Source organism: Microtus pennsylvanicus, chromosome 19 (assembly GCF_037038515.1).
Source record: "Microtus pennsylvanicus isolate mMicPen1 chromosome 19, mMicPen1.hap1, whole genome shotgun sequence".
NCBI lineage: Eukaryota > Metazoa > Chordata > Mammalia > Rodentia > Cricetidae > Microtus > Microtus pennsylvanicus.
In genome coordinates this window covers 20,158,551-20,230,639 of record NC_134597.1, presented here as the reverse complement: position 1 = coordinate 20,230,639, position 72,089 = coordinate 20,158,551, and positions in this window count along the sequence as shown.

Here is a 72,089-nt window from a genome sequence, read left to right as displayed (position 1 = left end):
CCATAAAGAATTGGAGAAAAAGACAAACAAAAATTGGAAGAAATCAACTAATCTTTTAAAGAAACCCAAGAATAAGCAATCAAACAGGTGAAGCAAACAGTTCAAATAGTTAAAAACCTGAACACTGAAATAGAAGCAAACAAAGGGAATACTGGAAATGGAAATGTTAGGTAAATAAATGGCAACTACAGATGCAATCATAACCAAAAGAATACAAGAGATGGAAGAGAGAATCTCAGATGCTGAAGATAATATAGAGGAATAAGGAAGAATATTAAGAGATATAAAGGAAAAAGGTCGAGTAACATATAAAAGCAGACCTATCAGAAATACCCCTGACTTCTAAATGGAAACCATAAAAGCCAGAATATAGTGGACAGATGTACTACACACACTAAGAGATCAAGGATTCAACCCCAGACTACTACACCCAGCAAAGCTTTCAATTACCATTAATGGAGAAAACAAGATATTCTATGACAAAACCAGATTGAAATAATACCTATCCACAAATCCACCTATATAGAAAGTACGAGTAGGAAAATTCTTTCTCAAGAACTCTAACTGCAACCACAAAAACACAGGCAAGTAACTGTAGCTTCATAAAAGGAATTTGGCAATGCCTCTTCTGTTATTATATTGTGAAATACATTAAAGAGTATAGGTATTAGGTCTTCTTGGAAGTTCTGGTCGAATTCCGCATTGAAACCATCTGGTCCTGGGCTTTTTTTGATAGGGAGGTTTTTGATAACCACTTCTAATTCTTCGCGACTAACAGGTCTATTTAGATTGTTCACCTGGTCCTGGTTTAACTTTGGTGTATGGTATTTATCTAAAAAAGTGTCCATTTCCTTTACATTTTCCAGTTTTGTTGCATATAGGCTTTTGTAGTAAGATCTAATGATTCTCTGAATTTCCTCTGTGTCTGTTGTTATGTCCCGCTTTTCATTTCTGATCTTATTAATTTGCAAATTCTCTCTCTGCCGTTTGATTAGTTTGGATAGGGGTTTGTCAATCTTGTTGATTTTCTCCAGGAATCAGCTTTTTGTTTTACTGATTTTTGGATTGTTTTCTTTTTTTTTTCTGTGTTTCTATTTTGTTGATTTCCGCCCTCAGTTTGTTTTTTTCCAGTCTTCTACTCCTCCTAGGTGAGTCTGCTTCTTTTTTTTTTCTAGAGCTTTCAGGTGGGCTATTAAGTCTCCAATGTGAGCTTTCTGTGTTTTCATTAAATGGGCACTTAGTGCTATGAACTTTCCTCTTAGGACTGATTTCATAGTGTCCCATAAGTTTGAGTATGTAGTAATGATAGCCTTTGCTGGAGAGGCTGTGGAGGAAGGGGTACCCTCATCCATTGCTGGTGGGAATGCAATCTTGTGCAACCACTTGGGAAATCAGTGTTTCGGTTTCTCAGGAAATTCGGGATCAACCTACCCCTGGACCCAGCAATACCACTCCTGGGAATATACCCAAGAGATGCCCTATCATATGACAAGAGCATTTGTTCAACTATGTTCATAGCAGTATTATTTGTAATAGCCAGAACCTGGAAACAACCTAGATGCCCTTCAATGGAAGAATGGATGAAGAAAGTGTGGAATATATACACATTAGAGTACTACGCTGTGGTAAAAAACAATGACTTCTCGAATTTTGCATGCACATGGATGGAAATAGAAAACACTATGCTGAGTGAGGTAACCCAGACCCAAAGAGACGAACATGGGATGTACTCACTCATAATTGGTTTCTAGCCATAAATAAGGGTCACGGAGTCTACAATTGGTGGACCTAAAGAAGCTAAGTAAGAAGGTGAACCCAAGGAAAAACATATTTATCCTCTTGGCTATGGGAAGTAGACAAAATTGCAGGGGAGAAAATTGGGATCTTGGGGGTGGGGTGGGATGGGGGTAAGGAGAGATGGGAAGAGAAAAGGGAGAAGGGGAGGATGGGGGGAAATTGGGGGAAAAGGATGATTGGGATAAAGGAAGGTTGGACAGGGGAGCATGGAACCACAATTCTTAGTTAAGGGAGCCACCTTAGGGTTGGCAAAAGACTTGAACCTAGAGTGGCTACCAGGAGCCCAAGGCGATGTCCCCAGTTAGTTCCTTGGGCAGCTGAGGATAGGGAACCTGAAATGACTCTATCCTATAGCAATACTGACGAATATCTTGCATATCACCATAAAACCTTCATCTGGTGATGGATGGAGATAGAGTCAGAGACCCACACTGGAGCACTGGACTGAGCTCCCAAGGTCCCAATGAGGAGCAGAAGGAGGGAGAAGATGAGCAAAGAAGTCAGGACCACGAGGGGTGCACCCACCCACTGAGACAGTAGGGCTGATCTATTGGGAGCTCATCAAGGCCAGCTGGACTGTGACTGAAAAAGCATGGAATAAAATCGGACTCTCTGAACATGGCGAACAATGAGGGCTGATGAGAAGCCAAGGACAATGGCACAGGGTTTTGATCCTATTTCATGTTCTGGCTTTGTGGGAGCCTAGCCAGTTTGGATGTTCACCTTCCTATGTATGGATGGAGGGGGGAGGACCTTGCACTTTCCACAGGGCAGGGAACCCTGGCAGCTCTTTGGACTGGAGAGGGAGGGGGAGAGGAGGAGGGGGAGGGGAAGAAGGGTGGAAGAAGGGGGAGGGAAATGGGAGGCTGGGAGGACGCGGAAACTTGTTTTTTTCCTTTTCTCAATAAAAAAAAAAACACAGGAAACATATAACTTTCCAGCAGCAAACCCCAAAGAAGGGAAATAAGCAAACACTACCACTGAAAAATAACAGGAATGAACAACCACTGGTCATTAATATCCTTTAATATCAATGGATTCAATTCACCTATAAAAAGACAAAGTGTAACAAAATGTATATGAAGCAGGATCCTTCCTTCTGCTATATACAAGAAACATACCTCAACCTCAAAGACAAGCACTGAGTAGAGTAAAGGTTTGAGAAAAGATTTTCCAATCAAATGAACCTAAGAAAGAAGAGGGTGTAACTATTCTAATATCTAACAAAATTGACTTCAACTGAAATCAATCAGAAGAGATAGATACTTCATACTCACCACAATAAAAATCCATCAAGATAATGTGTCAATCCTGAACATTTATGCCGCAAATACAAGAGCTCCCACATATGTAAAAGAAATATTACTAAAGCTGAAATCTCACCTCAAGCCCCATACATTAATAGTAGGATATTTTAACACCCATTTCTCACCAATGGACAGGTCAACCAGACAGAAACTTAACAGAGAAATAGGAGAACCTTACTGATGTCATGAATCAAATGGAATCAATAGACATCGATAGAACATTTCACCCAAACACAAAAGAATATACCCTCTTATCAACACCTCATGGAAGCTTCTTTTAAGTTGATCACATACTTAGTAACAAAGCAAACCTCAACTGATACAAAAAAATGGAATAACCCTTGTATATTATCTGATTACCATGGTGTAATATTAGAATTCAACAGCAATATTAATTGCAGAAAGTCAACAAACTTAAGGAATTTTAACAGTGCTCAATGAATTACACCTGGGTCAAGGAATAGATTAAAAAAGAAATTAAAGGTTTCCTAGAAATCAATGAAGATGAAGGCACAACATAGGCAAACCTACTAGACACTATGAAAGCAGTGCTCAAAGGAAAGTTCATAGCATAAAGTCCTACATGAAGAAAATGGAGAAAGTTTGCACTAGCAACTTAACAGCTCACTTGAAAGCTCTAGAACAAAAAGAAGCAGACTCACCCAGGAGGAGTAGATGACAGGAAATAATCAAATTGAGGACTGAAATCAATAAAATAAAAGTAAAGAAAGCAATGAAGCAAGAGTTAGTTCTTTAAAAAAAAATCACAAAGATAGACAAAGCCTTATCAAACTAATCAAAAGGCAGAGAGAGAATATCCAAACTAACAAAATCAAAAATGAAAAGGGGGACATAAAAACAGACAATGATGAATTCCAGAGAATCATTAAGTCATACTACAAAAATCTATACTCCAAAATATTGGAAATTGAAAAATTAATGAACAGTTTTTTTGGATTGGTACCACATACTATAATTAAATCAAGACCAGATGAACAATTTAAATAAACCTATAACCTACATAGAAATATAAGCATTCATTCAAAGCCTCCCAACCAAAAAGAGCCCAGGGTTTGATGGTTTCTGTTTACAGTTCTACCAAAACTTCAAAGAAATGCTAATGCATATACTCCTCAAATTGTTCCACATAATAAAAATGGAAGGAACATTGCAAACCCTTTTTATGAGACTACAGTTTCCCTGATACTGAAAGCACACAAAGACTGAACCAAGAAAGGGAACTACAGACCAGTCTTCCTCATGAAAACTGATGCAAAAATACTCAATAAAATACTGGCAAATAGAATACAAGAAGACATCAAAAAAATCATTCACCATGATAAAGTTGGCTTATCCCAAAGATGCAGAAATGGTTAAACATATGAAAATCTATCAATGTAATCCACCATATAAATAAACTAAAAGAAAATATATATAATCATCTCATTGGATGCTGAAAAATATTTGAAAAAATCCAACACCCCTTCATGATAAAGGTCTTGGAGGGAGAAGGGATACAAGAAATATATCTAAACATAATAAAATCAATATACAATAAGCCAACAGCCAATATCAAATTAAATGGAGAGAAACCCAAAGTGATTCCACTAAACTCAGCCACAAGGCAAAACTGTCCACTCTCTCCATATCTATTCAACATAGTTCTTGAAATTAGCTAAATCAATAAGAAAACAAAAGGAGACCAAGGGCATACAAATTGGAAAGGAAGATGTCAAACTCTGTAATTGCAGATGATGTGATAGTATACAAATGTGACAAAAACATTGTCAGTGACCTCCTATAGCTGATATATACCTTCAGTAATGTTTCAGGATTCAAGAACAACTCAAAAAATCATTAGTGCTCCTAATATACAAATGATAAAGAAACTGAGAAAGAAATCAGGGAAATATCACCCTTCACAACAGCAACAAATAACAAAATATCTTGGGGTAACACTAACCAAAGAAGTGAAAGACCTGTTCAAAAAGAACTTTAACCCTTTGAAGAAAAAAAATTGAATAAGATACCAGATAAATGAAAAGATCTTCTATGCTCTTGGATACGTAGGATCAACATAATAAAAGTGGCAATCCTATCAAAAGCAACCTATAGATTCGATGCAATCAACATCAAAATTCCAACACAATTTTCACAGACCTTGAAAGAACAATACTCATCTTCATATGGAAAAACAGAAATCTCAGATAACCAAAATAATGCTGTACAATAAAGGAACTCCAGACACATTATTGTCCTTTACATCTAGATCTATTATAGTGCTACAGTAATGAGAATAGCCTGGTATTGGCATAAAAACAGACAGGTTTATCAATGGAATGAAATCAAAGACCTGGATATTAATCCACACACCAATGAACACCTGATTTTTTGATAAAGAAGCTAAAATTATACAATGGAGAAAAGAAAGTATCTTCAAATATTGTGCTGGCATAACTGGATATCAAGATGTAGAAGAATGAAAATAGATTCATATCTACCCTCCTGCACAAAACTCAAGTCCAAATGAATTAAAGATATCAATATAAATTTGTCCACACTAAACCTAATAGAAGAGAAAGTGGGAAGTAGCCTTCAATGCATGGGTACAAGAGAGCACTTTGTAAATATAACCCCAGTAGCACAGACACTGAGAGCAACAATAAATAAATGGGACCTTCTGAAACTGAGAAGCTTCTATAAAGCAAAGGACACAGTCAATAAGACAAAAAGGCAACCTACTGAATGGGAAAAGATCTTCAGCAACCCCACATCAGACAGAGGACATATCTCTAAAGTCTATAAAGAAATCAAGAAATTAGACATCAAATTTGCAAATAATCCAATCAAAAAATGGGGCAAAATATTTAAACAGATATTTCTCAACAGAAGAATCTCATATGTCTGAAAGGCACTTAAGGAAATGTTCAACATCCTTAGCCATCAGGGAAATGCAAATCAAAATGTCTCTGACTCAGACATCTTACACCTCTCAGAGTTTCTAAGATCAAAATCACCAATGAGAGCTTCTACTGGAGGGGTTGTGATGTAAGGAGAACACTCCTTCCTTGCTTGTGGGAATGCAAATTTGCATAACCAATCTGGAAATCTGCATGGTTGTTTCTTAGAAAACTGGGAATCAACCTTCCACAGGACCCAGCAATACCACTTTGGGGCATATACCCAAAAAATGCTCAATCATACTACAAGGACATTTGTTCAACCAAATTCATAGCAGTATTATTTGTAATAGCCAGAACCTAGAAACAAACTAAAAGCCCCTCAACAGAAGAATGGATTAAGAAAAGGTGGTGCATTTACACAATGGTAAAAATCAAAGACATTTTGAAATTTGCATGCAAATGAATAGAGCTAGAAAAAAAACCACCTAGCGTGAGTTATGTAACATGAAGGGGCCAGCTTTTTGGGGTTTCTGTCCCTCCTGGTACCCCACAGCAGGCAAGCCCCAAAGAAAATCACACAGAGATCTCTGTAAATTATAAAGCTGATCGGCCCATTAGCTCAGGTTTCTTATTAGCTGTTATGACTTATATTAAGCTATTATTCTGATCTACTTTAGCCATATGGCTCTGTACCTTTTTCATCTGGCAGGTCACATCCTGCTTCCTCCGTGGTCTGTGCAGGAATGGGAGGAATCAACTTCCTCCTTCCCAGAATTCTCCTGTTCTCATTGCATCATTTCTACTTCCTGTCTGGTTTTCCCACCTATAATTCCTGCCAGACCAATCAGTTTTATTTAAAACATAATTGACAGAATACAGACAATTCTCCCACACCAAGTTAGATGATAACCCAGATATAAAAAGACGAGCATGGTATGTATACTATAAGTGTATACTAGCTGTAAAGCAAAGAATAACAAGCCTATAGTCCATGATCACCAGAGAAACTAAATAACAAATAGAATTCTAAGAGGAGAGAGAGAGATCATCCTGGGAAGGAGAAATAGATAAGAATTCCTAAGAAAATTGGGAATGTGGAGTTGGGGGGAGGACGGAGGGCAGAACAGGAGGAGGAGAGAAGTGGAGAGGAAAGGAGAATTTGAGGAACAGGATAGACAAGATAGAGGAAGGATAGAGATGAGAACAAGGAAAGAGATATCTTGATTGAGTGAGCTATTATGCAATTGGCAAGAATCCTAGCAGTACAGAAATTTTCAGAAATCCACAAAGATGACCCCAGCTAAGACCTTTAGCAATAGCGGAGAGGGTGCCCAAACTGGTCTTGCCCTGTATTGATGAATATCTTAAATATCACTATAGGACCTTCATTTAGCAACAACTGATGGAGACAGGAGCAGGCCCCCTCAGTGGAGCATTGGACTGAGCTTTCAAAGTCTAGTTCAAGTGTGAAAGGAGTGAGAACATGAGCAGAGAGGCCAAGACCATGATGGGGACACCCACTGAAACAGGTACCTGAGCTAAGGGGGACTCACCAACTCATGATGGACAGCCAAGTAACCAGAATAGGACTGAGATAGATCCTCTGAATGTGGGTAACAGTTGTATTGCTGGGGCATCTGTGGGGCCACTGGCAGTGGCACCAGGATTTGTATCTGCTGCTTGGACTGGCTTTTTGGAACCCATTCTCTTTGAGTGGATACCTTGTTCAGCCTAGATATGGTAGGGAGGGCCTTGGCCTTTTCTCAAAGCAATGTGCCTTACCATCTCTGAGTAGTGTGTAGGGATGTGGTGGAGGGGAAGGTGGAGGAAACAAGAGGAGGGGAATAAGTGGGAACTGGGATTGGTATGCAAAATGAAAAAAAGATAGTTTTTTAAAATAATAAAATAAAATAAAATAAAGAAGTCAAGATACAGTCTCTTAACAAGTTTAATAAAGAGTTGTAAATATCCAGAATGCAACATTTGGTTAACTATGCAACTTCTTGAGACACATTCTTCTCCTGCAACCTGGAGCATCTCAGAGCAATGAGTCATTCATTGGTAATAATGCATGTTATATCTGTGTGCATTCTATTCAAATTGGATCCAAGTCAAATCATAGGTTTTATATATTTAACCACATTTGGTCACCCCTGGAGTGTTTTACTTTGTAAAACTTGTGAATTATTCTTTAGATTTTCAAGTTGAACACCATTTAATCTGATATTTTGAAGTTGCTTGCCTGTCCCTTTTGGCAATGAAGAACAATGGAAAATGGAAAGTCTTATGCTCATCAATGATGTTGAACATCAGAGCTGGAGAGTGTTGGGATGTGTTTTGATTTTTAAATGAAACAGAATGTGTCAAGTGAGGGAGATGAGAATCTACATATGCCTAAATGTCATTTTCATAAAATACCTATTCCAAAGAGGTTTTATTTCCAATAGAAGATTATACGAGGCTATGAAGAAATACCTAGGCCTGCTTTAAAACTCTCAAGATTTCTCTTTGCAAGTATTTATATTGTAGATTCTGAATCAGAAAAGCTAGGTGTTATGAGACTCTGAAGTGAATAATAAAATGCATAACTAATGTTGATACTGTGATTAGCATATATTTAAGATCCCTGTCATTGGCATTCTGATTTCAGATGCCATAACCACCAAGGATGGTTTAAATGCATTAGATCCAATTATAGAACTGCGAAGTGTTATGAGAGATCATGCATATACTCTCCATTGTTATACAAATATAACAGAATAATATTCTTTAGGACTCCATGCCCTTTCTACATAGGAACAGAATTTTGATTACAGAATTTTGAGTTTTCACATATGATGATTGGGTTTAGATAACATAATAGATTATTATTATATTCATTTTTTCAAATGTTGCACATTTTTTAAAAATTATTTTATTCAGATAATTCTTTTTATTACTTTTTATTTTTTTAATTTAATTTATTTATTTATTAAAGATTTCTGCCTCATCCCCGCCACCGCCTCGCATTTCCCTCCCCCTCCCCCGACCAAGTCCCCCTCCCTTGTCAGCCCAAAGAGCAATCAGGGTTCCCTGCCCTGTGGGAAGTCCAAGGACCACCCACCTCCGTCTGTGTGTAGTCAGACTGCCTCTGCCTTCAGGTGCTAGAATTAAAGGCATGCTTTACCACCACCTGGTTTATTCAGATAATTCTTGTTTTTCGATTTTAGATCAGCTCTCTTTCCCCCACATTCATTAATTTCACATGTGCTCCCTTTTGGTTGTATCTATATTTGTAAAAAGTTTCAATTATCCTTTCCATCTATATCATTTTCTTTCTCTGTAGACGTATTAGTTCACAATCCTACTATGAAGACCTTCATTTTCCCAAATCAAAAGAATGAAAGCAATGTGTTTGTAAGTATAAAAAACAAGATAAAATATATTTAGGCAACAATTTTTGGCATAGTGCACATAACAGAATAAATGCGGAGGATATTATTCTAGCACTTGTATAAATAAATATTCATGTGAATATATGTGCACATAAATGCATATGGATATATACTCAATGATATATTCATGACAAGAGTATACATAAGCATGAGGCCAGATAACTTTGATAGCCATACAAACACCTTTCAATTTATTTTCACTTTGACTAATTTGATATATGAAGACTACTTTCACTCACTGGTATCTCAACAATGGAGTTACTGAGAGTAAACATACAAGATACAGAATAAGTATACTTTTATAGTAGATTTAAGAAGAAAAGTTACAAAATAATAATTCACAGATGTAAATAATGTATCAGTGATATGTGTTTCCCTTCTGTATGCTGTGAATACCCTTCGTTAATAAAGAAACTGACTTGGGCCTTTGCAGAGAACAGAGTTAGGTGGGGAAAACTAAACTGAATGCTGGGAGAAAGGAGGCAGAGTCAGGAGAAGCCATGTACCTAGGCCAGAGACAGATGCTGGAACATTAGCTGGTAAACCATAGCCACATGGCGATACACAGATTAATAGAAATGAGTTAAATTAATATGTAAGAGCCAAAAAAAACCTAGAGATAATGGGCCAAGCGGTGATTTAATTAATAGTTTCTGCATAATTATTATGGGTTTGAGTTGCTGGGCATCAAGGAAACGAACAAGTGGCCTCCCTACAGCATATCAGTTTATCATATAAATTGATATGGCATTTCTCATACTTGTGAGTTTAGAGACAGGTTGTAGGTTCCCTATTGTTTCTACGTACTATCTTCTTATAATATGATTCCATAAACTATTGCTCTTGTGTAATGAAAAAATGTCATATTTGGGAATCTGTCTATAATATAAAAACTGGCATCATTTTTTTAATTCCTATGTGATATCAGAAACTTTTCTCAGCTATTCCTCAGGTGATTTTGTAAATATCAATTAATGAAGATATTTCAAATATATGTAAGTATGTCACAGACCATATTCTTTTCTCAATTTTTCCTTTGACAAAACATCAACTAATCAGATGAAACATTCTTCGCCCTAAACATCCAGACCTCATCTAGAGTAAGAACCCTCTCCTAAAATAAGACTGGGATTCTGCCTTCCTTAGAAGCAATGAGGAAAGAGGAATACTTTACTAAGCGTCAAGTGTCTCCTTACGTTTCCATCATTTGCTGCCAGATTTCCATATGACTTATAATTCCATTCTATTTGTTCATTAATATAAGTCTAATGATCCTTAATCTGTTTCAGACAAGTTTTTCTTTTCTCTTTTCCTTTTCCTTTCTTTTTGGAATCTCTCATTGTAGCCAATTTCTTTAGTGTACTCCTTACATATTAAACAATCTTGAGACTCTATACTTATCACAAAGGTAATTCATTTATAAATTTATCAATAACTAGTTTTGTAAACTGTGTACAATTCCAGATGAGTACAGCCCACTGAATGGAATTTCATGCCTAGTACTGTAAACCAAACAGTCACCTAGAGGTAGAGAGATCATAGACCCTAAGGAAATATTGGCTACTTTAGTTTTTCCTAACTAATGTAACTTCTAACTGTATTCTGAATATTGTTATTCATATTCAAAGATAATTTTAGTCATTATCCCTCATCAAAAGGATAAGAACATTTTGCAAAACAAGAGTATTATTACAGAGATTCCCCACTGGAAAAAGTGCAGAGAATAAGGTACCATGGTGTGCTCAGCCTCAATTCTTTCAACTATCACATCATCTGTAAATGCTCAGAAAACATCACAGCTTGAGAAATTGTATGATCCAGAAGACCCTGATTCCTATTATGAGATACTGTCTTCTAGACAATAAAGGAAACTCATACCTATGAAATCTTAATTATATGGCTACCTTTAAAAGAAAAGATTTAAACCTGGGTTCTCACCTTTTGGGATGCAACACCTTTTGGGGGTTCAGATATCTGACATGCTTATCAGAGAGTTACATTATGATTCATAATAGTAGCAACTCAGCAGTTATGAGATAGCAACAAAATAATGTTATGATTGGGAGTCCCACGATATGAGGTGCTACATTAAAGGATCCCAGCATTAGGAAGTTGAGAAACATTAATCTGAATACCAACAGCACGATTTCACATACTATTGTGAACTGGGGAAATTCTACATGGTCCTACTTTAAGACCTACAGTTGACCAATGACAGCTGAGAAAGAAAGAGGCAGTTTCCTCAAAGAGCTCCTGTATAAGGAGCTTCCAAACCCAAGAAGTCACCCCTGGATATATGAACATACAAGCAACACCGAACAGATATGGTATAGTGTGTATGTGTGTGTGTGCATGCACACATGTGCCAACATGAGCCTGTTGTGCGGCTGTGTCTGGTTACACATGTGTGTCTATAACGATTATACGAGAAATTTCATTAACTTAGGAAGGGCATGGGAGTTGCAGTCGGGAGAAGAGTGGAAAAGATGTAGATGTGTAGGTGTATGTAATTGTCAAAATAAAGATAAAATAAAAGGAAATGCCCGTCAATATATGTAAATCACAGTAATCTAGCTATGAGTTATAATAGACACAACTGGAGATAACTATAATTATTGACAGCATAAAGTGAAAGAAATATATTTGTTTTAATAGGATCAGGTGATTTTTTATATGCCATAAAATGAAACTAATGTAAGCTTTACATTGCTTATATAAGCTAAACGTAAAAACCATGTCAAAAGTCATCCCCAAAGGTGGAGTTTTGGTTTCTACTTCTTGTTCTATTTAGTCTTTTGAACAGAAATAAATAAAAAATAAAGTGCCAGTGAGTCATTGTTCTGCTGTGGTAGAAAAGTCCTATTGGTTTTTGTTCCAGAACACTTAAAATGTGTTGTTTTTCTAAACATGAAATTGACTAGGTACTCAAAAATAAAAGAATTGAGAGAAGAACTTAATTCATATCTAGGATTTTTAAAATTAGTTATGGGTCAATGGGATTTGGGGTAATAGAATTTCTAATATCTGTTGAAAATTAAAAATAGAAACTATACATTTTAAAATGTATAAAAAGTGGTGTACCAAAGTTATACTATGTTCTCAACACAAATACACGAGAGAAAAAAAATGTTAGATGAATTGGACATTACAGGAAAAATTGAGTTCTCAATCTTTGTTTCAGCCCCCAACATCATTGGATTTTAACTCATGAATACGTCTTTTATTATCTCCCTTCCCCCATACATCAGAGAACATCCTGAGGGGAGATACTCTAAGAGGCATAGGGCTGGGAGAACTTCGTAGAAGCAGTGTTTTCTGGCTATGACAGGAATGTTATCCTCATGAACTTACAGCATGTGTGGTTGGTTATCTGTACGATATCCTCAAAAGATCATGTCAGTCACTACTTCAGCATGGGTAAAAGTGATCTCAGAAAAGCCTATCTGAGATAAAGAGTTATTGGTGTTGATGACTACGGGGTTTGAGTTAATTTTCACCCAAGGTATGGCTGTTTGTAGTCTATGATCTAATGGAGAACCTTATAACTGTGAATGTAGGGCAGAACTAATTACCTTTTGTGGGACATTGAACAAAAGATTAGGACATGAGGTTGGGAGAGGGACATGGAACATAAGTGGGATGGAAGTCAAATTACGGAAGGAGTTGGAGTGTGAAATTCTCAAAGAATGAAAGAAATATATTACTAATAGGTATCTCAATATACAATGAAATATTCATAATTTTGTCTCTACAGGGTTGAAATGTTATGCATAAGAAAAAAGTCAATTTAAATCAATAGTTGAAGGTTCTTTTATATTATATTCAAAATCAGAATGAGGCATATAGAACATTCTTTTATTTCTTTCACTGTTTTCAAGATTATAATTACATCATTTCTCCCTCTTAATTACTCCTTCAAAATATTCCCATATAACTCTCCTTCCACACTTTCAAATCATGACCTCATTTTTCATTATTTTTGTTACATGAATATGTGCCCATATATGTGCTTGTACATATATATTCCTAACTATAAGCTTCTCAGTCTGTGTAATGTTATTCGTATGTATGTTTCTATGGCTAACCATTTGATACTAGTTAACCGGTTGCTTTGATTTGCCTTTGGGAAGACTATGTCTTCCAGTTTCAGCATTAACTTTTTACTATTTACTTTTATGCATTATATTTGTTTTTATGCAAGTTCACACATGTACACAATACTAAGCACTAACCACAACTAACAACATACTACCCACTCCTGCACGCACTTGGCCCCATCTCTATATAAACTCTATGCCCATATTCTCCATACAGACTTCTCTCGCTTTCATGTCTGTTTTCTTGCTGCTTGCTTTTTTGATTTTGTTTCTTTTTTCTCTTTTGCAACCCATGTTGTTATCACCAGGATCAACTATTTGACCAGAAGTTTGGACCTGCCTGGTGGGCTCCATGGTAGATGCATAATCATGGACCCTGATTTTCCCCTTGTGCAGAATCTACTAGTAACTATAGTTCAGCAGTAAAAAGCAGAAATGTCAATAATTCCTTTCTCCTTCATGACTGTGGACAGTCTCTTGCGAGCTGCAGCTGCTGTATGTTAATGATTGCTATGGTTGTATTTAGTCTAGACAATGCTGCTTCCCAAACATCCACCCCATCCTCAGCTCTTATAATTTTCCTGCCCCCTCCTCTTCAGTGTTTCCTAAGCCCCTTAGAGGGACGGATGTAAATGCCTTGTTGGGGCTGACAGCACAACTGTCTCTTATTTTCAGCATCATGGGTAGCAAGAAATCTTCACATTCATTGATTTCATGTAATGAGAGGATCTTCTGATTAAAGCTAAGAGTAGTTTTTGTCTGTAGATATAAGCGTAGGTATTCAGAAGGCATTTTGAGACTATGTCAATTTAGTTAAACACCACTAATGTATTTCCTATCAAAGCCTATGACCTCCAATAGCATGGCTAATTAGATAGGTTTAAAGAATCAGATGTCAGTTTTCTTCCTCTCCCCTTTGTGAAAGAAAACTCAAGTTCATTCAAAAGCCAGTTGGTTACCCCTACAGCAGTCAAACAGCTATTACATAGTTGGACATATCTTGTTCAAAAGGTTGACCTGGTTTGTAGGGATGGTCGCTGGAAACAAACCAGGGATGACCTTTTTTCATCTGCTCACCAAACCCTGGTAACCAATGGTAACCAACCAGGAGATAGCCTGTATGTTGCTCATTTAGGAATTACCACAGTGTTTCTGATTTTCCTCTTTGCTTTCAATCTGGGAGAAGACTGCAGCCTTTGTAATCTCTTCCTCTAATTTTGACTAATCCCCCCCCCCCTTACACACATACATTCACCCACACATGTAAATGTAAACTCATAAATACATACATAAATATTCACACAAATATATGTTCATTTCTGGGGTATGCTGTTTATATGTGTGAGTATGTGTGAATTTCAGATAATGCCTATATTTACATGTGTGAATGAATATATGTGTCCATACAACATAAATACCTTTTTAAATCCTAACTATCCCCAAGTCTATTTATGTCCATAAGACTAGTTGACAGTTTATTTTATACAGGCTCTTTGATGTAAAACTGGTATTTTGAGATCTAAACTGTAGCTGTTATTTATTATTTCACATAAATTCTACGAGCCCTCTGAAGGAAGCATTTGATGTTGTCCTGGTTTACAGCCAAGCTGTTCAGCAAAATTATCCTGCAACATCTTCTGCTGATATGTGACAAAGTACAGCAAATGTCTGTTCAGCTTATTGTCAAAAAAAAAGTATCCCCCCCTCCCAGTGCATTAGCCACAATGTTCAAAGGCAAGCACACTCAGACCGAAGGCACAGGCCTGTCGTGGACTATAGAACCTTTCCTCATAAATCAATTCATGACCTCTGTACTATAGGACATCCGATTAACTGTATAAAAGCAAATCCAAACAACAACAAAAACAAATAGATAAACAAAAATATCAAAAAACAGAAAACAAAAAAAAATTGTGAAATGTTTAAAAGTGGTTTCCTTTACCCCAGCAAATAGAGTGGAAAAATTATTTCCCGATAGCAATCATAAATCATAACTGACTACCTTCATTTGTTACAATAAGCTTAACAAGAGTTAAAAGGTGTAATTTTGTTTCAATACAGCAAATTCAAAAACATGTATTTATCTGGAAAAGGAGCAGTGACTGTATTCTGTGGCAGCAATTATTCCTTCAAACAGTTTAGGCTGATGTAACTTTATTGCTACTTTTAGTGAAGACTTACAGGCAATTTCCATTTGATAGTCACCATGAGTTAAACTCACAATCTCCAGCAGCATTCCTTGCTGAGTGGTGCATAGTCTAAAGAAGGAAGCTCTTATGAAGATTGGACGATCCACCTGCATTTGCCTGTGTGTCCTCTCTGCTTAATATTCGGTCAGCACCAGGCAATCAGTACGTCTGTACCGTCAGGGTCAGGATGACATGCTTGATCTGGCAATTTTCATGTTACACTCATAATTATCTACACACAGTATTTTTACATTTTACATTGTTGTGAAAACTGTCAGCATCGAAAAATGCACCAAATTTCAATAGCTTTCCTAGGACCAGGTTGCAAATTACTAATTAGATCCCGTGCCTAGCATAGGAGGTACCCTAATGGCAAGGCATCCGTTCTGTGTCAAGTAGAGTTTCAACTGTGGAAATGATTTACAAGAATGGCCATTCTCCGCGTTAATATAGGACTAATACTGTTTTGACCATGCTTTTTTAAGAGAGCAATAGTCTCGCCCATGTAATGAAGGAAAATTATAATTTCAAATACAAGACCGTAGTGTGGAGGGTAAAATCAGCAACCAGGTTTTCAAGGGTGATGCTATCTGCAAAGCAGGCATCCTTAATGAACATCTCTGAAATACAGAAATAGTCAGGGAAATTTGTAATGATTACATTGCTATAATTTGGAAAATCTCAATCATATTCATATTCTTAATTATCTAATTAGTATGATACAGTCATATTTTATGCATTTGAATTATGTAAATGTAAAAGGATATGTAACAAACTGTCATATTACAAGAAAGGGTAACAAAACTGAAAATATTTGAATCATTTTCAGGATTGTGTTGGTATTAGGATTCTATAAATAATATATTGCATCTTAGTAAACATCAAAATCATGACCATTCATATTACACAAATAAGTATATGAGAGTAATTATCAATCAATAAACAAGTGAAATTGTTAAATAGTAAATAACAATAAATAATTATAACAAAATTTTTTAAATGTTAAGATTTAAACAAATATTTAAAATGCAGATAAATTACAAAAAACTGCATTTACTTTTAGTCATAATTATCTTCCTTTATTTAGCCATTATTTCCAAATTTCAGAATGATGTTTATAAAATTACCGCAAGTATTTTTAAATATTTATTTATTCTTTTCTCATACAATAAATCCTGACCATAACCTCTCCTACTAATATGAGGTGGCTGCTTTTCATGTCACTGAATGTGGTTGCCTTCCCTTTAAAATATCACAGGGAGGGTAAACTGTAATTAGGATATATTATTTGAGAAAAAAATCTATTTTTATTAAAAGGAAAAAAATTAAAAATCAAGCTTCAAGGAAATCTGAAAATATGTGGCATTTAACTCATTCAAGCAGACTGTTTTCCACTTCATTTTTCCAGACACTTGGTGTAATGACATTTATAAATGTATTCTAAGGGGAAAGCTTCTGTGGTTTAATTCAATATTTGTGTCATCTATGCTGTTAAAATAATATAACAAACAGATGTGCAAACATATGAATAATAGGGAAATATTGAGATGGGACTCTGCTCACAAAACTCAAAATTAAAAGCCTTAGTTAAAAGTTCAACTGATACACCAATCTGTTCACAATTTACTTCATTTTAGTTTCCTTCAAAATGTTCGAAATGACAAATTAATTTTAATCAATATGATAATTTTAATTTTGGCAAATATAAATGTTCTAGATATATAGATAAAATTTTTAATTATACAGTTGAATATTTTACTTAAAATTTCAAATCTCTCATACTCTTTAAATTTTAAAAAAATCTCAAATTTCTCACTTCAATAGCCTTTCATTAGATATTTTATCATAACATTCATATAATGACCCAGTAGATACATTTCTGGTCTCATTTATATTTAGGATATTGTTATCATCATCATCAACATCATCATTATTATCTATAGAAGAGGCATCAATGTGATCTTTATGTAAAATTTATGCTATATACATTTTTATAAAGAAAACTCTTAGAACATTTTAGAAAGCCACTTCCGCTATATTTCCAAGTCACGATCATGTTTTGAGGTGTATAAAATGGCCAATTATTAAACATATGTCTCAATTAAGTGTTTTATATCCTTCATCGATTTTCACTTGTCTACAGATACCTTCTTCCTCTGATAGCCATAGTGGTTGAGGAAGAAGAAATAAATATACAACCTTTCTTTATGCTATGTTTCCATTACACTAATGGTATTTCATCATCCAATGTAGGAAGTATTGTCCTTACATTTCATCCAGAAACAATATTAGAAAATTCTATACCTATTCTACAAAAGAAATTGTATTCTGTTTGACATATGCTTAGTGTCTCATTTTATAATACTTTGCAGATTATTTGCCCAATTTCACACTAATGAGGCTGTAAATAGGTTCGGTTACTTTTATATTTGAAAATTAACAGCAATTTATGTTTTCTGTTGACATATGGGTGAAGTAATTGGTCATATAAACCAACTTAGCACTAATAAATGAAGCAGAGAGCTTAGTTTTAATACATACTATCAAAAGTTGTCAAATTGACACCCACAGAGACTAAACCTGCGAGTGACTAAAACTACTGGCAGTTTATAAAACAGATTAAGACAATTTAGAAAATATTTCTGCTTCTAAAAGTACAACCTATACACGGGAAAATTGCAATGCCTCCCTAATTATAAGGCTTGGTTCTGTGGAAAGCAAACAGAATTCTTTCATACGGACTGGAAAACATTTTCCGTGAAGGATTGAATGGTAATTATTTTTGCCCAGAAGACAGTGATGCTGTGATACAAGCACTGTCACACAGAAAACATCCACCACACCTGGAGAAGCATCTGGTAAAGCCACTAGATCATAACTTCACTTACCGATGCAAAATGTTCCACGGGGCTCCAGGGCTGCACTGTGTGTCAGGGATGCCCGGATGCTCAGAGACACTGGATAAAGTTCACATCTTTTCACACATTTGCTTAAGTGAGCAAACCATGCTTGGAGTACTAGTGTGTAGGAAAGCAAGCCGGCGCTCATTATTCAGTTCTGACAGGTAACAGGTAACACTGTTTAAAACTTTCCTCTTGTGAAGTTAATTAAATCAAGGATTTTAAAAATGATGTATCCTCTACTTTATATCAGTTTTCTATGTAATTATTTTTATAATTTTATATCTTAATATAGTTTATATTTATTTGATTGTACTCTTTCTATATTATTGAAATTTCTATGATTCTAATTTATTTATTAACATGTTGATTAAATGTTGATATTTAAAATTTTCATAAAGAATTATTTTTAAAATGTTCACTTCTTATTGTTTCTACATTGTAAACATAATTTCTTCCTCCCACTAATTTAATTTTTAGTAACTGTACTTTAGTATTGAATAAACTTGCAATTTATCTTGGTGTAAAATAGTAAAGCATGAATCCAAATGAAAAATTGAATTGGTTTTCTAAATAAAAAATTTGAATCATGTTATTTTGTCATTTAAGTTGCCAACATGGTCATTGTATACTTTTAAGTTCTGGGCTATCTTTTCCTTTTTGCTTTGTCCATTGATCATATGTACCTTCACATGCCAGTGTCATTTTATTCAATATCTTCAAGCACTAAGCTTATTACTTTTTAATGGATTTTTCCACTTTTTTATAATCACTGTTCCTGACATTTTAAAATATGATCTTCACCAACCCCACAACAGACAAAGGTCTGAACTCCAAAATATATAAAGAACTCAAGAAACTAGATGTCAAAATGCTAATTAACCCAATTAAAAATGGGGCACTGAACTGAACAGAGAATTCTCAACAGAAGAAGTTCAAATGGCCAAAAGACACTTAAGGTCATGCTCAACCTCCTTAGCGATCAGAGAAATGCAAATCAAAACAACTTTGAGATACCATCTTATAGCTGTCAAAATGGCTAAAATCAAAAACACCAACGATAGTCTTTGTTGGAGAGGATGTGGAGTAAGGGGTACCCTCATCCATTGCTGGTGGGAATGCAATCTTGTGCAACCACTATGGAAAGCAGTGTGGTGGTTTCTCAGGAAATTCGGGATCAACCTACCCCAGGACCCAGCAATATCACTCTTGGGAATACACCCAAGAGATGCCCTATCATACAACAAAAGTATTTGTTCAATTGTGTTCATAGCAGCATTATTTGTAATAGCCAGAACCTGGGAACAACCTAGATGCCCTTCAACGGAAGAATGGATGAAGAAAGTGTGGAGTATATACATATTAGAGTACTACTCATCGGTAAAAAACAAGGACTTCTTGAATTTTGCATGCAAATAGATGGAAATAGAAAACAGTATCCTGAGTGAGGTAACCCAAACCCAAAAAGATGAACATGGGATATACTCACTCATAATTGGTTTTTAGCCATAAATATAGGACATTGAGCCTATAATTCGCAATCCTAGAGATGCTAAATAGGAAGGTGAACCCAAAGAAAAACATACATTTATCCTCCTCGTTATTAAAATTGGGAACTGGGGGGTGGAGTGGAAAGGGGGGAAATGGGAGACGGGGAAAGAAAAGTAAGAAGGGGAGGATGGGGACAGCTTGGGGGAATTGGATGGTTGGGATATTAAAGTGTTATTTATATAAAACAATGGATTTGATGTACTCTAAGGCATTCTGCCTTCACTCTAGTCATTCATACCTACTTCTTAACAGTTTTGAAAATTTTGAGTTTTGCATATGAGATAAAATGAGACATTTTTATGTTTGAGTCTTGCTCATTTGGCTCAGTATGATGACCTCATACTCCATCCACTTTTCTGCAGATAACCTTTTACTGTGAGGAATAATTTCATTTTTGTGACTGAATACCATTCCAAGTTCATAAATTATAAAAATTACTAAATGATAAACAAAGTAATGTTTGTCTATAGTTTTAAAAATAAAAGTTATGAATTTATTGTAATAAAGGGGCACATACTGCACCTATGTTGGTGAGACTTTATGGTTATTATTCTTTCATTACTAAGAAACACAATTTCACTGCAAACTTCCTGATCCCATGGCTATTACAATCTCCAGCCCTTATCCCCATGTTCCATGAAACTTAGGTTTAGAAGTGATCTGTAGATACTTTCACTGGGGCTCCACAACACTGTTTTTTTTTTTTTTTTTTTGGTTTTGATTTTATGTAGTGCAATAGTCATCTATTGCAAAGAGAATTTCTTTGAAGAAGGATGCCGACTATCCTTATCTGTGGGTGTAAGCACACATATTTATAGATTGTTGTTAGTGACCATGGAGCTTTAGTAAAGTAGTAATTGTAGGTTGCCATCCAGTATTGGGTTTCCAGTTCCAAGCTAATTAAATCATGGTTTTTGTACTGTTATTTTATAGTAAATTAGAAAAAAATTGTTTAGATGTTTCTTCATAGGACAGTCTATTATTATTTTTTCTGTGCTGAGAACAGTACAGAATGCAGGTTAGTGGACTCATTTATGTAAATCTAACTAGCATGAAGGCTTTTTTAAAAAAAATCATAGATGATAATGGAGTGTTTGAGACCAGCATCACCAAATATCCTATTTCAGGTCTGTGCTATACTACCTGTGAGCAAAGAGAAGTCCATCACATCTTTTCATCCTATCGGAAACAAATTTTATCTTTGGTGTAACTTGAAGCCAGAGACTGTTTGCATCATCAGTGAGTTCTGCCATTTATTCTCCACTGTGCATCTGAACGCAGGCAGCACTTCATTCAAGGGACACTCTTATAAAGCAGATCAATGAGTGGGAAATAAATGACACAGATAAAAGAAGCATAAAACTTGTAAGGTGATGGCTGCAAAGCATCACATCTTAGCAGGTGTTTATTTAGTTGAAGACTGATCAGAGCATTGACTTGACAGGCTTTTCCTACAAGAAAACCTCATGCACATTTTCAACCAGCTACTAAAAAGAAAAAAAAATCTGGCATCCCAAAGGATGTGAACAACTTTTAAAACCTCACATTTTATTTTAACACAAATTTTATACTTTCTATATCTCATAAAGAGCATTCCTGTTAATCAAAGTAAATGCAGCTAAAATACACAGGTATGGAGTACACAACCATATATTATTTTAGTATTTAGGAGACTGAAGCAGGAAGATTACAAATTCAAGGCCAAATTCAGGTACAGGAACAGTCTTCAACTACCCCCTACAAAAAAATTAGGAAAAATGTAATTTGCTGATATTAGTAATATGAGTTGATATTCTATTTAGAAAACAGTCATTGTCATTGTAAGGGAGTTGTTGAATTATTCCTATGCCAACATAAACTCACAGTATGCATAATAGTACTTTAAGTACCACTGGTAATAATTTTCTCTTAGATTGCAAAAAATGTGGCAAATATGCCTTTTATGTTGCTGATTGTTTTTATTTAAATAATCAGATCATTTTAAAATTTTGTTAAAAATATTTCTGTACTTCTCTTTGTTAATGTGTTTATTTTCATATTGTCTTGAAAGAAGAAATGACTATAAATGCATGTGCACACACACAGTGTTTTTGATCTTGGCCATTCTTACAGGTATAAGATAGTATCTCAGAGTCATTCTGATTTGCATTTCCCTGATGGCTAAGGATGTTGAATAATTTCTTAAGTGTCTTTCAGCCATTTGCAATTATTCCTTTGAGAATTTTCTTTTAGATCTCTACCCCATTTTCTTTAAATTGGATTATTTGGTTAACTGATGTCTAGTTTCTTGAGATTTTTATATATTTTGAAGATCAGTCCTCTGCGCAATGTGTGGTTAGTGAAGATATTTTCTTATTCAGTAGGCTGCCATTTTATCTTAGTGACTATGTCCTAAGCCTTACAAAAGCTTCTCAATTTCAGGAGATCACATTTATTAATTGTTGCTCTCAGTGTCTGTGCTACTGGTGTTATATTTAGAAAGTGGTATCCTGTGCCCATGCATTGAAGGCTACTTCCTTCTTTCTCTTCAATAAAGTTCAGTGTGACTAGATTTATGTTAAGGTCTTTAATCCATTTGGACTTAAGGTTTGTGCATGGTGATAGATATAAATCTACTTGTATTCTTTTACATGTTGTCATCAGTTATGCCAGAACATTTTGTTGAAGATATTTTTTTTATTCCATTGCATAATTTTGGCTTCTTTGTAAAAAAATCAGGTGTTAATAGTTGTGTGGATCAATATCAGGATCTTCAATTCAATTCCATGGGTCCATCTGTCTGTTTTTATGCCAATAACAAGCTGTTTTCATTACAATAGATCTATAATAAAGCTTGATGTCAGGGATGGTGATGCCTCTAGAAGTTTCTTTATTGTAGAGGATTGTTTTGTCCATTCTGAGTATTTTGTTTTTCCATATGAAGTTGAGTATTGTTCTTTCAAGGTCTGTGGATAATTGTGCTGGTATTTTGATAGGGGATTGCACTGATTATGTAGATTGCTTTGGTAGGATTGCCATTTATACTATGTTGATCCTACCATATATAAGAGCATTGGAGATATTGCCATTTTCTAATAATTTCTGCAGTTTCTTTCTTCAAAGACTTAAAGTTCTTGTCAAACAGGTCATTCACATCTTAGGTGTGTGCCTTTAATCCCAACACTCAGGAGGCAGAGACAGGTGAATCTCTGTGAGTTCGAGACCAGCCTGGTCTACAAGAGCTAATTCTAGGACAGGCTCTAAAACTACAGTGAAACCCTGTCTTGAAAAGCCAAAAAAACAAAAAGAACCTTCAGAAACTATATATATATACAATTTTTACATAAATAAATATATATATATAATATTCTTAAAACAAAACAAAAATAAATAACAGAGAACTCTATTAGTCACTAGAATTTAAAATAAAACATTAGGAAATTGAGTGGTGCTTCTACAGTTATATCATAAAAGCACAATTTGCAAGACCAGAATATAAGTCTGTGAATTTATACTTACACATAACATGACATGCTGTAGGAGCTGCGGGCCTGTTACCACAGCCTGGCTTCTGGCCACTTGGCTAGCTTATACCCCGAAATAACAACACACAAGTTGTATTCTTTTAAACACTGCCTTGCCCATTAGTTTCAGCCTCTTAACCCATTTCTAATAATCTATGTAGCACCATGAGGTGCACTTACCAGGAAAGATTCAGGATGTCTGACCTGGTGGCTGGCTGCATCACGTCTGCCCGGGAGAGAGGAGCATTGCGTCTGTCTGAGGCATCTTACCTCACTTCCTCTTCATCCCAGCATTCTGTTCTGTTTACTCCACCCACCTATGTTCTAACCTATGAGGGCCAAGCCATTTCTTTATTTTTTAACCAATGACCTTCCTACATCAATGACACAATGTCATATTGAATTTTTCTGATCAAAATTTAATTGACTTTGAAATTGATTTATGTACTGAATCATATTCATATGTGAAATAAATAAATTCTGATATAATGTAAATTGAGAGAAAAAATTCCACAACAAAAGGAAGGAAGTTCATATGGATAGTGAAATAAATGTGAAGGAGTTGATTAAAATATTCAAAAATACAGCATAACAGTAGTAACAAACTCTGATGTGTTATCACACAGCCAGTGACTATAGATGACAATCATATCTCTAAAGCTATAAGAAATCTGAAACTTTTCACCATAAAGGAATAATGAATATTTGAAGGACAAGATATATTTGCTCATTGAAGCATTTCACAATGTGAACATTGTGTACATGTGTCAAGATGTCCCGTGATACTCTTTAATTATATGTAATGTTTACTTTTACTATAAGTTAAAACAAATATATTTAATTAAATCATATGGGATTTAAACTAACCCAGATGACAGAGAGCCTTACAGGAGCCTTAAAATTCTAACCGTTAATGCTTCCATTCAAGGCTTAATTAAAGACACCACAATAAGCTAAAAGGGAGCTAAAATCTGAGGGTAAAGAAGTCTACTCACAAGTGGTTACGTCTGTGATTCTTTCTTTCTTCTTTTCTCTTTCAATCCTTATTCTTCATTATTCTGTCTTATTCTACTTATTACAAATGTTTCCAGTCATATATATCTTTAAAACCAGCAATCCCCCAAATTTAGCAGGTTTCAGTGCCAGAATTCTTTAGGCTCATAAAAATTCAGATAAAGGTTTTCACATACACATGCACACACGCGCGCACACACACACACACACGCGCGTGCACACACACACCCAGATCCATGTTCATCTGGTGAACTCCTTAATAGAGAATGTTAGTTCAGAAAGGAATTAAATCATCAAGGAATTCTGAACAGGAAGGTTAGTGCTATATTTTTTAGGTAGCTAGTAAAGAGATAAATGTTTATTCCAGTAAAATTATGATTAGGTCTCAGATTGTTTAAATCAGCTTGCTACTTTTTTCTACCAGCATGCAAAGAATCGGGTAACCAAGCAACCTATATAAACAGTCAAGGAGAAGAACCCAGGTCTGGAGTTTTGCTCTAAGTGATAGAAACAATGAAGGGACCCAGGCTTCTAAGTTTTCAGTTCTTAGTATACTGGTATCAACTGTTCTGATTGTGGGTATCGTGGGTCTTTCTCTAGGTTGCAGTTAATTATTTCTTCTGCTGTTCTTGAGTGTAAAACATAAATCATAAATTTCCTGAACTATAATTATCAATAAAATTAGGTGAAACTGAGCATAATGAGTTAAGAATCTTTTTATCTTTTTTTTTTTTTTTTGAGACAGAGTTTCTCTGCAGCTTTGGAGGACTCTTGTAGACCAAGCTAGTCTTGGTCTTAAACTCCCAAAGATTCTCCTGCCTCTGCTTCCCTTTAATCCCAGCACTTGGAAGTTAAGAATCTTTTTATTTATTTATTTATTTATTTATTTATTTATTTATTTATTTATTTATTTTTAGTTTTTCCGAGACAGGGTTTCTCTGTAGCTTTAGAGCCTGTCCTGGCACTAGCTCTTGTAGACCAGGCTGGACTCGAACTCAAAGAGATCCACCTGCCTCTGCCTCCCAAGTGCTGGGATTAAAGGCGTGCGCCACCACCGCCCGGCTTTTTATTTATTTTTTAAGTGGGGCAAAACTAGAGCAGCATTTTTGGGCAGGCAGTAATTCTGTCTCCTTGGAGATCTGTGAACATCTTAAATAGAATGCTCTATGCCTGGACTCTAAACACTCATGAAATGCCAGCTAATAAACATAATTGCAGGAAGGCAGATCTTTGCTTTTACCAAGGGGAGAGGAGTGGAGACCTGGCAGTGGAAAACTGTTCTCATGAAACAGTCCTTAACTGTGGGAATTAATCTCTAAATATCTAACAGAAAGGGTTACATATTTACAGATGGGATATTGGTGAACTTCCCTTAGTATATGAGCATTGGAGATCTGGTTCTGTACCTCATCTGCCATATGGTGGTGTGGAGAGGGGAAAGATGCCCTGCCCCCTCTCCTTCACTGCCTATGGCAGGTGGCACAGCTATTCCAGAGGTCCTATGAGTAGGAAATATGTCCTTGTTCCTCACCAGCTACAACACTTAGGAGTGTGGTCCTTTACCTTGTCTGAGAAACACAGTAGAGTTGGACCTGATGATGTATTTATGTGAGAGCCCACCCTGAAGGCTAACTAGCCCCATCCCTTACTCATTGCTGGAAGGGATAAACTAGCCAAGACAATATTGCAGGCCTCAACAGGTGGTGAGGACAGGGGAGATATGGCAAGCTGAGCAACCCTGCAACTACCCAGACACAGAACCAGGGTTATGAGAATGCCTGCAGAATCTCAACAGGGAAACATCAGGATATCCAGCAGGAATTCCATTTAGCGTCCATCATCCATAGTGTAGCAGAAATCAGAAGCCTTAAACCAAATCAATGACTCATTACAATGAACACTTGCAAGTAAGATATTTGAATAAGTGGTTTACTTCATGACTCACGGTGTCACACTACAGCTTCCATGATGAGACTAATTTTCCCTTTATCTTTTTTTCTCTTAAATTGTATTTCATTTTACTTTTTAAGGGAGAGGTTGCAAGAGTTGAGGGCAGATATGAAAGATGGGGAAATGAGTGGGATTAAGACACATGATGTAAAAGAAACAAAGAATAAATAAAAAGAAAGCTATATGTAAAAAGACTAATGGAAATTTTCTTGTTCTAAATAATTCAATGTTATATCAAAAATCTTATCCATAAGAAATAAAGTTCATAATTATAACTTAGCAATATCAGTCAAAAGAAGCATTTTAGTCTATATCCTACATAGAATAAAATGGGAAAAATAATATGAGAGCCTTTCAATAACAATATGACAGGTTTGATAAAACAGGCATAATTTTGAAAAACATAACTTGTCAAATATGACACAGATTAAGTAGAAAAATCTACACCATTTTATGTGTGTTCAATCAATTTGTTTCACCATCCAATTATTTATAAAATGAAAGCTCTGCTTTTTTTCAGTAAACTCTGTCAAATATTTATTGGTGAACGAACTCCATGTCTCACAAATTCCTTTGTCACACAGAGAGGAGTGAGCAAATACCATCCTCTGTGATAAACCTGGCATCATCCTGAGGAGTGTGACAAGGGACACTGAGAGAAGAACAGTGTAGGTCAGGATTGCTTGGGGCTCATACATTCAAACTGTTATTAAAAATGATAAATTTAGGCAAATAATATTTGTACAACATTTGATAATCAGCACATGTAATTACCCATAATAAAGAGAGAAAAGTATTATTATATTAATAGTAATCAAGAGAGAATTAACAAAATTAAACAGATATTTATGTCAGAAACAGGAATCCAATGCTCATTACACATAAAATTCCTTACCTTGAATGTCCTTGGAAAGGCTAAAGGTATCAGCTGTCCTTCCTAAGAACAGGAAGAAACACAGTGCCTCCTGCTTTCCACTTCTAATTACTATTGTATTGATGGCCCCGAAAATGACATGCACCAACCAAATAGTATAGAATAGGGAATGTTAAAATCTACAGTGTTTAAAAAGAATTACATCTTTAATGTAATCTATCCACAGATAAAACTAAAGTTAATTATGAAAAAGAAAAAGTTTAAAGAAAAATTTTTACAGGAAAGGTAGTTTTTTTAAAGAACCTACAATTTCCACTAATGAAATAGCTAATGTTCTTAAACTAATTGATGAATGTGAAGAAATATGCTAATAATTACAGGATGTTATATAAAGAAGCAGAAATCCAGTGATCTAATCTAGTCTTCAAAAAGAGCAAGATTTGACATGAGGTATAAAATGAAAGTGTAGTAATAAAAACTAATGAGGAATAGAGCAGCACTCGGCGAGGGTGCATGCTGAGAATACGCAACACACTGAGTTCAATCACAGGAGGAAAAAAAGAGTTAATCTCACTATATTAAACACTGAAAAGACCTGGAATAAATACACTCCTACAGAGACAGAATAGTTTCACATCAAAAATTTAAAAAAAAAATCAATGAAGAACTGAAAATATTTTCAGCAATTAGAGCCAGAATAACTTTTCCCTTTGATTGGGAAAAAGTTTAAAATACAAGCCATATTTCCTACCTTATATCATGCATAAAATTTAGTTTGAGAGGGGTCATAGACTGTACATTGAAAATATAAATGACAAGTTTATGGAAGAAAACATGGACAAAGTCTCATAAGTGAGAATATACAAAGATTTATTTGAAATGAACTTAAAAAGAAAAGTTGGCAAGCTAAAATTCAGAGACATTTAATTTTTTGTGTCATTTAAATGTACATAGAAAATGTGAGAGGAAGAATTGTTTATTTTTGTTTAGTGCATATGAGAAGAAGAATTATTTAAGGGAGAAATATATATATATGTAACATTGTCTACATTAGAAACCAAACCTTCAGTTAATAATGAGATGTGAAAAAAACTAAAAAGAAAATAATCAAGTAGTATACAAATTTCTCAAAGGCAAATGAAACTCAATAAACACATAAACATGACTTAAACTAGGAAAACAAGAATTAAATGAGAACACCGTGACACATGAAGTAATGCTAACAACCAAGAGGGCTGACATTGAAAGTTAGCAAGAATATTGACCAAGAGACCCAAAATAATAACAGACCAAGCAAAACATGTCCAAGGGCGATAAATGGAAAGACTATCATGGGAGTTGCCAACCACTTCTTGCTTGAATTTCAAGCATAATACATTAGATAACACCCAGACCTGGTACCATTACCAGACCAAACACCTATGACTACAGGACATAGATTCTAGGAGAGAATGCACTAGTATTATACCATTAAACGGGTATAGTATTATACCAACTTATTATTATACCCATTGATTAAGCCACCTGTCAACCTTCATCTGTGATGTATCTATTCACAGTAAAGCATGATATGCGGAAACTCACCATAAACAAATACAGGGAATAAGATTAAAGAATATTCAGCCAGTTTAGTGGTTTTATCAAATTCCTGAATGTGTTAATGAGTGGGTCGCTGATCATCATGCTTCCTCTTTGGCTCCTTTCCATCTGCTTGTCTTGTCCAACTTCAATGTGTAAGTTTTTGTTTTATCTTATTCTGTTTTATTTTACTCTATTTTATTATTATCCCTTAGAAGCCTGTTTGTTTTCTAATGAGAGAAAAAAATGTAAGTGGATCCTGATAGAAAGGAGTAGGAAGAACTAGAAAGATAGAGAGAAAGAAAACCATAATCAGGATATATTATGTGAGAAAAAAATCTATTTTTATCTAGGCGGTGGTGGTGCATGCCTTTAATCCCAGCGCTAGGGAGGCAGAGGTGGACATATCTCTATGAATTCGAGGCTAGCCTGTCTACAAGAGCTAATTCCAGGACAGGCTCCAACGCTACAGAGAAAGACTGTCTTGAAAAAACATATATTTTTAATAATTGGGGAAAAGAGAATACTCAGCTCTAAATGGACCATCTATAATAATCCCCTTTTCTAAAGCCTCAGGGATCGTTGTTGATGAGAGGGCAGAATAAGCATAAGAGCCAGAGATGGTGGATGGGTCTTTAAGGAAAAGTATCATCCAGACACAGCATAGCAGTAATACATATAAACTCAAAGCAGTTGTGAAATCTTGCACCAGACCTATGCAAGCCTGAAGCAGACAAAATCCAGCATAAAGAGGAGTGTGTGTCGGGGGGGAGGTATGTAGTTCCAACCCTAGTCAAGACTATTGGCAATTGTTTGATACTTGGAGAGGGAGGATCACTTTTCTCTGAGTGTGTAAGTGTAACCCCTGATAAGGGCACCATGCTTTTGTTGAAGACCCCACATCCAAGTACATACGTGCACCACAGTTAGCATTGGTGGTGAGAAAAGGACACAATGTTGGACTAATAGGAAAGGGGGTGCATATCTGGAAGTGTAGGGAGGAAGGGTGAATGTGATCAAAACATTTTCTGTGAAATCTCAAAAAACATAGTAAGATATGCAAAAATAAGATTAGCAAGGATGCAGCAGAAATATAATGAAGAATAAAGTAAATGGAAAGTCAGCACATTAGTAAGTAGCATTCTAAGTCTTTTCCTCAGAGAAGTGGATGCCCATGTACAGCCCTTTCAAAACCCAATAGAAATAAGCCTACAGTATTCCTGAACTTAGAAGTGCAATATGCATGTTGAACTAAGTATGTTGCCTTTATCCAATGGAATATTATTAAATAATAAAATGAACAAATTTCTTCTGAAAGCCATATGATAGGTGAATAATCTCAAAATAGAAGTAATGTAACTTTTCATTCCATGGGTGTCTAGAATATGCATTTTTACTGCCTAAGAAACAAATTAATTATTTTTAAATATTTTCTCTCAAAGAAAATGTTTGATTGGAATATAAACAAGAACATCACATTTAATTACTAAATATCACAGATCATGAATGGTGTACTAAAGTATAGATGTCCTATCTGTATTTTGTTTTAGTGTTGATAATCTGTGTCTTGTTGTTTTTTTATTAAAAATTTCCACCTCCTCCCTGCCTCCCTTTTTCCTCCCCCTCCCCCCACTCCCCACACTCCCTTCCATCCCCCTCCCTTTCCAGTCCAAAGAGCAGTCAGGGTTCCCTGCCCTGTGGAAAGTCCAAGGTCCTCCCCCCTCCATCCAGGTCTAGGAGGGTGAGCATCCAAACAGGCTAGGCTCCCACAAAGCCAGTACATGCAGTAAGGTCAAAACCCAATGCCATTGTCCTTGGCTTCTCAGCAGCCCTCCATGTCAGCCATGTTCAGAGAGTCTGGTTTTATCCCATGCTTTTTCAGTCACAGTCCAGCTGGCCTTGGTGAGCTCCCAATAGATCAGTCCCAACTTCTCAGTGAGTGGGTGCCCCCCTTGTGGTCTTGACTTCGTTGCTCATGTTCTCTCTCCTTCTGTTCCTCATTTGGACCTTGGGAGCTCAGTCCAGTGCTCCAATGTGGGTCTCTGTCTCTATCTCCATCCATCGCCACCTGGAAGTTCCATGGTAATATGCAAGATATTCATTATTATGGTTATAGGATCGGGCCATTTCAGGCTCTCTTTCCTCAACTGCCCAAGGACCTAGTTGGGGACATCTCTCTGGAACCCTGGGAACCCCTCTAGAGTCAAGACTCTTGCCAACCCTAAAATGACTCCCTTAATTAAGATATATACTTCCCTGCTCCCATATCCATCCTTCCATTATCCCAACTATCCCATTCCCCCAAGCTCTCCTCATCTTTCCCTTCTCACTTGTCTCTCCCCATCTCCCCTTGAGATACCATCTTACACCAGTCAGAATGGCTAAAATCAAAAACACCAATGATAGCCTTTGCTGGAGAGGATGTGGAGTAAGGGGTACACTCATCCATTGCTGCTGGGAATGCAAACTTGTGCAACCACTATGGAAATCAGTGTGGTGGTTTCTCAGGAAATTTGGGATCAACCTACCTCAGGACCCAGCAATATCACTCTTGGGAATATACCCAAGAGATGCCCTATCATACTACAAAAGTATTTGTTCAACTGTGTTCATAGCAGCATTATTTGTAATAGCCAGAACCTAGAAACAACCTAGATGCCCTTCCATGGAAGAATGGATGAAGAAAGTGTGGAATATATACATATTAGAGTACTACTCAGAGGTAAAAAACAAGGACTTCTTGAATTTTGCATGCAAATGGATGGAAATAGAAAACAGTATCCTGAGTGAGGTAACCCAGACCCAAAAAGATGAACAAGGGATATACTCACTCATAATTGTTTTTTAGCCATAAACCAAGGACATTGAGCCTATAATTCACGATCCTAGAGAAGCTAAGTAGAAAGTGATCCCAAAGAAAAACATATAGTTATCCTCCTTGATATTGGAAGTAGACAAGATTCCTGGGCAAAAATTGGGACCTATTTGTATTTTTGTACACTATTCTGCACCTAATCAAAGAAAGGAAATTTAATAGAATTTCAAAAATCTCTCTAGAAGTTATTATAAGCTACAAATAGAAAATAACTTGTTTTAAGAACATACAGAAGTAGCACCATAACTGTCTTATTTAGGGTTTCTATTGCTACAATGAAACACCATGACCATAAATAAAGCTAATTGGGGAGGAAAGTGTTTATTTGGCTTCAACTTCAGCATTGCTGTTCATCAGTGAAGTCAGGACAGGAATCCAAACAGGGTAGGATCCTAGAGGCAGGAGCTGATGCAGAGGCCATGAATGAGTGCTGCTTACTGGCTTGCTTCTCCTGGCTTACTCAGCCTGTTTTCTTACAGAATCCAGTACCTGCAGCCCAGGAACGGTATCACCCACCATGGGGTGGTCCCTCCCCAACTGATCAATAAATGTGAGAAAATGCCTTACAGCTGTATAACATCGGTGCATTTCCTCAATTGAGGCTTTTTCCTTTGATGATTCTTGCTTGTGTCAACACAGAAAACCAGTCAGTACAATAATCAAGCAATTAATTCTATAAAAGAATGATTTGGGTGAACTTACCTCTCGTGACTGTGGATATGATACCTTGTGGAAGGCAACATTGCTTTTATGGAATCCCAAGATAGTTCACAGCTTCTTCTATATGAGAGAAGCAATGGTTTTATATTTTGTGAAAGAATTTATCCAATCTTCTTAGATCATGACAGGTGTTCAAAGACAAATTTTAGATTAATATAAGCCCAAGAATCACAACAATTGAATGCAATCCATGATTGATAATTTCATTTCTTCTATAAGAAAAGGGAAACAGCTGTTTCATGTCATACCAAGACTGATAGTCAGGAGGAAATTCATCCAGCAAGCATTATCAGTTTATTCTGATGTATGGAAAAACTAAAAAACAAGCTCTAAAACCAACAGATTAAAATGACTTTATTTTCTTTTCCTTCCCTAATTTTTTGTACATCAGACCACTTACACATAAACACATCGATACACATCCCATATATTTGCATATCCCCAACACTAGAACCAGGGAATGGAAAGGGTTATAGACTTTGTGGTAATGCATTTGAAATTTTAACATCTTATGTTCTTGATAGCAGCAAATAACAAATACAGATTAAGGCAACAAAATATTAGAACACTGACTTCAATTCAAAATTATACTTTGCAGCCCATGTTACAACACTAGCAACACTGGTTTTATATTCTACTTATTCTTCTAAATTATACTGAGGATGTTTGTTGTTTTATAGTGGCACATTTAGGAAGTAAGAGTGACTGTGGGATGTGTGGAACTTAATCTTTGATGATTTTGGAAAAGGAGAGTGAGAAGTCAATTCACAAAAGCAACAAAGGACACAGCAAGTTAAGAGTCACTAGTTTAGGGAAATATTATACCAGAAATGACCTTTATGTGCAATGTTTAGGTGAAAACATAAAAAACAGTATAATGTAGGTATGTTTGTAAGAAACTTCCATTCAGTATAATGAAGAAACTAAATATGTGGAGAAAAATATTATAATACAATATTAGAGGACCATAGTCATCCACAGAGGCATAAAATGAAGGTGTTGACCCTATACAATATTGTGGTTCTGAGGTCACATCTGTTTTAGGATTTGTTTGGCAACAAAAATTAATCTGTACTTTCTGTTGAGTTGCTTTCTGATAAAACTTAAACAGCATAAGGACTATGCCAAAATATCTAGCATTCAACATGCAGAGTAACATGCTCCAAGAGGAAAAAAAATATCTGCATTCCAGATAAATATTGTACAACAGAAATTACTCTACTTGTGTCTAAATTTCCTCCTTGCCTCTAAACAAGGAAGAACAAGATTGCTCTCAGAAATCAAGTACTTTGCACAATAATGAAAATTTGTGTAAACTAAAATGTCTCTTTCTTTACGAAGATGCTAAGTATAGACAATGTGTAGTAGCATAGTACCCTAAAATGCACTGGGTTGTTCATTACTTAGTTTCACCCATGTTCTTTACCTCAAGAGTTAAAATTAAGTAACCACAAAATCTTTATTAGTAGAAAACAAATTAACATCCTGTCTAATTTGATACGTATCAGGAGTGTGTGTGTGTGTGTTTGTGTGCATGCGTGCATCTAAATTTGATACAAAGTATGAAAAGAAATAAGAAATATAAACACATATAAAATAGAGATTTATCTAATTGAATACATCTATGGTACTAAGTTGGCAATTTAGTTATAGTTGGTTAATTTTTGAGATAGAGTCTTGGAGTGTTGCCAAAGTTGGTCTGCAGCTCTCAGTAACCCTCCTGTCTTAGCCTTCTAGGTACTGTGATAAAAGATGTCAATCATCACTCCTAACTGTATTAGAAAGTTCTATCTTCCTGTTTGTTTTATACTGATATATAAAGAAGATGTTGGATAACTAATATTAACACTGAAATTTAATTAAATCCTATTTTTAATATTTTTTATAAATGACATGACAACCTTCCACTAACCATTAGAATACTGTTGCCAATGATTTCTTCTCATTTGCTTTTCCTAGTCAGAAATAAAGAACCTGAAGATAGTAGAGGATGAAGTATGATGCCCTGGATGTATATTAAATCTAATTCTAAGAAATGAGTTGGAATCTAATTGAGGCTAGAATATATTACATGATGAATAAATCAATAGAAAATTGCAAATATGGAATATTTATAAAACCAGTGTTTTGAAAGCCTGTTTGTCTTATATTCAAAACCATGATGTAGAAGGTGAAACATATTTAGTGCACTATAAATTATTTTTTTTTCCCTATGACATACTTGGGCACCAGGGAATGAATGGATTGATACCTCTGATAAAAACAGTGACAAAACCTCATGAGGGAGAATATAAGGGAACACAAAATAATTTTTTTCATTTGGTTTTAGGTCATTTATTTTATCCTGCAAATAGAGAACCAAACAATGTTAGTTGAAAAAGTATTATCTATATTTTATACAACGATTTTTTTAAAAAATCTGCTAGATATAAATCATTTATAATACATATTTCCTTATTCTAACATCTAGAGTGAAATCATCTCTGTAGTGCATGTAGGTAGAATTCTTATGAAGTTTCATAAACTTTTGTCTGAAGAATTAAGTACTTAGAAATTGTGTTTAATAATAGATAGCAACAAATGAAGAAGCAGACAATGATTTTGGAACGGGTTACTTTCCACCACAAAGATAATGAAGTCTAATGCATAGAAAGTTTCAAGCATTTCACTTTTATTGAGAAACTGCAATTTTAAATGTTCAACTCTGTTGGAGCTCAAAATAATGCATTGCAATATTCTATGAGCATTTCTCAACTTTTCTCCAGGATCATTTTCTATAATCCATTGGATAGATTAAAATTTAGTGTATCTTAAAACAAAGAGATGTGTTTTCATTAATTATCTGAATCTTATATTCTCTGAAATAGCATGTCTCCTCAAATTTGTAAGATAAACTAAGTTTAATTTGTGCTTATAAAAGTAAAGTCCTTCTTTTCTAAAATATTAGATTCATTGTAAAAGAGATTTTGAGAAAATATTTTGCTTGTCTCGATGTGACATGAGATGGGAACCTCTTATGGGTGAGATAAATCCACAGCCATGCAGAAAGTTTGCGGAGGTGGCCCTGTCTTCAGTGTGCCATGTAGGTACTGTCTGCCAAACCTGCGATTCCCATCTTAACTTTTCCTTCCAGAACTGTGATAGACAGTCTATGGCCTGTGGGGGATTGTTTCTACCTTGTGGTTGGTGATATCTGTCACTGTATCTTGTTCCTGCTCCTTGGTTTGACAAGAATCTTCCACTGGGTTAAGAATGTTTGGAATCCTAGCCCATTTATGCCTGTCATCTTCACTGACAGGCAGACACTCAGCTGCCCTCTTCAGTGTCTTCTAGGTTAGCTTTTAGGCAGGCACACAAGAATGGGATGTTACTTCTAGGGAACAAAAGGAGAGGCCGTGGCACTAAAGAAGGATATTTCTTCTATTAGTACTATTCTCATTAGTTATCCGAACATACTTCCCCTCTACTTCATTTGGACCAGCTTGTGACCAGTTTGCAAACATGGATGAACTTTCCTGATTAACAAGTACTGAGTATTCAACTATACACAGGACATACATAGCTAAAACAGGCTTCTCAAACCACCCTATAGTAAACACCTTTGTTTATGAAAGAGATGCTATAACACCACAAACATGGTCAGTAAATACATAGGGGTGTGTTTCTCACAATCCTTATAATGAGAAATACTAAGACTGGTGTCCTTGACCATCTTTTATTCTGGGGAGAACCCAAATGCTGACTTGCAGATGGGCTCCTAGGTGTATTGGATGTGTACTTAGCCAATTAGAAGGAACCTGGGGTTACAAACAAACAAGTAAGCAAACCAGAAAACTCTAGTCTCTCACACTACTTGCAGGAAAGTAATCCCAAATTCACAGCCTATTTAATCCTACTTTTCTATGCAGCTTAGATCTTTAATACAACTGCACTGAAATTCTGAGTACTGCAATGTAATTTTGTAAAAGTACTTCACACTTTATTTTAAACCATCCAAGTATTAAAGATTGATTTAGGGAATAAAAGGATATTTATTATTACATCCGTGTATTTCAATGCTAATCCAGTATAATAAGATATTAATTTATTTTCTGTATCTAAAACCAAAATATCAATCTCTAGAAGAACTCTAAAAGGATTTTATAGATTTTATTCCTTAGTGTTGACCACATTTAAAATACATACATACATATTGAATAGATTTTTATAATAAGATAATGTAACATTTACATATTAATATTAACTTTTCTGTTACACAGCAGTTATACACGACAGCAAATCTCATATACAGTAAATTTTCCCTTATATAAATAATGAAGCATAATAGATACCCAAATAACATTTATTTAGTGTTTAATGCATGAAATACAAATCTATAATCTATAAGAAGTAAAACATAAAATTTGCAATGATATACTTATCACCATAACTATGATTTAATAAAATGGTTACTATTAGGATGTTGGGTAAAATATACTAGGAAAATTAAGACATTGTGATTTGTTAGGATATGGTAAAATGATTTTTTTATTTTATTTTGACCTAGGATCATTAAAATATTTTAGTATAATCAGTATATAAGGCAAGTGTACTTATTTTTTATTCTTTTAACACTGTATAAGCCTTATTTGATATTTATTATATTCTATAAGTAATAAATGAAGTAAAGAATATTAATATGTGGTTTCTTTCAAATAGTTCTCAGTGTTATAGGGAAACTGACATTTAAGAATTATACAAATCTAGCCGGGCGGTGGTGGCGCACGCCTTTAATCCCAGCACTCGGGAGGCAGAGGCAGGCGGATCTCTGTGAGTTCGAGACCAGCCTGGTCTACAAGAGCTAGTTCCAGGACAGGCTCCAAAACCACATAGAAACCCTGCCTCGAAAAACCAAAAAAAAAAAAAAAAAAAAAAAGAATTATACAAATCTAAAACAGTCTATATAGTAGTGTACATATTTCAAGTGTAGAAGTGTAGTATCAGATAGAATTATTAACAATATTATAACTAGTCTATTTTGTATATAATATGACAAAATCTATGTACTTATTATCAGATGAGTGTGAATTTTTTTTCATGTCCATTCCAGGTATAAAGAATCATAGCTACATAATGGAGATATGAATTCTATTTGTTTATAATAAATGCTCACAGTATTTATTATTTAAAAAGAGAATTACTTTTGAAGCATATATAATTTTGTGGGTATTTATACGATTTTTAATAAAATATTCAAGTTCTGAACAAATACCTGTACTATCATTACAGTTAAAAACTTGTAGCTCAAGAATATGCAGTTATAGGCCATAGGGGTGGGTTTATTACTATTGATCTATTAACAAGACAAAATATTAAGGCAACTTTTAAAGACTCATTTTTGTACCCATAGATTAATGCATCTCTCAGTCCTCATCAATGAAACTTCTATTTACATTAGATGGTGAGCCACAGAGAATCACAAAAGGTCAGCATGCAGGAATTAAGATATTTTGGAATGCTCAGGCAAAGTCAGTTTTCTTCCAGTACCATTAAGAGGCTACTTGTGCTCCAGCAGCTTACTTAAACCCATGAACATACAAACAGCACTAAGTGGACTAGGTGGGGAAAACAAACAAAACAAGGACAAACAAGAAAACAAACAAACAAGAATATCATACCCTGCTAATATACCAGAGGCCACAGCAGAATCCAGAAAGATCTGACCTGCAGACATTCAATGCTTCCTCAGAGACTTCCCCAACAGCTTGCCTTCCCCCTCCTCTCCATATCCTGAAGAAGCTCACTGATCTACTGGAGGCTGCTCAGGTATGAGGAAACCCAAAGGCCATACTAGTACTCAGAACCCCAGAAACACCCTGCTCTGCCTGGTACTGGCACCCAAGAAGTCATGCCAGTTCTCAGAACCTCCAGAAGACATACAGGCCCAAACTTACAGTGGAGATTGTATAATACACCTGATTAGTAACTTGTTACCTGAACCACAGACCACTCTGGCCAGACGACCAGAAAGGAAACAGAAAGCAAAGGACAAAACATTCATCCAGCAAAGATAAATTCATAAAATAACACGTAAACCTATGCCTAGAGACCAATAATAATGCAATCAACTACAGAAGGGGCAATATGACATCACCAGATCCCAGCTAACCTACTGCAGCCAGCTCTGGATATTCCAACACAACTGAAGCAAAAGAAAATGACCTTAAAACATAGAGGCCTCTGAATAGGAATAATTAAATTCCTTAAAGAAATCCAGGGAACACAAACAAACAAGGGGTGGAAGTGAATAAATCCCTTTTTTAAAAAAAGTCAAGAAAAATGAAGAACAGGTGAAGGAAATGGTCAAAACTGTTCAAGAACTAACAATTGAAATAGGAACAATAAAGAATACATAAACTTAGGGAATCCTGGAGATACAAAATCTAGATAAACACATAAGATATAAGGACACAAGCATCACCAAGAGAATGTCAGAGATGGAAGAGAGAATCTCAGGCATAGAAGATACAATAGAAGAAATTGGTACTTCAGTCGAAGAATGTTAGATTTAAAAACATCTATATCTAATAAAAACCAGCCAGGAAATCTGTGATTCTGTGAAAAGACCAAATCTAATGATAATAGGCATAGAAGAAGGAGAAGTTGAGCCCAAAACCCCAGAAAATACCTTTAACAAAATCATAGAAGAAAACTTTCTTAACCTTAAGAAGGAGATGAATAGAATATAAAGGTACTACAAGCTTATAGAACAACAAAAATAACGGACTAGGAAAGAAAGTCCTCCTACAATAAAACAATCAAAACACTTAAACATACACAACAAAAAAAGAAAACTAAAAGCAATGATGGAAAAATACCAAGTAACCTACAAAGATAGACATTAGAATCACACCTTATCAATGGAGACTTTAGCACCAGAAGGACCTGGACAGATGTTTTGCAAACTTTAAGAGAAGACAGATGCCAGTACAGACTATTCTAGTGAGCAAAACTTTCAATCACTAAAGAAGAAAACAAAACACTGCATAACAAAGTCAAATTTAAACAGTATCTATCCAAAAATCCAGCCATATAGAAGGTACTAGAAAGAAAGCATTCTAAAGAGGATAACTACACCTCAAAAAACAAAATAAATAAATAATGGTACAGGAACAAAACTAAAAGATGAAAAGTACATGTAGAGACGTGTCTGCACACACACACATACACAAACATACACCACAACCACTACCACCACCACCACCAAATAATAACAATGAAAAATTAAGAAATTAAAGACTTCCTAGAATTCAATGAAAATGAATACACAAAATGCCCAAACTTATGAAACATAGTGAAAGTAGTCCTAGAACAAATTTTGTATCATGAAGTGCCTTCATAAAGAAATAAGAAAATCCTTACAGTAGCAAATTAAGAGAATATCTGAAAGCTCTAGAAAAAAAAAAAGAAGCAGACACACCCAAGTGGACTAGAGAGGATAATTCTACCATATTTTCAAAAGAGGGCTAATACCAATCATCCTTCATTTTTCCAAAAATAGAAACAGAACAAATGTTAGCAAATTCATTTTATTTGCCCTCAGTTGTTCTCATATCCAAACCACACAAAATCTCAACAAAGAATGAGAATTACAGACCAATTTCCCTTATGGACTTTGTTGTAAAAATATTCAATAAAATACACATAAACAGAATACAAGAAACATTAAAAAGATTGTCAACCATGATCAAGTAGACTTTATCCCAGAGATGCAGGGGTGATTCAACATATGAAAATCTGTCAACGTAATTTACCATATAAACAAACTAAAAGAAAAAACATAATTATCTCATCAAATGTTGAAAAAAGCCATTGACAAAATCCAATAACACTCCATGATAAAATTCATGAAGAGATCAGGGATTCAGGGACACACCTAAACATAACAAAGGCAACTTACAACAAGCCTCCAGGCAAAAACAAAATAAATAAAGGGAAACCCAAAGCTATTTTACCAAAATCAGGAACAAGACAAGGTTGTCTACTCTCTCAGTATCTATTCAATATAGTACCTGAAGTTCTAGCTAAGAAAATATTACAACTAAAATAGATCAAGTGGATACAAATTTGAAAGGAAGAAGTCAAAGTATCCATATTCACAGATGATATGATACTATACATAAATTATCCCAAATATTCTACCAGTGAACTCATATAGATGATAAACACTTTCAGCAAAGTAGTTGGATACAAAATTAATTTAAATAACTCTGTAGCCTTCCTACATACAAACCATAAATGAGCACAAATACTATAAAATATCTTGGGGTAACTCTAACCAAGCAAGTGAAAGGCCTATATGCCAAGAACTTCAAGTCTTTGGAGAAAAAAATTGGAAATGTTATTTAAGGTAGAATTATCCCCCAAGCTCATAGATTGCTAGGATTAAGAGTTAAAATGGCCATCTTACCAAAAGCAATATACTGATTCAATGTAATCCCTATGAAAATGTCAACACAATAATTTAAAGACCTTGAAAGAGCAATACTTAATTTCAAACAGAAAAAAAAACAAAATAAAACAAAAATCCCACAGAATAACAAAAACAATACCATACAATAAAAGAAACTCTGGAGAAATCACCATTCTTGATTTCAAGCTCTAATATGGTACTAAATTCTGCACGGTCTTTGCATAAATAGATACTTGTTGACCAGTGGAATCTAATCAAGAACCCAGTCATAATTCCTCACATTTATAGACATTTGATTTTTAATAAAGAATTCAGAATTATAAAATGGATTTAATAAAGGGTGCTGGTCAAACTGGATCAGCATGTAGAAGGATGCAGCAAGTAAAGTCATATTCTTCACTATGCACATACCTCAAATGCAAGTGGATCAAAGAGCACAACATAAATCCAGATACACTGAAACTGATAGAAGAGAACAGGAGGAATAGCCTTGGATACATTTGTAGTATAAGGAGCGGTGGGCTGCATCCCACTGCCCAGAAGGAGCGTGGGCCCTTTGTTCCATCCCACCCTGCTCCAGGCCGCCCGGGCTAGCTTTACCGAAAATAATTACATGGAAACTGTTTTCATTTAAACACTGCCTGGCCCAATATTTCTAGCCTCTTATTGGCTAACTCTCACATCTTGCTTTAACCCATATCTAATAATCTGTGTATCACCACAGGGTTGTGGCTTACTGGGAAGATTCTAACCTACGTCCATCTCGGGCCCGAGCTACATGGCATCTGCTCAACTCTGCTCTCTTTCTCCCACAATTCTGTTTTATTTTCCACCCACCTAAGGGCTGGCCTGTCAAAAGGTTAAGGCAGCTTCTTTATCTAACCAATGAAAGTAACACATAGACAGAAGATCCTCCTACTCCATACATTGGTACAAAAAACACTTTTGAACAGAACACAAAAAGTACAAACAGTAAGACTGATAATTAACAAATGAAATTACATGAATCTGAAAAGCTTCTGTAAGATAAAGGACAAAATGGCAGTCTACAGCTTGAGAACAGATTTTCTTCAAGTCTACAACTGATAGAGAGCTAATATTCAAAATATATAGTGAGTTCAAGGAACTAGACATCAATAAATAAAATATTCCAATTAAAATGGGTTATATGTCTAAACAGAATTTTCAACAGAGAAATCTCAAAAGGTCAAGAATCAGTTACAGTTATGTTTCACACTCTTTGCCATCAGAAAAAGCAAATCAAAATGACTCTGAGATTCTACCTTACACTGTCAGACTGACTGAGATATAAAACACAAGTGATTACTCATGCAGGCAAGGATGTTCAGCAAGGGAAAACTCTTCCATTGCCTTTTTGCACTTCCACAATGTCTTTGTAAATCAATATGCACTCCATTCAGAATAGCTTTTGACTTAGTCAGTGTTCTATTGTTGTGAAGAGACATCATGGCCATGCCAACTCTTATAAAGACAAACTTTAATTAGGGCTTGTTTACAAGATCAGAGATTCAGTCCATTATCCTAAAGGTGGAAAGCATGGCCACACAGAAACAGACATGGGGCTAAACAAGGACCCAAGAGTTCGATATCTGCAGTGACAGGCAGGAAGAGAGAATGAGCCACTGGGACTGGCTTGAGCTTCTGAAAATTCAAAGTTCACCCCTAGGGACACATTTCCTCCAGCAATGCCACACCTACTCCAACAAGGCAATACCTCCTAATAGTGTCACTTCCTATGAGCTTATGGGATCTTTTTTTTTAATTTATTTATTTATAAAGGATTTCTGCCTCCTCCCCGCAACCGCCTCCCATTTCCCTCCCCCTCCCCCGATCAAGTCACCCTCCCTCATCTGCTCGAAGAGCAATCAGGGTTCCCTGACCTGTGGGAAGCCCAAGGACCGCCCACCTCTATCCAGGTCTCCTAAGGTGAGCATCCAAACTGCCTAGGCTCCCCCAAAGCCAGTACGTGCAGTAGGATCAAAAACCCACTGCAATTGTTCTTGAGTTCTCAGTATACCTCATTGTCCTCTATGTTCAGCTAGTCCGGATTTATCCCATGCTTTTTTTATTCAGGTCTCACAGACAACCGTCTGACATAAATGCTGGGGAGGATTTAGGGAAGGAAAAGCTCCTGGTCAATACTGAGAAAGCTAGAAATTAGTATAGGGGAGTATCAAGAAACAAAAAGCAGCACTAATATATGTCTCAGTAGACTGCTTCTTGTCATGTACTCCTAAAGGGCTCTCCAATCTACCCCGAAGACACTTAACACAGCCAGGATTATTACTGCTTAAATACTAGAAGGTCTAATGCCCAAAGCTCCAATGCCACAATGTAAAAGCTAGAGTTAGCTGTTCTTCATCTTTCTCAATGCATTGGATTCTCGCGTCAGCACTAGTGAGAATGTACCTGTTTTAATTTGTCTAGAAATTCAAGTTAGAATTTCTTCCACAAACACCCTTAACTGAAATAGCACTACAAGACATTTTTACCAGTTATCTGAGCATCACTTAGCCCATACAAGTGGACAAATTAATAATCACCCATTGATTCTTTTATTATTTCATGGCAATATATATCTTTGAGACCATATTTCATCTACAGATAATGTAAATATTCAGACAGTAAATCTTCATACCATGATAGTACTTCCTTGCAGGCAAAATGTTACTACTTCCCCTTACCCAGGAAATAATATTATGCTTTGCTGATTGCATATAACTGAAATATTATGTAAAAGTAACATTTAAAGACTCAGGTAAAGTTAACTTGCATTTATAATACATGAAGAGGAAAGATAAGGAAGAGAAACAGATATTGCTTTACATATTTATGTTTTTGAGTACACATGTACATAAAACACAGGGAGGAGAAAAATACACCGCATTACAGTTCTTGCTGGGGCACTTGTGCAGAGTCATACTTTACTGTTTATATATACCTTCAACTTATGAATTTGCCTTGCTTTCAACAAACTCTTCAATTGCTTATTCCTTTCCATGCCTATATGGTTTGAGCTGTTAACAGGCCTTTCACGATTGTATTGACTTAACTTTCCATTGACTTTAATCATAGATCATGATAATACAGAAAACCCAGAGATTCTCATATCATCTATAGATGCTTTTTCTTATCTTTTGCCATTAAGCAGTATGCTTGAAAGAGCAGGGTAAGATCAACAGGGAATCACAACCACAGACAATTCATGATTTTAGCCTCCTTACCCCATGAACATACTATACAGTCCCATTTTGTTTAAATTCTTCATAAGTTAAAACTGCAATTATTGAATAAGCATAATCTTAACTTGCCCTAATTTTGGTAATTTTCTTTATGGGGATAGAAAATAAATATACGTAGTGTGATTGTGGCTTACCCTCTATTTTTTATTAAAAGGCAGTTACTCATCAGCTACACTTCTGCATGACTGGAATTGAAAAACTTGTGAAGTTTTCCAACTAATTTCTGAACATGAAGCTAACTGGAAATGTTAGAACTATAATATGTAAAATCTCTAAATCCAAAACCCATGTAAATCAACATATAAAGTCTGTTTATAAATAGTATATTATAAAATTAATTTCCTTTTCCTAAATCACAGTATAAATATTTTTATTTTTATTATATAGCATTAATTCCTACACTTAAAAGTAGTTCTATTTTAAAAATCCTATGTAGCCAATCAAAGAATAGCAAAACTGTGAGCAAGGTTTGGGTTAATCCAGGAATTATAAAGATAGAAGGCAGCAATTTTTATATTAAGGTAACAATTTGAATCAATTCATCAACGATGGTTATGGCTTTAGTTACATGAAAGATATGCTTGCACAAGGTATCGCTCCTTAAACTGCCTTATCAATAAAATTCTTAAAATTCTTCCAAGAGCTAAAGCAAATGTCTTAGAAGCATATGCTTGTTCCAAAGTCATAGGAAGAAAGAAATGAGCACTGGCAGTTTGCCCCATTAATCTATCAAACAGACTCCGACTTGTCAGATCAAGTGATGAATGCCCAAGGACACACACAACAACTCTGTGCTTCAAAGAGAGAAAGTGACTTGATGGAAAGGGGTCAAAAAACCTGAAAATCCATCCACTTGAGATTGCGATGTAAAATCAAATCAAAGCAGACCCATTCTTCCTAACAATTTCTTATTTACAGAGCACGACTCTCTTCATTAGCACATTCCTCCTATAATTTATTATTTAAGAAAAATTTCTCAGGGGAATGTTTTTAAGATACTTACCTTTGAGTGAGTTACTGTAGAGAATATTTAACAGAATCCCCTGGATGCTTTTGAGGCCCCTGTTTCCAATATTATAAACCAGAAAGTTCATATAAATCTTTGTCATACCCCTGAGGAGGCCACATTGGCAATAATATGAGTTTGAGGTCTGCCTTAACTACATAGAAAGACCTTATCTCCAATGAAAACAAAATCCTATGAAAAACCTCTATCAAAAATGTTCCTGCACTGCAGTGGTGGCACATGAGTTTTATCCTAAAATTAGGGAGGCAGACACAGGCAGATCTCTGTGAGTTCAAGGCCAGCCTGGTCTACAGTGATTATTCTAGGACAGCCAGGACTACACAGAGAAATCCTGTCTTAAAAAAAAATAAAAACAAATCAAGAATGTTTCTGATTTCTTTCTGGTATGTCTACTTGCTATTCTGTAAGCTACTTGGTAGGCATCTTCTTTAAGGTAGGGAAATTTTTTTCTCTGACTTTGTTGAATATGTTTTCTGTTTCTTTGACCTGGGTTTCTACTCCTTACTCTACTCCTAATATACTTATATTTGATCATTTCAAAGTGTTCCAGTTTCCCTGCATGTTTTCTGCCTGAATTTTTTTCTATTGTGTCAAAGTGTCAAAATATCACTTAGTTGGAGGTATTCCCCAAGCCTCACTTTGTTGCAGAAGAGTTGTCTTGAACTAATAATCACATGGTGATAAGTTTTTATTTAATAATGAATAGAAATGAAGAGTAACATTAGTAAAAGTATAAGCAATTCTATAAAATACATTTTATAGAAGTAGCATCAATGAAAAAATTTCACATTTGATAATCAACAAAGGAGAAAGAATGTAAGCTCAGATTGCTAAGACTGCTCAAGGAATTGGCCTAACAAACAGGCTAGAGTAGTCATTCTAATATGTAATAAAACGGACTAGAAACCAGAATAAATCAGAAGGGATGTGGAAGAATACCTCAGAGTCATCAAATGAAAAATCCAATCCACCAAAATGATATTTCAATTCCAATGCAAAATCACCCTCATTTGCACAGGAAACACCACTACAGAATAAACCATTCACCTTACACATTGATAGTGGGAGGCATCAATTAATGGCAATGTCATCCAGACAAAAACTTAACAGAGAAAGAGTGGAGCGAATAGATGTTATTAACAAAATGGGACTAACAGATATCTACATAACATTTCACCCAAACACAAAAAGAATACATCTTCCTCGAAGCACCTCACATAACTTTTTCCAAAACTGATCACACATTAAGTCACAAAGCAAATGTAAACAGATACAAGAAAATTGAAGAATTTAGATGGGACCTTGATGGGGATTGCATTGAATCTATAAATTGCCTCTGGTAGAATTGCCATTTTTACTATGTTGATCCAATCCAAGAGCAAGGGAGATCCTTCCATTTTCTGGTGTCCTCTTCAATTTCTTTCTTCAATTCCTTAAAGTTCTTGTCAAATAGATCTTTCACTTCCTTGGTTAGAGTTACCACCAAGATATTTTATGCTATTTGTGGCTATCGTGAAAGGTGATGCTTCTCTTATTTCCCTCTCTGCTTCCTTATCCTTTGTGTATAGGAAGGCAACTGATTTTTTGGAGTTGATCTTGTATCCTGCCACGTTACTAAAGGTGTTTATCAGCTGTAGGAGTTCTTTGTTAGAGTTGTTAGGGTCGCTTATGTACACTATCATATCACCTGCAAATAACGAAAGTTTCACTTCTTCCTTTCCAATTCGAATCCCCTTGATCCCCTTATGTTGTCTTATTGCTATTGCTAGAACTTGAAGCACTATATTGAAGAGGTTTGGAGAGAGTGGACAGCCTTGTCGTGTTCCTGATTTTAGTGGGATGGCTTTGAGTTTCTCTCCTGATGGAGGAAGGTCATTGGCTAATAAAGGAACTGCCTTGGCCCATATTATTGGTTAGGACATAGGTAGGTGGAGTAAACAGAACAGAATGCCGGGAGGAAGAGGAAGTGAGGTCAGACTCGACAGCTCTCCTCTCAGGAGCAGACGCCTCAGAGAGAGACGCCATGCTCCCGGCTCCTGGGCAGAGGCACGCGATGAAGCAAGCCGCCAGGTCAGACATGCTGAATCTTTCCCGGTAAGACTGGTGCTCACAGATTATTAGAGATGTGTTGATAGGGATACCAGAATTAGCCAGTAAGGGCTAGAGCTAAGGGCCAAGAAGTGATTAAAAGAATACAGTGTCTGTGTAATTATTTTGGGGCATAAGCTAGCCGGGCAGGTGGCTGGGGTGTTGGGGACGCAACCCCGCCGCTCCATATTACAACACTCTCCATTTAATTTGATGTTAGCTGTCGGCTTGCTGTAAAAAAATGGGGCACTGAACTGAACAGAGAATTCTCAACAGAAGAAGTTCAAATGGTCAAAAGACAGTTAAGGTCATGTTCAACTTCCTTAGCGATCAGGGAAATACAAATCAAGACAACTTTGAGATACCATCTTACACCTGTCAGAATGGCTAAAATCAAAAACACTAATGATAGCCTTTGCTGGAGAGGTTGTGGAGTAAGGGGTACACTCATCCATTGCTGGTGGGAATGTAAACTTGTACAACCACTTTGGAAATCAGTGTTTCGGTTTCTCAGGAAATTCGGGATCAACCTACCCCTGGACCCAACAATACCACTCTTGGAAATATACCTAAGAGATGCCCTGTCATATTACAAAAGCATTTGTTCAACTATGTTCATTGCAGCATTATTTGTAATAGCAAGAATCTGGAAACCACCTACATGCCCTTCAGTGGAAGAATGGATGAAGAAAGAGTGGAATATATACATATTAGAGTACTACTCAGCAATAAAAAACAAGGACTTCTTGAATTTTGCATGCAAATGGATGGAAATAGAAAACACTATCCTGAGTGAGGTAACCCAGACCCAAAAAGATGAACATGGGATATACTCACTCATAATATTTTCTAGCCATAAATAAAGGACATTGAGCCTATAATTTGTGATCGTAGAGAAGCTAAATAAGGTGAACCTAAAGAAAAACATATAGTCATCCTCCTGGATATTGGAAGTAGACAAGATTGTCGGGCAAATTTGGGATCTTGGGGGTGGGGTGGAATGGGGGTAAAGGGACATGGGGAGAGAAAAGTGAGAAGGGAAAGATGGGGAGAGAGCTTGGGGGAATGGGATGATTGGGATAAAGGAAGGGTGGATACGGGAACAGAGAAGCATATATCCTAATTAAGGGTGCCATCTTAGGGTTAGCAAGAGACTTGACTCTAGAGGGGCTCCCAAGTGTCCTGGTAGATGTGCCCAGTTAGCTCCTTGGGCAGCTGAGGATAGGGAACCTGAAATGGCCCTATCCTATAGCCATACTGTTGAATATCTTGCATATCACCATAGAACCTTCATCTGCATGGAGATAGAGAGAGAGACCCACATTGGAGCATCGGACTGAGCTCCCAAGGTCCAAATGAGGAGCAGAAGGAGGGAGAACATGAACAGGGAAGTCAGGACTGTGAGGGGTGCACCCACCCACTGATATAGTGGGGCTGATCTATTGGGAACTCACCAAGGCCAGCTGGACTGGGACTGAAAAAGCATGGGATAAAACCGGACTCTCTTAATATGGTGGACAATGAGGGCGGCTGAGAAGCCAAGGAAAATGGAACTGAGTTTTGATCCTACTTCATGTTCTGGCTTTGTGGGAGCCTAGCCTGTTTGGATGCTCACCTTCCTAGACCTAGATGAAGGGGGGAGGACCTTGGATTTCCCACAGAGCAGGGAACCCTGACTGCTCTTTGGACTGGAGAGGGAGGAGGAAAGAAATGGGGCGAGAGAAGTGGGGGAGAGGGAGGTAATGAGGGGAGGGGAGAGGGCAGAAATTTTTTCAATAAAAAAATATTTTTAAAAAAAAGAAATTTGAAATAATATGTTGCAACTTTTCAGACCACCATGGAATAAAGATGGATTTCATCAACAACAGAAAGGTTACAGAATCATGGTAGCAGACAGAATAGCTCTCTGCTGAAACATTACTGAATTGAGGCAGAAATGAAAAAAAATTATGTGACACAATGAAAAAGGAAAGTTCATAATACTACGTTCCTACATAAAAGCTTTGGAGAGATATCATGCTAGCCACTTAAAAGCACACCTAAAACCTCTAGAACAAAAAGAACCAAGTACACACAACAGGAATAGACAGCAGGAAGTAGTCAAACTGAGGGCTAAAGTCAATAAAATAAAAATATGAGAACAGCACACAGAATCAATGAAAGAAAGATTTGATTCTTTCAGAAAACCAGCAAGACATATTTTTTAAACCTGTCCTTTACCAAACTAGATAAAAGACACAGAGAAAATATCCAAATGAACAAAATCTGAAACAGAAAGGGGGGCATAACAACAGAAACCAAGAAAATCCAAAGAACCATTAGTTCATATTTCAAAAACCTACACTCTCAAAGGTAGGAAAATCTAAAAGATAAGGATAATTTTCTTGATAGATTCCACTTACAAAGTTAAATCAAGATAGAAGCAGTCATTATATCTCCCAATCCAAAAGTGCCCAGGGTCACACAGTTTTAATGAAGAATTCCAATGCTGTCCAAATTATTTCACAAAATACAAAAAGAAAAAAACATTGCCAAACAAATTTTATGAGGTTGATATTATCCTGATCCCAAAACTACACAAAGATTCAACAAAGAATGAGAATTAGAGACCAATTTCTATCATGACCATATATGCAAAAAATACTCAGTAAAATACAAACCGATTCCAAGAACACATCAGAAAAATTATCCACTACAATCAAGTAGGCTTCATACTAGAAGTGCAGGGGTGGTTCCCCATACAAAAATCAGTCAGTGCCATCTACCACATAAACAAACTGATAAAACAAAAACTTAAAGTATAATATTTACCATGCATTATAGAGAACTGAGCCCAAGTAGGAAGAGTTTGGTTCTGTAACCAAACACTACATTGTATGGAGTTTATCTTGTTTCATTTGGGGATCAAATCATTATTCATCAGCTTCATTAGTGAATAGATATTTTTCAAAGACATTTGTCTCCAATTTTCTGAGATCCACACAAGCTGTATGAATTTTGTTCTTTATACTCAAAATAAGAATCATCTTTGTTCATCCAACACTGAGTTAATTGCTAGAATTGCATTTTCATTCTCAAATTTCTTTAACTAGTTTAATAGCTTTACTGAATTCCTTTATAAATTTGAATATTTAGCGTAGCTTTTTCTCCAGTTAAAGTTCATTAGAGATAATGCTGATTTTAATTTGCTTTTTCCATGAGCACAAAGATATCTACCCTTCCAAAGAGCTTTCATTTGACCAAACTAGGTCACTGGGTGTTTTTTGTTGTTGTTGTTGTTGTTGTTATTTGTTTGTTTGTTTCTTTATTTGCATCTTTGTTTTGTTGTTGTTTTAAAAAATAACCTCAGAACAAAGGGACCATATTTTACTTTAAATGAGAGAGTAAATATCTGGTCAGAGGAACCACCTTCTTTGTTTCATGGTGTGGAGCAAAGAATGTGAGGAAAGAGTCAAACCACAGGTTCATACAGTGGAAGGGTTACCAGGGAAGGTTTATGAGACAAATTATGGAATTGACATGAGGTTCAAGAATTTATTACTATGTAAAGGGAAAAAACAATTGCTACTGAAATAAAACTCATGAAAAATTGACAATAGACTGAATGCTTTTGTAATAATGTACGAAAGAGGAAGAATTTTAGGTTAGTTCAGTTTGACAACATAGCTTAAAAGTTGTGAAGTGTTCAAAGATAACATTCACCCTTTGCATTCTTTGCCCAGTTTCCCCCGCTTCTTTAGTAAGAGACATTATCTAAGTCTCATATCAAACATTTCCTTAAATGATCTGAAAACAATCATATACACGTTCTTAGAAAAGTATTTTACATTTATACCAAAACCAGTAATAAAGTATGCTTTATTTTATCTTTTTAGAAATTATAGTTATATTTTCAACAGTTAGAAACAAAATAGTGTAAATTGGGTAATAGATTACAATGTAAAATGATATTTCCTATCAACTTATGTTCAACATCTTTGAGAATAAATTGTGGAAATGTCTATTGCTAAAGTAAACAGAAAGGACCTCTGCCTGGAAAGGTCAAGAATTTTATTTTTATTAAAAATTGTTATGTACAAAATATACACTTTTCCCATACAATGGTGATTGCTGCAAAAGACCTCAATTATGGTGCATTAATTTGCAGTATTTTAAGAAAAGCATTTTCTTTCTCTAAATCAACATCTGCTTCCTTACACCATGATGGCAGATTTGTTATGGGTTTTCTGTGTATTCTTTCCAGAAAACTTTTACTAATTTGATAATAATATAATATCTGATTTAGATAAATTACATACATTGAACCTTCGTATAACAACAGATGGAAAAAGAGACAGAGAGCCACATCGGAGCACTGGACTGAGCTCCCAAGGTCCAGTTGAAGAGTGGAAGGAGACTTGTTACATGTGAAAATAACTGTCTGCAAATTTGGTAATCCTTTCATTTATCCTACTAAAAGCTATATATCAATATTGCAAAAATATATGAGTTATGAAATCATTTTTTGTGAATACAGGCAAAATACATCTATGTGAATTCCTACAGAGTTATTAAATAACAAAATCTCAACCATGTTCAGTAAAGAATAAAAACAAATAAAAAGTCAACATTGGCATTTCCAGCAGAGAGCTTCCTGAGTCTTATGTGTTGATTATGGGCCTGCATCACCAGTTTCTTCCTGTGATAAAGATGCCGAAGTGTAGCTCTCCACAATAGATGAGTACTGGAGGGGTGGGGGAGGGAAAGAACTCAACTTTTTTAAAGATCCCGACACTGGGAGTTTGACCATGCTGCAGTGAGCATATGGACAACTCAAACTAGAATTTTAAAAAAAAATTTTGCTGTTGTTGTTGGGGGAGGAGCATAAGATTTGGGTGCAGAACTGGGAGAGCTGCAAAGTAAGCATAAAAAGGGCTCATTATGTGAAAATCCCAAATAATAAATAAAAATATTGTGCTAAAAACAAATCCTCCTAGATATTTTCTCTTGACTAATGTTACTGAAAACAGATTAATTTATATTTCCTAAGCTAACATAATTTTCCATCCAAACACTGTCTCTAAATTCCTTTTTTGTTTCACATTATCATACAATCTATACTCAGGCTGATGAATCATACCTTGTCATTCTTTCCCTCATTTCCTACATCAGTTCAATCAGTTGAAACCATCGATTTTAATTCCTTTTTAACTCAAACAATTCATTTTATCCACTGGTAACTGTTGCTCCATTCATATTCTCAGTATCACTTTTTACATTTAGTATTAAATAATAAATCATTTGTTTGGGAATATCAATAGGACACATTAACTTATTTCCTAGAGAAACAGATGGAGAGGGCAGGGTTATAACTCACTTGTTAATGTGTACGCCTTGGAAACAGAAGAACCTTAGTTCCCTTCTAAAACTCAGCACAAACAATCCAGACATGGTGGCAGCACCAGGAACTACATATTTGGGTTGAGAGAGGCAGGTAGATGTCTGGGCCTCCCTAGCCAATCACCCTACAAGACTTGGTTGATTCCAGGCTAATGAGAGCCTATTTCAATAAATTGGTGGACGGAAATGCCTGAAAAACATTGAGGTGGTTTTCTGGGTTTTACATGCATGTGCACACATGTGTAATTTATCCATCCACATATGCATACACATGAGGGCAAACATACATGCATGCAATTGCACAAATATGCAGATTAGTGAAAGCAATTATATCATTCTTTGTCTAAAGCTGTGATAATGCCTTATTTTACTACAATCTGCTTCACCAGATATTAATTCTATAATCTCAAGGCTGAAGCTTTGGTCTTCACTCTTTATAATCTACCTCATTATGCAAATATTCAATGCCGCATCGCAGAGACATCCATTACTTTCTTTACCCACACCGCAAAATGATTTCAATTTTCTAATTCCTGTTTAATTATTCCTCTTCTAAAATGTGTGTGTGTGTGTGTGTGTGTGTGTGTGTGTGTATGTGTGTTTTACAGGGAAATGCAGTATAATAACTGGTAAAGATCACAAAACATCAGTTGAGTATATCCATTTTGTAGTCCAGCTGATCAGCTTTCAAATTTGAAAGTCTTCAGTTTTGTGTGCTTTACTTCATATTTATGAATCTCCCCCATGCAGTTTCTTCCCACTGTTTCAAGGTTCATTTCTATTTAATTACCTTTCAAAGTAGTTGTTTTTCAAAGAACTAAATATATAGCTCAATTAATTTAAATGAAACATATTCTTCAGATGTTGAAGAATCTAGCTCCAGGTGGTCAGTACATTTTATAGTACTTTGCAAATATAAACCTATAAAAGCCACAAGAAAATATGAAGTTAAGAGCAAACTAACTCTGTTCTCTATAAATATTGATCTGACTGACTTGGATAATAAAACCAGAGCCAAGAAAACTTGATAATACCTTATATTGTGGCATGTGGGCCTTTTATAGGAAAAGTAAAAAAAAAAAAAAAAAGCCAGCAACTTGTCAGTCTATGTAGCATGAAAACCAAATGTCCATACGATGCACAAAGAGTTGTTTCTGTAAATTCTCAAAGTCATAAGAAAAAATGAGAATGTCCTGGTGTCTGAATTTTGCCTACATTGTTGTAATGAACTGCCCAGACCAAAAGCAGCTAATAAAATAATAAAAGAGTTATTCCAGCTTGCAATTCCAGGTTCCTATCCTTCATTGTAGGAAGCCACATTAGCAGGAGTTCGAGACAGCTGGTCCCATCTCATGCAGTTATGGGTAGAAACAGAGCAGAGTGTGTATGTATTTACTTGCTTGTTTGTGTTCGACTCAAATTCTTTTTTCATAATTCACAACATCCCTGCCTAGAAAGTGTCACAACCCACATTGGGATAGGTCTTCCCAATTGTTTGACTTACTTAAAACAATCTCACAGAGAAATGTCAATAGGTGAGCCTAATGTAGACAATCCTTCAGCCAGACTTGTTTCCCAGGTGGTTCCAGGTTGGGTTAGGATACTCACTAAAGTTAATACTCATCAACTCTCTTATAAATTTTACTTTATTTTTTTCTATTTCTTCACATATTAATTCAGGAATGTAAATTAAATTGCCTCATTTATTATTTGAAATTTACTTAAAAGCTGTTTGTCATACTTGTTCAGTGACTCTCCTAACAAAAAATAAATTCACAAATAGGTCATCACTGGCCTTACCTAGACATGATATGCAGTCCCCCGAATATCTTAATAGGGAATAAAAACAGTTATTTGTATTTTCTGTCCAATTATGGAACCCCATCTCATAGGACTACTTAATTCTAATTTAATAAACTTGTGTATTCTACCATGCAAATCAATAATTATTTTTTTGGGCTTTGAAAAATCAGTTAATCAACATAGAAATCTCCTTGCTATTTATTTCTCAGTAGGCAATGCTCATGCAGAGCTTTTATTACCTCATATGTTTAGCTACAAATGAGTTTATTAGAATTTGTTTGTCCTTCTTATTTCCTTTCCATTCTTCCTACAGTCAATTTTATTAACTACCTTCATGATGCTTCTCTTTACCATGCTCCCTCACTCAGCAATACATATTCTTTAGTCTTCCTTTTCTGCACCTGTTGATCTCATACAAGTTTCTATTCAGAGCTCTGAGCTGTTTTTTTTTTTTTTTTGTAGTTTCTCCCTATTGAACTTAGAAGTCACACTTGCAAGACTTTTAACAGCAATAACCAAATGGTTCTATGCGATGTACTAGAATTCAAAGGCATGGAACGTCAGCTCAACCTCAAAGAAAAGGTTATGAGAAACAATACTTAATTACAGCACAGTATTTGTTTTGATGTTGATACATAAGGGGTTTACAGCAGCACCTAATTCTCACTGGGATGCCTCTAACAAAGCCATCCCTAAAGAGCAAGACACATAAAATCAAACTGAGTTATTCTTACTTTTCATAACCATCAACACTGCTTATATGAATCTGGAGTTTTATAAACTCGAGGGAAATGCTATTTTCAAAAAAAATTTATCTTTAAATAGAATATCTCTGAAATAATCACTAACTGTGAATGGTGGCTATGATCTGCTAGGGCTCAGGTCCATTGTAACACAAATTATTGCCTACATGGATATTTTGCCTTGGAAAAAAATAATTCTAGGTTTTGAATGATCTAAACCAAATCTGTGTAATTTAACACAAATAAATTTGTAAATAGACACCTCATTGTGATACAGTCTTCTAACATTTCTTAAAATGTGAAAACCCCTTTCTGACTTTCAAACACTGATTTATGTATATTCTGATTTCTTCTTACTTGTTGATACTTTCAAAGAATAATTTATTCCATTCATTCTCCCACTGACTTCTCAGTTCCCCACCATACTGCAATACATCATGACAAAAAAGCCTCTAATTAAAACCTTCATGACCCAGATTGATGAGCCACATGACTTCCCTGAAATTTTATTAAATACTGAATCTTGACTGTTATTTGTCATAAAAATACTGACAAGTCCATTAAATTTGACTAGGTAATTCTATCCCAGTTTAGACAGTGGCAACAGGCTTAGCCTTGAAATCATTCATTTATTTAGTTTCATCCATAAATACAAACATACTTTCAAAATTTTTATATTATTAACACTACCTCTAACACTAATTAAGATAGATTCATCCACTCAAGACATGGCCACATCATCATTTCTGTTTCTGGAAACTACACTTCATTTTCTCTCCTGGGGGTTATTCTACATGACTATCTAGCACATTCAGTTTATATTCTGCTCTACTCTGCCATGAATTTGAAAAGGAGAGAGAAAGCAATGGATTAATGGAGAATGAAAGGATAGTCATTAAATCAGAATTTGAGAGAAAAAAATCCAACAGTTCAAATGTTTGTAGCATAACTGATTTGTCTTCAGAGAAAGGTCACACTTACTTAAAAAGATTTTCCCCACCTCCTCTTTCACTCTCTCTTTCTTCCTCTCATTCTCTTTCTTCCTATGATTCACTTAATATTTTTGTCATGATTACCTTGTACTCTACTCAAAGTGTGGTCTTTTACAACATACCGTAAGATAGTGGACAATTTTAACTAAAGGTGAATAAATCTCTCCTCTGAGAAGTACACAGGGCTAGTCTCCTTGACTTCTAAGTGGGAATCCCTTTTACAACTCTTTGTTTATTAAAAGAGAAAGCGGGTGAATACATAAACTGAATTACGAAACATTTTATTGGCCAAGACCTAGTCACTACAGTTGGGTCTTAAAATAGATTTACATCATAATAAAAGGAAATGGAAAGAACATTGAACATAATGTTCTTACCATTAAGGACAATATCTAAAAGCAATATCCTAAATCTAAAACAAAATCTAACAAAATTAAAACAAAATCTAAATCCTACTGAAACTCTGACACTGAAACCAGGATAGAAACTAGGAAGTCAGAAAGAGACAGTTTGAGAAGTTGAGTCAGGCTTCATAAAACCAATGAAGTAAATGGATCATTTTTGGCCATTCTATTCTGGTATGGGAATAGGAGCTAATTCCAGACTCTATTCATCCCACTCACTAATTTCTAGGAAAGAGGCAACCAGATGTTGGGAGGAACTGCATTATCCTGAGTTCTGTGTGTTTAAACACAATGTCCCCGCACAGAAGAACCACAATTCAATGTATGCTGAGAGGTCTTCTGCAATAAAACAGAAGAGAAATTCATTAAGACACTAACATGCTGAATTAAATGTATTTTATCAGAGTGGTTCACTACTTTGTCTAGTAATTAAGAACCAACTATAACTTTCCACTATTTCTTCAGTATTTTAAGAGGGTATTTGTCATCAAAAACTTGAATGTTTTAGTCCTTTGAAGCATCTTTTTTTTAAATTTATTTATTTATTTTTATATTAAAAAATAAACTTTCTCCCCTCCTCCCATTCCCCTCCTGTTCCCCCACTCACCCTCCTTCCTCTCCCTCCCTCCTTAAGAGAGGGCAGAGAACCCTGCCCTGTGGGAAGTCCAAGCCCCTTCCCCCTCATCCAGGCCTAGGAAGCTTTGCATCCAAATAGACTAGGATCCCAAAAAGCCAGTACATGCAGTAGAAACAAGTCCCAGTGCCTTTATCAATGGCTTTTGAAGCATCTTTTTATGAATTTCAAATGATTTGATAAGTTCGAGGTAGTAAATATGTATGTACTAACCATTAATTATAATTATTAGGTTTATGAGTCAAGCCAGTTGCATGAAATATGTTGCTTATTCTTGAACAAAGATATAAATGAGAATTTTATTATTATTTTATTCCACATATTCATATAAATATTTCTGATGATTATATTCTTGTATTTTATCTGATAATAAAGAGCTTCAGATGGTTGAGTCTTTTTGGTAACACATCAGTGTGACTACCTTATGTAACTATTCAGCAAAATTATTTAATTAAATCTCACTAATTTGAGATTCAATTAATCTGTTGATGGTATTTGAAACTCAGAGGTGATTGAAATTCAATGGAGTAAGAATGATTTTAAAATGTTCTAGAAGCTAGCACAATGGCACATGCCTAAAATCCCAATATTTGATAATTCAGAAACAGAATGATCCGGATTTCCAGGCGAGCATGGCCTACACTCTGAACTACTGCCTCAAGGAAACTGAAACAATAAATTAAAATAATTAAATTAAAATATATTAGGGAATTCCATATTTGTCTCATATACTGTCTTAAAATCATCTATAAAAAATACTATATCAGTTAAAACTCTCACTGTGTGACAAAACAGCTTAAGAAGGAAGGATTCATTCATCCTCATTTGAGGAAGCAGGGAGAGAATGTGGGAAGGCTTGTGACAGGGTCAGGAAGCACCTGGCGTCACTTACATGGTCACAGAAGCATAGAGACATGCTGCTGCCCAGGCCACTTCCTGCTTTTTACTCAGCCTGTCCTCAGTGATAAGTGTTGGGGACTTCATCTCAATTCAGTTCAACTTTTCTGAGAATATCTTCATGAGCATAATAAAAGAAGGTGTGTTTTCAAAACATTCTAAATCCAAGTAATTTGAAATCTATTCAAGTTGACTGTAAAGATTAACCATAACAAGCAACTAATATCCCCAAGAAATATGAATTAGGTAAGATTAAAAGTTGAGCATTGTCAAGTATTCTTTAGATTAAAATATTTAAAATATTCAATGGTTATGATATTTCATTGAAAATGAATGAGGAAACTATTACAACTGGCTTTTATTTCTTAGAGTAGTGCATTTTCCCTCTTTTCCAATTTTTAAACAGTTATTACCTTAGCATATTATATTTCTAAAAACATTTCACATTTTAACTATTCTTAAAGTTATTTTTTAAAAGTATATGCATATGGAGACACATACAGAAATGAGAACTTTAGCTGATTGTGATGCAGGTGCATAATTCTGGGAGATAGAAATAGAGATTACAAGATGTCAGGGTCATTCTTGATTGCACAGGTAGTTGGATGCCAACGTGGGCTACATAAGCCACTTTTCCAAATGAACAAACAGAATAAACACAAAGGAAAATGGGTAAGTTCATAACTTCACTATAAGTAACACTTTGCATTTTATATTCCGTCCCTTGCTTGCACATGTTGAGGTTTTCTTTTATTTTTTTCAGAATAAATGTTCATATGATCTATATATAATTAAACACACTTTGTCTTTTTATTAACAGAAGAGAAATTCATATTAACTTACTATATTTTAATTTCAAAGATATGTCTTATTTCAAATAAATTTTCACAAATGTAGTCTTTCAAATTCATCAGAGAAATAGTCAATTCACAATACTTTTAAAAAGAGAGATAAATATAAGAAAGAAAACAAGATCATTAGAAAATATTTTAAATGGTAATAAGCCTCTTAGTTGTCCCTCATAGAGTTGGAATTTCAAATGGCAAAAACCTTTCATTTCAGCCCCTGTCTGACATAACGAGTTTGATCAAAGGCATCATAAAGCAAGTAGAAGTCTTGGAAATTTCTACCGTTTTCATAATCTCATTAATTTTCCCTTTCAAAGCTCTCCAAAATTTTTTATCACTGATTTCTCTATCAACCATGTGCAAATCCATTTTAAAGGCTAATGCATGTTTTAATTGCCTTCTTCTCAGCCCTTGATAGAGGAATATCTTGTCTTTGGAAATACGTGATGATGAGATATAGAGTAAAAGATAGTTGTGAGTGTTAAGAGAAGGAGGCCATAACATTCATTTATATTTATTTTATCTGAATGGTAACTTATTACAGTATATTGAGCACATTACTTTCTATTCCCAGTCTTACTATTTTAATGTTGTCCTAGCTTTAACAGTTACTTTTAAGTGTTAACAGGACTGGATTAAGTGATTATTAAATACTTGAAAAAATGTAAATTTTGCAGGTGTTGGTGGGGAGAGAGCTCAGGGAGAGGCATCCGAAGTTAGGGAGCATTCTAGGGTGGAAATCTAATGTGATAGAAACTTCCTAGAATCTTTGAGGTTGACTCTAGTGAAGAATCTAGTGATGGAGGATACAGAGTTTGACTGACCATCTTCTGCAGCCAGGGAAAAGTTCTAGTGGTGGTTCAGGGTTGCACCCGGATAAGTTGTTGGCCAAGTGGGTAGTGTAGAGATTCCTAAACAACACAGAATAATTTTAGTGGAAAGCATAGCTCTCTGAAAACTGACAGCAGGGGGCCCATTGTGGAGGAAAACATGCACGGTTCATTGAGCATAGAGAGGTGGAATTACAGCCTTCATGGAGCTTCCACCTCTCCATTCTAGTGTCTTTGGCAGGAGAATGTACTCTGCAGGCTATGGAAAGAGAAAAGTGAACAACAACACAGTCACAAAACCCTCCTTCTATAATTTGTCCTGCCTGCAAGATATGCTGGGGCAATGGTGGCACAACACGTGGGAGGGACAATGTTTGGTAACTTGAGGCCCAAACCAAGGGAGAAAAACCATGCACTAAACTCCTGAACAGCATGGACGGCCTGGAAATGGAGACTGGATATTAGAGACCTACAGTAGAACCAAATACTACTGGCAAAATTATTTAAAAAAAAAAGTGTTATTCCTCAGTGCATGTAGGTGTAGGTTTTATGTTTGTGGACAGAGAAATAAGCAATATCAAATTCTCCAGGGCCTGTGGAATAAAAAGGAATCACTTCCATTTTAGTGATTGGATGACACATTTTCTACTCTGGATTGTCAAGACTCTGAATGCTAAAGACTCAGTGACTTGGCAGTGGCCAGCCAGGTACCCAGACCCTCAGCCTCTGATTTAGCATTACAACCTTTCTTCTCTGTTTCTTTGTCTTTTGTCCCTGGTTTACTGCCATTGGTTCTTTTATTCTCTGGATGCCCTCTAGATACTCTCTGTCTTTGGTTTTCAACAACATATATGTGATATGCTTAGGAGTATTTCATCTGACCTCACCTATTAATTCATCCATGAATATCCCATACTAGAGATAGAGATACTCAGTCCTTAAAAAAAGAAACTTTTAATTTAAAAATAATTCTGACACGTATTTCAGAAGCTCTAATCTGAACCTGCTCAGCAAAGAGATGACCAATAAAACAGAACACATAGATTCAAGAAAAAGGAAGTAAATGTTGCAGCAGATAAGAACAATGCCTTCCAATTAGAATTAACATAGAAGAAACAAACATCAGACAACCTGAATAAGGACAAGCAAAAAATACTAACTAAAATGTCAAGTGGGATCTAAAAATAAATCAGATGATTAAAATATGTGTGTTATGACAAAAATCAAATACTCTGACATATACATGACAGTAATCCTAGAGGAACAGGAAAGGAGCAGAAAATGTATCCATGTTTTACAAAATGTACACAGGCAGACAGTCACAATGAACTCTTGATGCGTTTACCTTTTCCGAAAGCATGACGTTTATTTAGTTTGACCTGACCATTTTCACTGTATCTTGGGTTTTCTCAATTTTTATTCCCACAGATTTTTTTACTCATTTGCCTATTTTCTTTTTGTAGTTCATATATACTTCTGACATTCTCTTTCGTCGATTAAGAAATACATAACTGTAGCCAGACTTGATTTGTAAGCACCTTGTTGAAATCATTTCACATTGTTCTCAAAGTCATGCTTTATATTTTTGGCAAGAGTTCTGGGCATTATTCTTCCCATATCTGGCCACAATCACTGCAGACCTGACTGCTATAGAGGATGATTTCCAACACTCCTGACTTATTATATAGGAAATGTGGGTTAAAGCAATATTTCTGGCAGTGAACTGTGATTATCTGTGGATTGTCTGTTTGAAAGCATGAGATAGATTTTCTCAGCTTTTTCTATTACACTACATAAGACCAAGGTTTCCATCTTAGATATCTGAAGTATAGAATTGCTACTGATCACATTACTCTAAAGGAAAAAAAGAAATATTTTCTCCTTTCAAGCCAAAATATTATTAAAGTGACATACATGAGTACATAAGATTGCTTTTCTGCTTGTTTCTAAGGCACTAAGCCAGAGAAGAACTTTCTTAATAACTGCATCATAAATTTTTGTTTACATGTTTATTTTTGTTTACAATGACAACAGCTGTGTGTACATCAAGCTAAAGATTTATAGTATGTTTCTTTTAGGATGAAATCTCAGATTTCAGTGAAGAACTAAAATCAAATCACTATGTATATAAAGGTTTGCTCAAAGAGGTTAAAAAGAATCCTGCAGATTGCAAATAGTAATTGTGTATGACTAAACTCATAGAAAATGTATTTGCATTATAAAACTTAATGAACAAAAAGTCTAATTTGTAAATTTGTTTTCAAGGGCTTACAAAGGATTGTATTCTCATAGAAGCATTAACAACATATTTATATAGGAGTACACTCCCATACTCACAATATTTAGAATTTGAGAGCAAGTAGAACAGTTCAGGGCCAGCTTCAACTACACACTAAGTTTAAGGGCAGCTTGGGCTACATGAGATGTGTCTCAGAAATGATAAAAATAAAGTAAATAATAAAATAGTAACATCTAACTTGGGACTATTTAATACTATGTAGAATTAGATGTGTATGTAATAAAAGTAATGCTGTCTGATCAAAAATTATATACCAAGTTTTTCAGGCATACAGATACTTGTAGTTACATGTCTCAACTATTTATGATACAACTCAGTCAGTTTATGGAGAAAACAATATTAAAGCATGTACCTGAATATAATATTTACAGATTTCTCTTAAATTTTCTCACAATATTAAATTAAGTATATTTTTATTTTGTAACCATGTTAAATATTTATAGTGCATATACTTCCATATATATAACTTAATTATTCAGTAATGATTTTATGTTGTGAATGTAGGTAGACAAGAATACAGATGAGAAACAATGCCATGAGCAGGCTTAGGTTCCTCTGGATGAGATGGAATACACAATTTAGAAGTCAATAAAATCTGTTCATGGGGTAGCCTCAGAGCAAGAAATATTATTGTCGTTCTATCAAATACCCCTACTATGATTAATCACAGTAACTCTATATTTAAATTTTTCAATTTGAGGCATAAATGCTCATGAAGAGAAACTGTCCTCTAGTTAAGACAGATTAGTTTTAAGGTTATGACTTATTCACTTGTCACAATTATCATGTGTACTGAATCCTTCCAAATTTATGTAACTTTAAACATCAGACAGCCCCCGAGCTTAGGCATGGGATGGAATCAGAGATTTAGTTCAGACTACAGGTCACCTTTACATTATGGTTTCAACATAGACTCACAATATAGTATTATCTAATTCAAGCAACATCCAATTAAGGTTACAATCACAGGAGAAGTGGACACTGAAAAAAATAGTTATTTATTTATTTATTTATTATGTATACAATATTCTGTCTTTGTGTATGCCAGCAGGCCAGAAGAGGGCCCCAGACCCCATTACAGATGGTTGTCAGCCACCATGTGGTTGCTAGGAATTGAACTCAGGACCTTTGGAAGAACAGGCAGTGCTCATAACCTCTGAGCCATCTCTCCAGCTTCCTGAGGAGACTCTTAACACCTTTGCAGTATTACCAGTGAAACATCTTCCTCCTTCCCTTTGGCAAAATGGAAAAGTGCTGTTCTCCTGTCAGACAGGTAACACACAATGATTTAAGGAGACGTAAGTAAGACAATGGATGCGAAATGCAATGCTTACCTTTAAAGTTATCGTTAGAAGCCCGATGCAAAAATAAATGATCCTTTGGGGGAAAAATGGATTTTGCTAGTTGGATGTGTAATTTTAGAGAAAATGTTTTCTTGACTGTTGCACTTTATAAGGACATATCTAGAGCATTTGTTTGTTATAAGGTACTCTAGAATGTGAATTGTTGGGAAAATAGCACCCTCCCCAGTGCGTCTGTGTGTGTGTGTGTGTACATGTATGATACTTGTTATTTGAACTTTCAGAGGATTTTGTACATCAAGAAACACTATGTTATTGATTTTAAATACAAATGTAAAGTTTTTTTGAGGAAGAAATATCTCTTTTGTGTTTCCTGGTAATGAAAAACATTACAATAGAAGGACAGAGATCATGTGGATGACTTATACTAATGCAGCAGTACAGTATTGCAGCACTCTGAGCTAGTTTGTAAGGTATATCAGAAACACGATCGTTCTAAAAGTCAAATGTTAAAAATGACAATAAGTTAGGGTGATAAATAACACTGATGTATATCCAATTGCAGGCTTCTAGTGGGAGAAAGCAGTTTAAAGAAAAGGAAGAACTCTGCCTTATTGCATGAACCTTTATCTCTCCTTTTCAGAACCACTTGTCAACACCTGCCCCATGGTGAAATTTGACATTTGAAGACCCAGCATAGCATCTTCACCTTTGTGAAAAAAATTCTTACTTTAGATCACAGACAATAAGCTTTCTCAAACAACTTTACACAGTCAGATATACACCAGGGAACGATTTGCACGCCCAAGAGAATGTCTATTGCAAGTGAATACTAAAAGTATTCTTTCTGAAGTTAAATTATAGATGGCAACACAAGTAGAAAAATTTACAGCTTTGACCACTGAGTCAGTGTAAAATACACATAAAGGGGAAGTATCACTCTTTTGGAAGCTAAAAAAATAATGTGCTTAAAATGAATGAATAATACCAAATTACCATACCCTCCCTGTGGGACATTTTATAGATTTTGCTGAATTATGCTCAGGTGCTGAAAAAAAAAAAAACACTACTTATTTCATGTCTTGGTGTTTATTCACTTCTTGCTCTTCCAGCCTGCACATGTAAATTTCATATGTGGAGAAAAGGTTCTTTCTTTTTAATTCACTCAATAGTAGTGATTTATTAAACTCTTGGATGCAATAAATAAAACACATAATCACCACCTATGTTTATGTTGTTAGAGACTTATCAGCAGTGGCATGAATGCTTTAACACATTTAATTTTATCCCTATAATAAGCCAGTGAGATGTTTTCATTATGTTGTTTATGGAAGTCATATAGAGCAAACTTGACCAAAGCACAAGGATATGAAAATTCCATAATGGAATCCATAATTTTGAATTTCGAATAATAAAATAATTAATAAAAAGATAATAGAAAGCTTGACTGAGAATGCTCCATAGAATCTGTAAATTTTTTTTCAAGCGAATTAGTTTGGTTTAATTTTTACTGGTTGGGATTGTGCTATATCATACAGGTGCATTAAATGAGTTAAGGAGTATCATATACCCACTAATGTTCAGGATGGAGCATTTTAAATGAATTTATTTCATTTGGTGTGTGTGCGTAGAATAAGTGAGACTTAAGTATATTTTATGCTAATCATTTTATGCTGACTGTGTGATTTTTGTCTTTAGTCCATTGAGTGAAACGGTTCACTCAAGAATTGAAGTCGTATAAATTGCATGATGACTTTGCACAACAAGAATTAGGTTCAACCTAGTGCAGGGTTCTACAATTACCTATACTGTTTCTCAGAAATCCCTGCGAATTTATTGCCATTAGAACGAGCTCAAACCAGATTTGAAAGGGAAACAAAAAAAGAAAGATGGATGAACCAGCATTCACATAGCCCACCATGCACCAAAAGAAAGGAGAGGTGGGGGGGGAGCAGAGAAAAAATATAGAACTCAATAAAAATCAAAATAAAAAAAGAGAGCCTACAATTGTTAGAATTATAAAGCTGATTAACTCCTTCTGTGCTTACGTTGCTAAAGGTCTCACCTCCTGAAAGTCTCTGTGGTGTTTGCTAATTTCTTCATCAGACCCCATCTTACAACAATTACTTAAAGTATGGACATTCTGAATCCAAGAGTAGTTTTTATTCCTTTATTCCCTAAGAAATTTTCCTCAGCTGTAGGTTTAGGAAGCATTTCCTTGAATTTTACTTTCAAAAGAAGTGTTAAAGGTAGCTTCTTGACATACATGTGTATTTCCTTGTGATTGTTCTTAAATGAGTGAGGGCATAATTTATGCATGCTGCTACTATGTTAACAGTGAAGAGGCTACATACTTAATACACTCCAAAGTGTTCCTTTATTGTAATGCCTCCTTAGTTATTCTACTAATTTGTGAACATTTGTTGTAAGGGAAAAAAAAAGACACATGGCTTTAGAAACTTTCTGTGTTTTTAAAGTAATATATTCATTACAGTGGATATTAGCAAGTATCTGCATACAATTTCATATTTACAAAGAGATTTTAGACTTGTAAACACTCTTTGAGTGAGCATATATGTTCAAATTTTCTGTATCCTCTTTTCATCTCTCTTTCTAAGATTTTCTACCCATTTCACAATATTCCTGTTTTTAAAATAAAACAGCAAAGATACAAGAAAATAGCTTTAAGTTCAAAATGACTATGTCAAGTAGATTGGGAGCATATAGTATAATTCATGCTCAAAAAAAGTTAGTCTCTTTGATTTTAGCTTTTATTGAAAGTAATGTGGACAGATGAATGACTGTTAAAAAAATTGCTGGCAGAAAAATAACAGTACAAAAAGTGTTATTCGCATATCTGTATGCAGAATTTATTATAAATATGCACACAAGAAGTCAATATACATAACCTGTTACACTAACATACAGAAACATTTCTGTGTGATCAAAGCTAGAATAGTGATAAGATTTTTTTTTCAATTTGATCTTACATTATTTTGGGGATTTTTGTATGTTTGTTTTAATTTCTTATTTTAGAAAATTTCACTTAGTCTAGATTGTTGTGAAACGTCTTAGGCTGCAAAGGATTACCTTAAACTTTTTATTATCTTGCCTTAACTTCCAAATGACAAGTATTGCAGAATGAAGCCCTGCACCTGGTATACAGGATACTTAATATTTTAACACAGCACACTAAGTAAATATGCTCTGAAACTTTACCTGCATTTCCTCATTAAATTTGTTTCACAATTTAATGTTAAAATACATAACTAATATTTTTAGAACTTTCCAAAAGAGAACTTAATACTTAAACTCAGATCTGATAAGTATTTTTTTGAAATATTCTTGTTTTATTGGCTAAAAACATGATTTATATAAATTACTCTTTATGTTTGAAATGAGGAAGTATTCAAATGTTCTATAGTTTAATTTTACATATCTATAAAATGAAGTTAAAGGTAACTGTTTTATAGAGTTATGTTAAGGCTAAATGTGATGTCAATATTTTAGAAAGGGTTCTGCCACACTGATAACTACTTATTAGGTATCTATTAGTAAATTACTTATGTTTAAATCTCTACATTTTAACTGCTGTATATTTTTGTTTAGTACACAGCACTTTTATTAATAATTAGTGTATTAGCTTACTAATATCACAGTATACCCTGGTAAATATTACAGACATTAGTTGACATTTTATTATCTTAGGGTTTCAAGAGCAAAATCCAAATCAGGATGGCCTAGAAGGATAAATATTTCTGTCGTATATCTAAGACTAGAAGACTGAATCAAGATGATAACAATGTTATTTAAATCATAATCATTTTCTGTTTCCAGTATCTTCATATGGTCTCTTTGTATTTGTATAATTGTCCCCTAATCCACCAAATCCATCTCCTGTTCCTGCTGCTTGGTATTGATAAAAAGGATTTCAGCATGCTAGGCAAATGCTCTATAACTAAGCTATATCCAGCTAGATGTTTTATTCAGGATTAAAATTTACCCAATTCTATCAAGGTGTTATGGTGTATAGTCTTAATCCTTACTCAGAAGGCAGAGGTGGAGACTCAGCTCAGCTCAGGAGCTATTGTCAACTGATAGTTCCTGGGAGATAATTTGTTTTATTATTTGTGTATTCCCTAGTAGTTATTCTGGCTCCAGTGTGTTCAACTCCACACGTTCAAGAGAAATTGGAACTGATAGGTTTAAAAAACAAATAAGTTCATGGTAGGGAAATCCACAGAGATGGGGACCTGAGCTAGTAGGAGCCTGCATGGGAACAAACTAAACCTGCTGAATGTGGGTGACAGCTGTGTGGTGTGGTGTTTGAGTGGAGCTCCTGACAGTGGGACCAGGATTTATCCTGGTATTTTGGAGCCCATTCTCTAAGGAAGGATACCATGCTCAGTCTTGATACAGAGGGGAAAGGCTTGTCCCTGCCTCAGTTTGATTTGCCAGGCTTTGCTGACTCCATATGGTAGGACTTACACTCTCAAAGGAGTGGATGGGGGATGGAGGGAGGTATGAGAAAGGGGAAGGAGGGGTTAATGTGGTTGGTATAAAAATGAATTTAAAAAATTAAAAGAAATGACAAAAATTTGGATGTGTAGAAAAGTGGGTTTGATGTTAGAGGAGTTTGGGAAGTGGTAAATATGTTAAAAAAATTTGTCTTAAACTCTCAAAGAATGGATATAATCTGAAAAATCAAAATCTATCCTAATATATTTATGTTAACTTAGTTTATATTAAATAATAACACTTTCCAAATACAGTCACATTCTGGCATACCAAGATTTAGAATTATTTTAAGAATGCAAAAATCTCCCTTCCCCCTTCGGGGCTCTGGGGCTGAATCCTGAGGGCAACCTAGCTGGCAGGAGCTCCTTTATTTCAATAGCCTGCCTGCAGCAAGAGAGGTAGGCACTTTGTTTACAAGCTACCCAACCAGCACAGAGATCTGATCTCAGCACCAGGAGAGACATCACTGGGGAGTGCCATCACTGGGAAGGTACATCAGTAGGCAAGGAGACCTGATCCTGTGAAAGAAGATACATAGGGAAGCATTCGGAGGAAGAGATGGACTTAACAGGCATCTATAGAATATTCCACCCAAATATGAAAGAATATACCTTCTTCTCTGCAGCTCATGGAACCTTCTTGAAAATTGACCACATACTCGGTAACAAAGCAAACTTCCACAGTTACAAAAAAATATTAGTAACCACCTGTGTCTTATCAGATCACCATGGAATAAAGTTAGAATTCAACAACAATGCTACCCCCAGAAAGCCTACAAACTCATGGAAACTGAACAGTCAACTACTGAACCATACCTTGATTAAGGGAGAAATAAAGAAAGAAATTAAAGTCTTCCTTGAATTCAATGAAAATAAAGAAACAAAATACTCAAACTTATGGGACACTATGAGAGCAGTCCTAAGAGGAAAGTTCATAGCACTAAGTGCCCACTTAAAGAAAACAGAGAAAGCACAAATTGGAGACTTAACAGCCCACCTGAAAGCTCTAGAAAAAAAAGAAGCAGATTCACCTAGGAGGAGTAGAAGACTGGAAATAATCAAACTGAGGGCTGAAATCAACAAAATAGAAACACAGAAAACAATCCAAAGAATCAATGAATCAAAAAGCTGGTTCCTGGAGAAAATCAACAAGAATGATAAACCACTATCCAAACTAATCAAACGGCAGAAGGAGAATATGCAAATTAATAAGATCAGAAATGAAAAGGGGGACATAACCACAGACACAGAGGAAATTCAGAGAATCATTAGATCTTACTACAAAAGCCTGTATGCCACAAAACTGGAAAATGTAGAAGAAATGAACACTTTTTTAGATAAATACCATATACCAAAGCTAAACCAGGACCAGGTGAACAATCTAAATAGACCTGTTAGTCGTGAAGAATTAGAAGCTGTTATCAAAAACCTCCCTACCAAAAAAAATCCCAGGACCAGATGGTTTCAATGCGGAATTCTACCAGAATTTCGAAGAAGACCTAATACCTATACTCCTTAATGTATTTCACAATATAGAAACAGAAGAGTCATTGCCAAATTCCTTTTAGGAACCTACAGTTACTCTGATACCAAAACCACACAAAGACTCAACTAAGAAAGAGAATTACAGGTCAATCTCACTCATTAACATTGACGCAAAAATCCTCAACAAAATACTGGCAAACCGAATCCAAGAACACATTAGAAAAATTATCCATTATGATCAAGTAGGCTTCATCCCAGAGATGCAGGGCTGGTTCAACATACGAAAACCTATCGATGTAATCCATCATATAAATAAACTGAAAGAAAAAACCATATGATCGTTTCAGTAGATGCTGAAAAGGCATTTGACAAAATTCAACATCCCTTTATGATAAAAGTCTTGGAGAGATTAGGGATACAAGGGTCATACCTAAATATAAAAAAAGCTATATACAGCAAGGCGACAGCTAACATCAAATTAAATGGAGAGAAACTCAAAACCATCCCTCTAAACTCAGGAACAAGACAAGGCTGTCCACTCTCTCCATACCTCTTCAATATAGTGCTTGAAGTTCTAGCAATAGCAATAAGACAAAATAACGGGATCATGGGGATTCGAATTGGAAAGGAAGAAGTTAAACTTTCGTTATTTGCAGATGATATGACAGTGTACATAAGCGACCCCAAAAACTCCACCAAAAAACTTTTACATCTGATAAACATCTTTAGTAATGTGGCAGGATACAAGATCAACTCCAAAAAATCAGTTGCCCTCTTATACAAAAAGGATATCGAAGCAGAGAGGGAATCAGAGAAGCTTCACCTTTCAGGATAGCCACAAACAGCATAAAATATCTTGGGGTAACTCTAACTAAGGAAGTGAAAGATCTATTTGACAAGAACTTTAAGGCATTGAAGAAAGAAATTGAAGAGGATACCAGAAAATGGAAGGACCCCCCTTGTTCTTGGAAGGATCAACATAGTAAAAATGACAATTCTACCAAAGGCAATTTATAGATTCAATGCAATCCCCATCAAGGTCCCATCAAAATTCTTTACAGATCTTGAAAGGATAATAATCAACGTTATATGGAAAAACAAAAAACCCAGGATAGCCAAAACAATCTTATACAATAAAGGATCTTCTGGAGGCATTACCATCCCTGACTTCAAACTATTACAGAGCTAGAGTAATGAAAACAGTGTGGTACTGGCATAAAAACAGAGAAGTCAACAAAGGAATCATATAGAAGACCCGGATTTTAACCCACAATCCTATGAACAACTCATTTTCTATAAAGGAGATAAAAGTATACAATGGAAAAAAGAAAGCATCTTCAACAAATGATGCTGCCACAACTGGATGTCAACCTGTAGAAGAATGAAAATAGACCCATATCTATCACCATGCACAAAACTCAAGTTCAAATGGATTAAAGACCTCAATATCAGCCCGAACACATTGAACCTGATAGAAGAGAAAGTGGAAGTACCCTACAACAGATGGGCACAGGAGATCGCTTCTTAGGTATAACCCCAGAAGTATAGACATTAAGGGCAACATTGAATAAATGGGACCTACTTAAACTGAGAAGTTTCTGTAAATCAAAGGACACTGTCACTAAGACACAAAGGCAACCTACTGACTGGGAGAAGATCTTCACCAACCCTGCAACAGACAAAGGTCTAATCTCCAAAATATATAGAGAACTCAAGAAACTAGACTTTAAAATGCTAATTAACCCAATTAAAAATGGGGCACTGAACTGAACAGAGAATTCTCAACAGAAGAAGTTCAAATGGCCAAAAGACACTTAAGGTCATGCTCAACTTCCTTAGCAATCAGGGAAATGCAAATCAAAACAACTCACACCTGTCCGAATGGCTAAAGTCAAAAACACCAAGGATAGCCTTTGCTGGAGAGGCTGTGGAGGAAGGGGTACCCTCATCCATTGCTGGTGGGAATGCAATCTTGTGCAACCATTGTGGAAGTCAGTGTTTCGGTTTCTCAGGAAATTCGGGATCAACCTAGTCCTGGACCCAGCAATACCACTCTTGGGAATATACCCAAGAGATGCCCTACCATATGACAAAAGCATTTGTTCAACTGTGTTCATAGCAGTATTATTTGTAATAGCCAGAACCTGGAAACAACCTAGATGCCCTTCCATGGAAGAATGGATGAAGAAAGTATGGAATATATACACACTAGAGTACTATGCTGCGGTAAAAAACAATGACTTCTCGAATTTTGCATGCAAATGGATGGAAATATAAAACACTATTTTAAGTGAGGTATCCCAGACCTCACTTATCAAAGATGAACATGGGATGTACTCACTCATAATTGGTTTCTAGTCATAAATAGGGGTCACGGAGTCTACAATAGGTGAACCTAAAGAAGCTAAGTAAGAAGGTGAACCCAAGGAAAAACA